The sequence below is a fragment of the Nicotiana tabacum genome, chromosome 11 (assembly GCF_000715075.1).
Source record: "Nicotiana tabacum cultivar K326 chromosome 11, ASM71507v2, whole genome shotgun sequence".
NCBI lineage: Eukaryota > Viridiplantae > Streptophyta > Magnoliopsida > Solanales > Solanaceae > Nicotiana > Nicotiana tabacum.
In genome coordinates, this window is record NC_134090.1 from 146,775,229 (window position 1) to 146,847,317 (window position 72,089).

At 38.0% G+C, this 72,089-nt stretch overlaps 3 protein-coding genes across 3 annotated transcripts; all 3 read left to right on the plus strand.

The window, feature by feature from the left end:
- The first annotated feature begins 15,674 nt into the window (after window positions 1-15,674).
- On the plus strand, window positions 15,675-18,082 carry LOC107806289 (uncharacterized). The gene is made up of 3 exons (XM_016630415.1): window positions 15,675-16,056; window positions 16,695-17,254; window positions 17,593-18,082. Exons 1-3 carry the CDS (start codon window positions 15,787-15,789, stop codon window positions 17,948-17,950), a joined length of 1,188 nt encoding a protein of 395 aa, XP_016485901.1. The 5' UTR covers window positions 15,675-15,786; the 3' UTR covers window positions 17,951-18,082.
- Window positions 18,083-43,533: 25,451 nt separating this feature from the next.
- On the plus strand, window positions 43,534-46,842 carry LOC107790033 (hypothetical protein At1g04090). Its single transcript, XM_016611929.2, has 2 exons — window positions 43,534-43,932; window positions 44,696-46,842. The coding sequence occupies exons 1-2, from the start codon at window positions 43,830-43,832 to the stop codon at window positions 46,297-46,299; spliced, it is 1,707 nt and encodes a 568-aa protein (XP_016467415.1). The 5' UTR covers window positions 43,534-43,829; the 3' UTR covers window positions 46,300-46,842.
- An 18,864-nt stretch (window positions 46,843-65,706) lies between these two features.
- On the plus strand, window positions 65,707-70,462 carry LOC107760555 (bifunctional TH2 protein, mitochondrial-like). The gene is made up of 6 exons (XM_016578621.2): window positions 65,707-66,024; window positions 66,831-66,939; window positions 68,481-68,765; window positions 68,853-69,267; window positions 69,358-69,624; window positions 69,861-70,462. The coding sequence occupies exons 1-6, from the start codon at window positions 65,837-65,839 to the stop codon at window positions 70,271-70,273; spliced, it is 1,677 nt and encodes a 558-aa protein (XP_016434107.1). The 5' UTR covers window positions 65,707-65,836; the 3' UTR covers window positions 70,274-70,462.
- The last annotated feature ends 1,627 nt before the right edge of the window (window positions 70,463-72,089 follow it).

The window sequence follows — 72,089 nt, forward strand, 5'->3', positions numbered from 1 at the left end:
TCATCGTAAGCAGGAGAGGTATCGAGTTAGATCCAACTAAGATAAAATCTATCAGAGATCTACCTCCCCCAAGAACGAAGAAAGATGTGATGAGTCTGTTGGGCAGGTTGAACTACATCAGTCGGTTTATTGCCCAGCTGACAAGCACGTGTGAGCCCATATTTAAGCTGTTAAGGAAAGATGCGGCGATTAAGTGGACAACTGAGTGTCAAGAAGCCTTTGATAAAGTCAAAGAATACCTTTCGAATCCCCCGGTCTTGGTCCCTCCAGAATCAGGGAGGCCACTTTTCTTGTATCTGACAGTCTTGGAGAACTCTTTCGGTTGCGTCCTCGGACAACACGACGTAACCGGAAAGAAGGAGCAAGCAATCTACTACTTGAGCAAGAAATTCACCGGTTACGAGGCCAAATACACTCTGCTGGAAAGGACATGCTGCGCTCTCACATGGGTTGCACAAAAGCTGAGACATTATCTCCAAGCCCACACTACATTCCTCATAAGCAGGTTGGATCCTTTGAAGTATATATTTCAGAAACCAATGCCTACTGGGAGACTGGCTAAATGGCAAATCTTGCTTACGGAATTCGACATAGTTTATGTCACTCGCACGGCAATGAAAGCCCAGGCGTTAGCAGATCATTTGGCCGAAAATCCGGTCGATGAGGAATACCAGCCATTGGATACCTACTTCCCAGATGAAGAAGTAAACACCGTAGAAGTGATCTCGGAGGAAGCTCATGTTTGGAAGATGTTCTTTGACGGAGCCGTGAACGCCAAGGGTGTAGGGATTGGGGCAATTTTGATCTCGCCTTCCGGTCAGCATTATCCCGCCACAGCTAGACTGCGTTTCTTTTGCACAAACAATACAGCTGAGTATGAAGCCTGCATTATGGGCATGCATATGGCAATCGATCAGGATGTCGAAGACTTACTGATTATGGGAGATTCTGACCTGATCATCCGACAAGTTCAAGGCGAATGGGAAACTCGGGATGTCAAACTTATCCCATACCGACAACATGTGGAGGACCTCAGCAAGCGCTTTACCTCAATAGAGTTCAGGTATATTCCGAGGTGTCACAATGAACTGGCAGACGCACTTGCTACTCTGGCTTCTATGCTACCATACCCGGGCAACGCCCACGACGATCCTTTGGAAATCCAAATCAAGGAAAGACACGGTTACTGCAGTGTAATCGAGGCGGGATCAAATACGCAGCCTTGGTACCATGACATCAAGAAATTCCTGAAGACACAAGAATACCCCGAGCACGCTACCGGAGATCAAAAGAGGACCATTAGGCGACATGCAAGTGGTTTCTTTTTGAGCGGTGAATTGTTATATAAGAGGACTCCGGACCTCAATCTCCTAAGATGTGTCGATATCGAGGAAGCGAGAAAGATCATGCACGAAGTACACGCAGGTGTGTGCGGACCTCACATGAACGGGTATGTCTTAGCAAAGAAGATCCTTAGAGCAGGTTATTACTGGATGACCATGGAAAATGATTGCTTTAGCTTTGTTCGGAAGTGTCATCAGTGTCAGGTGCACGGTAACATGATTCATGCACCTCCCACGGAACTGCACCCCATGTCCGCACCTTGGCCATTTGTCGCTTGGGGCATGGACGTCATTGGACCAATTGAACCAAAGGCTTCGAATGGACACAGGTTTATACTGGTTGCCATCGATTATTTCACAAAATGGGTAGAAGCTGTCACTCTCAAGTCGGTCACCAAGAAAGCTGTGGTGGATTTTGTACACTCAAATCTTATCTGTCGCTTCGGTATTCCTGCGACTATCATTACAGATAACGCAGCAAACTTGAACAGTCACTTGATGGGAGATGTATGTGAGCAATTCAAGATAACGCATAGGAATTCCACTCCTTATCGGCCGAAAGCCAATGGTGCTGTGGAAGCAGCAAACAAAAACATCAAGAAGATTTTGAGGAAGACTATCCAAAGTTCCCGACAGTGGCATGAGCAGTTACCTTTTGCATTATTGGGGTACTGCACTACGGTACGCACATCGGTGGGAGCGACTCCTTATCTTTTGGTTTATGGGACCGAGGCTGTAATACCGGCAGAGGTAGAGATTCCTTCGCTTCGAATCATTGTCGAAGCAGAAATCGAAGACAACGAGTGGGTCAAGGCTCGACTGGAGCAATTGACGTTGATTGATGAAAAGCAGATGGCCGCAGTTTGTCACAGACAGTTATACCAACGAAGGATGGCCCGTGCTTACAACAAGAAAGTCCGACCCCGGAATTTCGAAGTAGGTCAGCTGGTACTAAGGCGTATTTTGCCGCATCATGAAGAAGCAAAAGGAAAGTTTGCCCCAAATTGGAAAGGCCCATACATCGTAAGGAAGATATTGCCGAGAGGAGCATTGTATTTGGGTGATATCGAAGGAAATGACCCCGACACAGCAGTAAATGCAGATGCAGTCAAGAGATACTACGTCTAGATCATACTCCAAGTGGTCCTGACACGCTTGAAAATGGCGAAGGTTTTATTCCCCACTACTCCCCAAACACTACCCAATTCTCCCTACCAACTTCTGAGCCGTTTACAAAAAAAAAAACAAAACAAAGCATTGATTGAAGCCTGAACTACGTTTGACTTGATTCCGAAAGGATACGTAGGCAGCCTCTCCCTGAGGTTCAGTCACACCAACAATAAAATCCCATTCACCCTGAAATTGAAACCGGGGCACGTCGAGCAGTTTAGAAGTTAGTATCATCTACCTTTTCTTTACCAAGCACAAGCCTTCAAATCAATTACCAAATATGGTGGGGGACCAATAAGCGTCACAAATGGAGACCAGCACACTCTGAATTGAGAAAGATAAAATGAGAGAGTCTCGGCGGTGAAAACCTTCGGGCACCACGAGGCGACGGGAGTAGAGAAACCAAAATGAGAGAGCTTGTTTAGTAAAAACTCGCAAAGAGTGCTATCAAGCGATGACAGGAAGAAAAATGAGAGAGGTCAGCCAGCGAAAACCCGCAAAAGGGCGCTGTTGGCCGAAAAGAATGACTCCATTCCAAGAAAGTTTCGGCAGAGTGCCACCAGTTTGGAATCACAGATCCGTTCTGGTTCAGGAAAACGCAAGCTCTTAGAAGGTCAGACGTCCAGTCCAAAGAGCATGTCATGTCATTTAAAGCCAGCGTTATCTTCCTCAGATAAGTTTTCCTCGTCCCGAGAAAGGTGTTCCTTTTCTGATTTATTTTCCCCTTTCTTTGTTTCTTTTCGAATCCCTTTTGCATTTTAACCCCGAGTTCAGGACACACTGGAAAGGACAGGTGGCATGGTTTATTTGCACGGAATCCCGTCTCATGAAGGAAAGCGCCTCATCTCATTGATATGATTGCCCAAGCATGATGAATCATGACGTTTGATGGTGTCCCGGAGTAAAGAAAAAGAGAGAAATATTGAAATCTCCCCCAGCAAGTCCACCTTCGGACAAATCCCCACAGAGTCTCCCCCTGTACAGAACCCCACAGAGTTTCTCTTTTGTACAATCTCCCACAGTCTCCCCAGTATAAAAAAAAATCCCCGTTGGAATTTCATCAGCACATCCCCAGCGAGTCTTTTTGTAAATATTCCCCAACAAGCTTACCCCAACAAACCCTAGGAAACTCATTTTTGAAATAAATCCCAGCCCCATTGTACAAAAATCCACACAAAGAATCCACTTTGAAAATATTCCCCACAGAGCTTCCTTTGTTGTACAGAGCTTCCTTACGAAGCAAGTCATCACAGAATCCGGAAATACAAGCCTGTGTAGTCTAAAGGTTTCGCCATTCGAATCGAATCAATGGCGGGACTTCGCAACAGAAGTAAAGACGCAACGAAGCAATTGGGAACGATCAAGGTCACCGAACCGACCGTCATTTCCGAACTAACAGTTGTTCTTTGTCTGAGAAGTTGAAACAGGTTTTAATCCAAGACAACCGTGCAAGAAGCAGGTGTCGCCCAAAGAAGAAGGTACACGGGTACACGAAACATTTTGGCAATAAGGAATTCACTCAAAAGGTAAGTTCCCGCAAAACTCCCTTTTATCTTCTATTAAAACAAGAAAACTCAAAAATAGATCGTGTAGTATTCTCGAGCTTTATCCCCAGCCAATCAGCATTAGGGTTGTAAACCCTAAACTGAATTTTCCTTTTAGTCAGCATTAGGGTTTTAAACCCTAAACTGAACTTTTCCTTTCAGCCAGCATTAGAGTTTTAAACTCTAAACTGAGCCCTTTCCATGCAATCAGCATTAGGGTTTTAAACCCTAAACTGAATTTTCCCTTTAATCAGCATTAGGGTTTTAAACCCTAAACTGAATTTTCCTTTTAGTCAGCATTAGGGTTTTAAACCCTAAACTGAACTTTTTCCTTTCAGCCAGCATTAGAGTTTTAAACTCTAAACTGAGCTTTTTCCATGCAATCAGCATTAGGGTTTTAAACCCTAAACTGAATTTTCCTTTTAGTCAGCATTAGGGTTTTAAACCCTAAACTGAACTTTTTCCTTTCAGCCAGCATTAGAGTTTTAAACTCTAAACTGAGCTTTTCCATGCAATCAGCATTAGGGTTTTAAACCCTAAACTGAATTTCCCTTTTAGTCAGCATTAGGGTTTTAAACCCTAAACTGAACTTTTTCCTTTCAGCCAGCATTAGAGTTTTAAACTCTAAACTGAGCTTTTCCATGCAATCAGCATTAGGGTTTTAAACCCTAAACTGAATTCTCCTTTTAGTCAGCATTGGGGTTTTAAACCCTAAACTGAACTTTTTCCTTTCAGCCAGCATTAGGGTTTTAAACTCTAAACTGAGCTTTTCCATGCAATCAGCATTAGGGTTTTAAACCCTAAACTGAATTTTCCTTTTAGTCAGCATTAGGGTTTTAAACCCTAAACTGAACTTTTTCCTTTCAGCCAGCATTAGAGTTTTAAACTCTAAACTGAGCTTTTCCATGCAATCAGCATTAGGGTTTTAAACCCTAAACTGAATTTTCCTTTTAGTCAGCATTAGGGTTTTAAACCCTAAACTGAACTTTTTCCTTTCAGCCAGCATTAGAGTTTTAAACTCTAAACTGAGCTCCTTTCCATGCAATCAGCATTAGGGTTTTAAACCCTAAACTGAATTTTCCCTTTAGTCAGCATTAGGGTTTTAAACCCTAAACTGAACTTTTTCCTTTCAGCCAGCATTAGAGTTTTAAACTCTAAACTGAGCTTTTCCATGCAATCAGCATTAGGGTTTTAAACCCTAAACTGAATTTTCCTTTTAGTCAGCATTAGGGTTTTAAACCCTAAACTGAACTTTTTCCTTTCAGCCAGCATTAGGGTTTTAAAACCCTAAACTGAGCTTTTCCATGCAATCAGCATTAGGGTTTTAAACCCTAAACTGAATTTTTCCTTTGTTTGGCGTTAGGGTTTTAAACCCCAAACCGAACCTCTCCCCAGCTAGCCGGTGTTAGGGCTCCAGCCCTGAACTGAGCATGCATATCCTCTTTCATCAATTTTATGAACTTCCTGGTGAATAATTAACGAAATTTTCCTAGTGAAACTGGGGCAGAAAATTTCGTTCGTTTGTTTGTTTTCTCCCGCAAGTCTGACCTCGAGCCACATGGACCGAAATGACCCACGAGATAAATCTCAGTTCGGAATCAAAGAAGAAAAAGACAAAAGAAGATATCCCGAGATATCAGAGTAAAGGGAAAGCAGATCGACTCCAACATTTGACTAAGGTCCTGAACTCTGCCGGTCACATTTTATTCGGTATCCCGGAGATTAAACAAGTCACCGCAACTTGCAAGCATCAAGATTCAGATCGGAGTCTACAAGCAGAATCAGCTAAGACCCAAGATCAAGTCGTAAAAGAATCATAGATAGGAATCTTGTAACTAGCAGTTGACATACACACAAGTAGTTAGCTCAGTTTCCAATTTCCATTTGGTTGTAATAAGGCAGTCAGTAACGTAGCAGTGACAACAGCAGCAGCAGTAGCAGCAAGCATTGCAATCCCATGGTAGTCCCAGCTACCAAAACTTCCCGAACTACATTGACCTGATTCCTGTTTAGCCCAGGATATGTAGGAAATCTTTGAAGCAAGATTCGGTCAGATCTTTCAAAAAAAAATGCTTCATACGGAGTGGTCTATAGGAAAAAATCGCTCATACATGCTCACTTTATCTTTGCACGAAAACCCTTCGTGTTTCCGAACAAAGAGGGGCAGCTGTGAGCACGTGATTTTTGTTTCGCACGACAATCGCTCCAAAAAGAAATAAAAATAATAATTGGCCCTGCTGTACAATTTTGGATTTCTGTGCGGCACCTTGTTGATTTATTTGTGACTTCGGCCCATTTTTATTTATTTACTTTATTAAAATAAAATTCAAAAAAATATATGTGTCCTGCATAATTCGAACCGTAATCCGGTCGTTAAATAGAAAATCATGAATAGGCATCTTCGTCCGTGATTTTATTTGGTTTGACTTTACCTGTTTTGAAATATTTTAGTGTGTGTGCAAATAATTGTATTGAGTGTGTATTTAATTTTAATTTGATTTTTTGGCTTAGTTTTGTTTTAAAATAAATAAGAAAAAGGAAATAAATAAATAAAAAAATAATAATAATAAACAAAGGACCCCTTCCCTTCCGGACTTGGGCAACAGCCCAAGACCTAGGCCTGCCCGGTCCAGGCCACCTGATGCCCAGGACGTCCAAACGACGTCGTTTGAGTCGTGCCTGATCTGGGCCGTTGATCTCAGAGTGATCAACGGCCAAGATCAATTCCCCATAACCCATCAATAAACCCGACCCGTCTCACCCGGACCGACCCCAACCCTTTACCCTTGAAACGACACCGTTCCACTTAAGCTATCAGATCCAGACCGTAGATCTAGATTGATCTAACGGTCGAGATCAATCCACCCATTAACTATATAAGGCCATAATCCTACCTTGCCCCCCCTATCTGAACCCCAACCTTCGTCCCCAAACAAACAGCCCTAAAACCCTAGCCGCCCCTGCGTACTTTCGCCATGAAAGCCGGCGGCATGGATGCCGGTGACCTTCCCCTTAACACCCTAGAATCCCCTTGCCTTCCTGAACATGAATCCATTAACCCTGTAGTTCGAATCTTATCCCACCTTCTCGAATCTTCATTTGAAGATTCGAGTCGGAACCTGATCTACACCGATCTGCTTCAAATTCATACCAGACACTCCCCAGACCCCTTCGTGACCAAACCATACTTGGTTTGGTCCGAATCTGATCAGGGAAGCCTGAATCCCAGATCTAAGTTTGAAAGTTTTGTTCCTCCTTCACTGGTTCAACCGAAGAGATTAAGGTCTAATGGACTTTAATCAAAGTGTTTCTCATCTGAGAAACACTTCGTTTAAAGTCCATTCAGCCTTAAGAAAGGTTGGTCCAAATCCAAGTCAAGGTTTTGATTTTTCAAAGATTTGAGGTGAGTCTTGTTCTGCTTTTCTTTATTTTTGTTTTAGTCCGTTGATTTGTTTTAAAAGTCTGTTCATATTTGTTTTAATTTTACCAACTTTGGTTTGTCCACTTTGCCTGAACTTCTGTTTGTTTGAGTGAGTCTTTCCATTTGTTCTGATAATGTGTATGTTGTGCAAGTAGCTGATTTTCAAATTTGTACTGATTAGTTGACTCCTCGAGGGTATTTCTGTTTAGTCAATATAATTCAAACCATGTATCAATACTGTTTAAATGTCTGATTTTTTGCTACGATTGTGTATGTTAATGCTAATATAGTCGAGTCGACATATGTCGTCAATTAGTTTCAACTGTCTGAACAAAGTAAATCGATTTGCTTCTGATGAACATTTGCCTGGATCCATTAAGAACCAGTTTTGTTTACTTATAGCTGTTGAATTGGATCAGTAGTGCTTAAATTCTGAATTGGAAGGCATGTGCACTCGTGCACAGCATGTGCATTGGTGCACCTCATGTGCCTTGTGCACAGCCTGTTTTTCTGCATAAGAAGGCTTTTAAGTTTTAAACAATTTGACAGCATATGCTGTCAGATATATTATACTGCCCATGCCTGGCTTTAGTTTAAAGAAGTATTTAAACCTTTTAAAAGTGAAATCTGTCAGGGAATGTTGATGGGGTTTAATACTTAATTAGCTAAAGTTGGAATTGAAATGGAAGGCACATGGGAGGGGTACTGTGATATTCTGAAAACAGGCTGTTAGTTATGAGGCTTATAAAAGGAGACATACAGAATTAGGGAAGGGGGATTGAACCTTAAGAGCTGAAAAAGGATAGGATTGCACAGATAGAGGGAGGTTAAGAGATAGCAAGTATACAATCAACTTTCAGAAACTGTTTCTTCCTGTTGTTATTTGGGCTTTTTCAGTTGTTCAACTTGTTAAATCAATTCTGATTCTTTGGAGTTCCAGTTGTGTCTATTAGTCGAGTGCCTTTCATTGGTTACTACTGTTTTGTTTTGCTTAGAGTTCTGATTCTACTCCACTGGGTGTTGCTGTCATTTGGCTGCTTCTTTCTATCGGCCATAGTTGCATTTCTGTGTTTGAGCCTGTCCTGCTGTGTTGTTTTGTTTACTGCTGCCCTGTCCTGCTGCTATTGCTAGTCCTGTTTCTTTTGCTGCTGATTTCCACATCTTCTTCTTCTTCTCCTTTGCACATTCAGCATTTTCAGGTACACATTTCAAGTCCCATATTGATGTAATTGAAACAGTTTGAAAGCATGAAATGAAAAAGGTTGAAGAAGTTCAAGCATTTGCTGTAATATTCATAGTACATTAACAGGCATTGTGAAAATTGATTAGTTTATAATTCAGCAGTTCGAAAGCATGTACTGATATTCGACTAAGTTTATCCTGTTGTGTTTTAGCTCGGTAGTTTGTTTGTTAATATGGGCATGTATATTTCGACCTTATACAATATTATTCCTGTTTCATTTAGTTTTTTTTAGTCAAGATTAGTCCACGTAAGTTTAGTTAAGTTCAACTCGAGAAGTGTTCGGATTAAGTATCATATTTCGTTAACTCATACATGATTCTTTGTCAAATTAAAACATTTTATTTTGCCAGTTATCCTTTAATCCAGCCTAAATAAGTTCAGTTAAGTTCAACAAGAAATCTTTTCGTATGTAATATTCGGATTAAGTATTGCATTTCATCAATCTCATATGTAACCTTATGTTCTATCAAAGTATTTTCGTTAAGGCATGATTTCTTACTTTATAAGTAATTAATCAGAAATTGATAGGAGTTCAATTTAGGCCAAAACATATACTTCAACTAGCATATTATTCTTCGTTCTTCTATCTCTGGAAACGAAATAATAGAAAGGTAGTCACTGTAGGATGCCCTTCTAAAATAATGAGACGAGCCTCGCCAAACAAAAATACAAATTGTGGGGCCCTCAATAATTGACAATGATAAATATCTAGAGTTTGGGAGGGACGATTTTAGTGAATTCCACTGCCTTCCTCAAAGATAATAACGCGTTTAGATTCTTTAGGCGTGACTTTAAGTAAATTATATTCTTAAATTCGGGTGCACATTGATGTGACCCAAATCCAAGTCTCAACAGAGTCAAAATGTGTTAACAACTACGGGTGCATTGACTGTGACGTGGTTTGAGATGCATTTTCACGACGTTGCAATTCTATGAAAATAAATGATAATAATAAAAGCGGTTTTAAAACTTAATAAAAGTACATAAGACACAACATGTATTTAAATCAGATATTTAGCCATTATAACAATTTAAGCGACCGTGCTAGAACCACGGGATTCGAGGGTGCCTAACACCTTCCCTCGGGTCAACAGAATTCCTTACTTAGAATTTCTGGTTCGCAGACTTCATTTGGAAAAGTCGAAAATTTCCTCGATTTGGGATTCAAGATAAACCGGTGACTTGGGACACCAAAAGCCAAACCTTTCTCAAGTGGCGACTCTGAATTAAATAAATAATCCCATTTCGAATATTGTCACTTAAATTGGAAAAATCCCCACCCGCGCATTTAACCCCTCGGGGCGGGCGCGCAAAAAGGAGGTGTGACACCCGTGAGTTTCTTGCTTTACCTGTTCATGTATCTACCCCAATGGGCGATATTATTGTGGTAGACCGTGTACCGGTCATGTGTGATGACTATTGGGGGTCTGGAGACCCGAGTGGATCTATTGCTATTGAGCATGGTGGATTTTGATGTCATTTTGGGCATGGATTGGCTATCTCCGTGTCATGCTATTCTAGACTGTCATGCTAAGACAGTCACTTTGGCTATGCCGGGTGTACCGCGGATCGAGTGGCGTGGTGTGACTGATTATATCCCTAGTAGAGTGATCTCATTCTTGAAGGCCCAGCGTATGGTTGGGAAGGGTTGCCTTTCATATCTAGCATTTGTGAGGGATGTTGGAGCTGAGACTCCTAGTATTGATTCTGTCCCAGTTGTGAGGGATTTTCCCGATGTTTTTCCTGCAAACCTGCCGGGCATGCCACCGGACAGGGATATTGATTTTGATATTGACCTGGTGTCGGGAACTCAGCCCATTTTTATTCCGCCATATCGTATGGCACCAGCACAATTGAAGGAATTGAAAGAACAGCTTCAGGAACTCCTAGATAATGGGTTCATTCGGCCTAGTGTGTCCCCTTGGGGTGCACCGGTTTTGTTTGTGAAAAAGAAGGATGGCACGATGAGAATGTGCATTGATTATAGGCAATTGAACAAAGTAACAATTAAGAACAAGTATCATTTACCTCGCATCGATGATTTATTTGATCAGCTTCAGGGAGCGAGGGTGTTCTCCAAGATTGATCTCCGTTCGGGTTATCACCAGTTGAAGATCAGGGATTCAGATATTCTTAAGACTGCTTTCAGGACCAGATATGGTCATTATGAGTTTCTTGTTATGTCCTTCGGGCTAACCAATGCCCCAGCAGCATTCATGCATTTGATGAACAGTGTATTTCGGCCTTATCTGGATTCGTTCGTTATTGTATTCATTGATGATATCCTGGTGTACTCGCGTAGTCAGGAGGAGCACGCGGAGCATTTGAGAGTTGTGTTACAGAGACTGAGGGAGGAGAAGCTTTATGCAAAATTCTCCAAGTGTGAGTTTTGGCTCAGTTCAGTGGCTTTCTTGGGGCACGTGGTGTCCAGCGAGGGTATACAGGTTGATCCGAAGAAGATAGAGGCGGTTCAGAGTTGGCCCAGACCGTCCTCAGCCACAGATATTCGTAGCTTTCTTGGGTTAGCAGGATATTATCGCCGGTTTGTTCAGGGATTTTCCTCCATTGCATCACCCTTGACCAAGTTGACTCAGAAGGGTGCTCTATTCGTATGTTTGGACGAGTGTGAGAAGAGCTTTCAGAAGCTCAAGACAGCCTTGACCACAGCTCCAGTGTTGGTTTTACTATCAGCTTCAGGTTCATATATTGTGTATTGTGATGCTTCAAGAGTTGGGATTGGTTGTGTGTTGATGCAGGAGGGTAGAGTTATTGCTTATGCTTCTCGGCAATTGAAGCCCCATGAGAAGAACTACCCCGTTCATGATTTGGAGTTGGCTGCCATAGTTCACGCATTGAAGATTTGGAGGCATTACTTGTATGGCGTATCTTGTGAGGTGTTCACTGATCATCGCAGTCTTCAGGATTTGTTCAAGCAAAAGGATCTTAATTTGAGGCAGCGGAGATGGTTGGAGTTGCTTAAGGATTATGATATCACTATATTGTATCATCCGGGAAAGGCCAATGTGGTGGCCGATGCTTTGAGCCGAAAGGCAGTGAGTATGGGGAGTTTGGCATATATTCCAGTTAGGGAGAGACCTCTTGCGGTTGATGTTCAGGCCCTGGCCAATCGGTTCGTGAGGTTGGATATTTCGGAGCCTAGTAGGGTGTTGGCTTGTGTGGTTTCTCGGTCTTCTTTATATGATCGCATCAGAGAGCGCCAGTATGATGATCCGCAATTGCTTGTTCTTAGGGACAGAGTTCAGCATGATGATGCCAGAGATGTGACCGTCGGTGATGATGGTGTGTTGAGGATGCAGGGCCGGATCTGAGTGCCCAATGTGGATGGGCTTAGAGAGCTGATTTTGGAGGAGGCTCATAGCTCGCGGTATTCCATTCATACGGGTGCCGCGAAGATGTATCAGGATTAGAGGTAGCACTATTGGTGGAGAAGAATGAAGAAAGATATTGTGGGATGTGTAACTCGGTGTCTCAACTGTCAGCAGGTGAAGTATGAGCATCAGAGACCGGGTGGCTTGTTTCAGCAGATGGTTATTCCCGAGTGGAAGTGGGAGAGAATCACTATGGACTTTGTGGTTGGACTTCCTCATACTTTGAAGAAGTTCGATGCTATTTGGGTGATTGTGGATCGGCTGACCAAGTCTGTGCACTTCATTCCTGTGTGTACTACCTATTCTTCAGAGCGGTTGGCAGGGATTTATATCCGGGAGATTGTTCGGTTGCATGGCATTCCTGTCTCTATCATCTCAGATAGAGGTACTCAGTTTACTTCACTGTTTTGGAGAGCCGTGCAGAGAGAGTTGGGTACTCAGGTAGAGTTGAGCATAGCGTCTCATCCTCAGACGGACGGACAGTCCGAGCGTACTATTCAAATATTGGAGGACATGTTGCGTGCTTGTGTTATTGACTTTGGAGGTTCATGGGATAAGTTTCTACCACTTGCAGAGTTTGCTTACAACAACAGCTACCAGTCGAGTATTCAGATGGCTCCATATGAGGCTTTGTACGGGAGGCGGTGTAGATCTCCGGTTGCTTGGTTCGAGCCCGGCGAGGCTAGACTATTGGGGACAGATTTGATTCAGGATGCCTTAGAGAAGGTGAAGGTGATTTAGGAGAGGCTTCGTACAACGCAGTCACGTCAGAAGAGTTATGCGGACAGGAAGGTTCGAGATGTGTCCTACATGGTCGGTGAGAAGGTCCTGCTGAAGGTTTCGCCCATGAAGGGTGTTATGAGATTTGGGAAGAAAGGCAAGTTGAGTCCTCAGTTCATTGGGCCTTTTGAGATGCTTCGGAGGATTGGGGAGGTGACTTATGAGCTTGCTTTACCACCCATCCTGTCGAGTGTGCATCCGGTATTTCATGTTTCTATGCTCCGGAAGTATATTGGGGATCCGTCTCATGTTTTGGACTTCAGCACGGTTCAGTTGGATGACGATTTGACCTTTGATGTGGAGCCAATAGCTATTTTGGGTCGCCAGGTTCGGAAGTTGAGATCAAAGGATATAGCTTCAGTGAAGGTGCAGTGGAGAGGTCGGCCCGTGGAGGAGGCTATCTAAGAGACCGAGCGGGAGATACGGAACAGATACCCTCATCTGTTTGAGGCTTCAGGTATATTCTTGACTCGTTCGAGGACGAACGTTTGTTTAAGTTGGGGAGGATGTGACGACCCGGTCAGTCGTCTCATGAGTTACCGCTCCATTTCCCCCATTTTAACGTTTGTTCAAGTCCATGTCCTGCTTGTTTCTTTATCAACCACTGCACAAGCAAGTGGATAAAAATGCTTGACTGAATCTTAGCCCACAGCCATTAACAATTGTCCCTTGCATTTTCCTTTTAAAAATGTACCATCCACACCTATCAAAGCTCTCAACCCTTCTTTCCAACCACATTTTAAAGCTTGGGCGCACACATACATCCTTAAAAATCTCCTCTTACCTTCTGCCAAAGCATTTTTGGATATATTAATCACTATGTTAGAACCAGGATTGCTCTCTTTCAACTCTTGTGCATATCCCTCCAACCTATTGTAATCATCCAAGTAACTACCCTCCAATTTCTCCAAAGCAAGCCTTTTAACTCTCTTCAGCTTTGACTCACTCACATTAAGTTTAAATTGTGTCTTCAGCTCGTCCTTTATTTCTTTTATCTTATACTTAGGATTGTTCTGAATCTTTCTTCTAAAATATTGAGCTAAAGTATCAGCTGATGCTCTTCTATTTTCATATGCATCATCACAATCATGTTTTAAATTTAAAGTCTTGATCTTAAAACCTTGATCATTCCCATCCTTGGAAATATGACAATAAAAGGGTCAACCCTCATCACAACCATATGTAACTCTACCTGGATCACTTTTTTTTTACTTGTAATCCCTTTTTATTTGCAACAACATACAAATCAATAACTTGTTTAGCTTCAGCTAGGTCTTTAAAGGACATACCTTTCTCCAAAACCTTGTACTCTTCAAGCTTTTCAGTGATACCAAGTGTCCTTTGCTTTTTGAATACTTCCAACCTTTCTTCTCTATCATCTTCTTCACTAGATAAAAAATTATCATCCACATCATCTTCACTACTATCACAATCTGTTCCAGGTTCTACATTAACACTATAAGTCTCATGGAAGTGAATAATATTCGGAACAGACACGATATCTTCTTCATATTTGTCTACCGCAAATAAGTTCAATATATAGAACTGATCTGAAAGTAAACTTTGGAGAGCTCTAACACCTTCATCCCCTACTACCACATAATATCTACCAGATGGTCCAATCACTAAAAGTTGCTTCACCTCAATAAACCCTAACTTCTCACTCATGAATTCTTTACAAATATCAATGTAAGACAAAAAATTTGCTTCTTAACTTCTCCACGCGTGAATAAGTTTTTTACTATATACCGATTGTGGTTTTCTCACCTAGTGACCCCAATAATTAAAAATCAAATCTATTTTTCAACCATTCTGCAAAGACCACATGCGGCATAAAACACAAAAAAGAAAGCACGTTAAGTTATATTCAAAGCATTAATATACGCAAGAATCAATGGCATAAGACAAACAAGGGACGATAATGTATTGAAATAAAAAACCCACCACCATAATTTTTATAGCTTTTATATACAATAAATTATAAACAAAGCCATAAAACAGTCAAAGATTCCATTTTTTAATAAATAAAAGTCAAACAAAAAAACATATTTTACAGTTACCAAAAATTTCAAAACCCCAGAACTTTACATACCAAAAAATATAAATACTTACTTTAATCAGAGAATCTAGCATGGGAAATAAGAGGGAATATTGAAGAGGAAGAAGAAAGAAGAGAAATAGAAAGGCAGGAACTTTGGAGCCCTAGCTGCACGAAGAAGAATGAGTAATCTGGGTGGGCTTTGGTTTAATAACTATTCGGGTATTAACCATTTGGTTCGGGTATTATATTATGGGTCGGATTATAAGATGGGTTAAGTTAATCTAGCTGGACCAATAACACTGTGCCACATAACTCACTTGAAGACTCACATCAGCTCTGTTAAGCTGAAGGGCAAGTTTTAACACACCGTTATGGGCTTTTTTAATCCAACAGATGGAAGAAGAGTATTTTTAATCCAAAAACCATAGTTCATGGGTATTTTTGAACCTTTTTCCGTATATATATATACATTATGTATGTTATATATAAAAATTATAAAAGATTTATACATTTTTTTGGCTACTAAATATAAATAATTACTGGCGCAGCTAAAAGTGAAAAAAAAAAACCCTTTTTCCCATTAATTTGATATATGGCTAACGGGCAAACGTTGAGCATGAACAATCAAAAGAAAAGGAGGAAGAAAAAAAAAAGAATGGTCCAAACACACCAAAAACCCTGAAGAATCGCCATAAAATTCGCATCCATTCAAAACTCAAACAAAACAACATACACACATTCCTTCTTAATTTGTCACCTACCATCTCCTCCTCTCTTGATGCCACTGCCAATTTCCACCCCCATCTCCTTGTTGTTGTTGTCGTCGCCGCCACAGACGGCGGCAATAACACATCAATGGACCCTAACAACAACATCTCGACGACACCAGAATCCTCCTCTCTCTCTTATCAACCTTCACCTAATAGTAATAATATTGCCCCTAGCAGCAGCAATTATAACCACATTCTTGAAATTAGCCTCATCTCTGCCCAAGACTTAGCTCCTGTATCCAAATCTCTACGTACTTATGCCCTTGCATGGATTAACCCGAACAAAAAAAGAAGCACACGTATTGACAACGAAGGACACAACAACCCCACATGGAATGACAAGTTCTCCTTCAAGGTTTCATGTTAAATAGTATTTAAATTTAATGGCAGAGTCCGAATTCAAACAAGGGGATTCAAAAAAAAAAATACAGGAATGTCACACCTATAATTTCAACATGTGACCTAATACAATATTTGAACCCCTCCCCCGAATCATTATACTAGATTCTTCCCTTAATTAACAGATTCAATAATTTATATTTAAGCAAAAAATTTATTTATTGTGTATTGCGCAGCATAATTTTCTAGATTCAATTGAACCCCTTGCACATCTACCTAATAACTTTGCCCATGTTTGTCATATATATGAAGTGAGATTGTCTCATATATATCAGAGGGCAAATTAAAGTATGAGATTCTAAATCTTTATTTGTTGGTAAGGCTTGAAAATTTCTGTTTGTTAAGAAAATGAATTAAAATTTAGATATATTAATTTTAGTTTTAATCCAAAAGGACATGTCTATTCATGAATCAATATGGCTAAGTTAATTTAACTTAAGAGTATACAAAATGGTTTTGTTGTATCGTGAAAAGACTTGTTTGTATTTCTTTCTAAAAAGATAGTATATATCTAATAAAACTCTTTTAAGAAAAGTTGTTTTCAAGTCTCAATGATCAATTCTCCTCACTTTGTTTAATTATATTATCTTACAGGTCAATGATGAGTTCCTATATTCAGAAACTTCTGCAGTTCATGTTGAAATTTACACCGTTTCTTGGTTTAGGGATGTGTTAGTTGGTACAGTTCATGTTCTTTTGAATAATCTCATCAACCCTTTTATTAATAATTCAAATGGCAAAAGATTTGTTGCTTTACAAATTAGAAGACCATCAGGAAATCCACAAGGAATTCTCAACATGGGTGTCTCACTTATTCATAGTTCTATGAGAAGTATGCCACTAATTTGTAATGAAATTATGAACCCTTCTTCTTTGGATTATCGAGACATTTTAGACAAGAAAATGAATGAAAATTATCAAGAAGATGATGAGAAACAAAGGCAAATAAATGATAAAATCCAACTATGGAGATCTTTGAGTTTAGGGTATTCAGAAGTTAACAATGAAGATTTTCCTAACAAAGCTGGCTCAGTTTGTAATGGCTCAATGGTAAATGGATCAATGTGCAATGGGTCTATAGTAAATGGATCAGAATTGTGTTCCGATATTGGTCCATCAGCTTCCATTGTTGCTGCTGAGATAGCTGCTAAAAGGTATCGTCGTTATTGAACTGTGTGACTATCTCACTGTTAATGTCTGGCCTTCTTTGGGGGGGGGGGTGGGAAAGGGAGGGGTGGCTGTAAATTTGACAATGAGGCGCTGAGGGGCATTTGCAAAAATGACCTTGTTGGGCTACTATTTAAATCTTGTCCTCTGTTAGCCTAGGGGACTAAGTTGTCCTTAAAAATTCATCCAACCACTTTTAAAGGTGATAGTTAACCCATTAGGCTATCGGGGGACAAAATTTAAATAGTGACCTGAAAAAAGGTCAAAATTTGTTGGCTCACATGTCATGTTTAATTGTGTGATACTTTTATTATGTTTTCAACAGGTATCAACCACCACCACAAAAAGTGCAGATCAAACAACCAAAGGAAATGGAAGATGGGGAAAGCTCAATATTAGAGGATTTAACAGCAGAGGAAGCATATGCCAAAGGGTTAGCATCAAGTATGGAGAAAGGGAGGAAGGAGACAGCGGCACTGGCAGTGGTAAACGGAGGACATTCACGGCGAAATTCCGACGGAGGGTTGTTTTCTTGCTTTGGAAATGCATATGGTATTGAGTTCAGAATTGTTTGTGGAGCAAGTAACAATAACAACAAGAATAATCATGGGAATAGTGGTAGGATTCCTAATACTAGCAACAGAAGCAGAAAAAAGTGGTCTAGTGAAACAAATTCAGCTTGAGGACAACCTTATTTTAGTACATGTACAGTGTTACAGACTAAATTAAAAGTTGTTTAAACTCGAGTAGTTTTCGCCATAAGGGGATAATTTTATTTATAATCTTTTTGGTAATGAATTTGTTCTTTTTCTTAATTACTCCTCTTATTTTTTAAAATAGCCGGTTTTTGCATCTTTACGCATATAATTTAGTCTTCCGGCAAAGTCAATAATATAATGTTACAATTGCATTATGCAAATGTAAGTTGTTTTATTGGACTGGAAGTTATTTTTCTGTATTTATCTGAAATTCGTCTTATATATTCATACTAACGTCAAGACTCAAGCCTATATGCAAAAAGGGTTGACGTCAAGTATATATGATTTGAGTTCAGAATCGTTTGTGGGGCAAGAAACAAGCAGAATCATGGCAATCATAGAACTCCTTTGAAAGAAGTGGTCTTGTGAGACAAATTAGCGTGAGATGTAATTTAATTGCTAAAGTTTAACTCATGTAAAGAATATTTTATATTACCAGGTCACTAAAAATATATTCGTAAATAATCTTACGTAAAAAGTGAGACTAATAACTTTTGAAATAATACATATTACTTGGTATAACAGATAAAGATGACATAATAATGTAGAAAATTATTACGCATACAAGGTAAACTCTTTGCACAAATAACCACTTTTGTGGCCTTATATTTAGGAGTTGATCATTTTTCAAAAGTAGACCATCACTTTGAAGTTCGAAAGTGGTCACCTTATCTGAAGTTTAAAAGTCAAATTTAATACTAGGACCAGTAGTTTAATTTCAAAAACGTCGCAAACTTCTTAATACAGGGCCCAGGCCACAAAAGTGGTAAAAATTGGACGTGCGCCCTATTTGGTTGCCTCCATTTAACCTATACTTATTTATTTAAAAACTTTTAACTTGTACCCACTTTTTAAACACTTTCAGCCCCCTTTCTCCTCCTCAAAGTTATACCCGCCTCTTCTTTCTCCAACTTCTCCTTCTCCCTTTTCTTCAAGAAATCTGTTACGGCTATGTATATAACCTGTATTCACACAACGTTTTTATTTAGGATTTTGTTTTCAAGAAATTAATAATCATTTTTAGAAAGAGCCTCTAGTACTTGGGATTTTTTCAACATAATTTGTGGACAAAATTATTGCTATAGCCAGAAGCATAATTGAAGCAAGTAGAAAGCTAACCTTGTATATGTGAATTAGATGTTTCTGTGTTCAGAAAAAGAAAAATTTGTGTTGTCTGAATGTATAATAGACTGTATAATGTATTTTCGAATATCAGTTGCTTAGCAATAAAAATGGCTAAGCAAAGCTAAGTGTGAGTTAGACGAAATGAGGCTGATGCATTAAAGTGGACGATAACATAAAAGCTGATTTTTTCAGAAAAAACTTCAGCTCTAAAGCTGAAGTTCACCAGTTACAAACAAAAACTTCAGCTCTAGAGTTGAAGTTTGACAGTTACAAAACAAAAACTTCAGCTTACAAGCAAAAACTTCAGCTCTAGAGCTGAAGTTCGACAGTTACAAAACAAAAACTTCAGTTCTAGAACTGTTCTAGAACTGAAACTTACAAATAAAAACTTCAGCTCTAGAGCTAAAGTTCGCCAGTTACAAACAAAAACTTCAGCTCTCGAGCTGAAGTTCGATAGAGAGAGCTGAAGTTCGATAGTTACAAAACAAAAATTTCATCTCTAGAGCTGAATTTCAGGCCCGGCTACTAGAATACTGAAGTTTTGCGTGATTGTCTTTGCTACTTAAGCCCCGTATGCTGAAGTTATGCGAAAAAGCGGGTACGCTTGCAATTTTTTTTGCAAAGCGAACACAAGTTAAAACGTGACACAAAAACGGGTATAGATGCAAATGTCCCTTTGGGATCCAGGCTTATCGCAATTGTTTACCCTACCATCTAAAGTTCTTAAAATTATTGGCACATTGTAGGAGCTATATAGTATTAACTGGTGTTTTCAGTGAGTATACCATGTAGATTTCTCATAACTTAAAGGTAACAACTAATTTGTTATTTATGTAATATCTACAAATGTTTTAATTATTTTTACAATAATGTTCATGAATAAATTAGAATATTAAAAAGATTTTTCTTTTTGGATTTAAACCGTATTTGTTCGTGTGTATTTACTGCACTGTTGGAGCTAATTTTCTTTGTAGCTATTTTTTTGGAATGAATTTGTTATTTTGCATTTTTGTTTGAGGCCTTTTAAACACATAATATTAATCTCTCATCCAATCTACCGATTTTAAAATCTCAATTCGCATATAAAAAGAAATTAAAAAAGGTTGAGTACAAAGAGACTGTAGTGGACATCCACCTAAAAACAGTGGACCCACGCAATTATTCTTTGAATGTGAATTAGTTATCTTTATCCATTTTCATTTGCAAATGCATGTATCATATGTGGATTATTTTTCCACGTCTTGTGGATATGATTGTCCACTACTAGATTGTCTATTTAGGATGGTGATGGCAAAAGGATCTAAATTGGAATATTTGGAGATGAAGTTACAATAATAATACAAAGATGGTCGTAAATTTGGAGTCATTTTCATGTATACACCAAACATTTGGAAAATTTGGACACCCATAATGAAAAATTTCTTCAACCTTTCTTTGTTACAATATGTCTTATAACAAAATTATTCACAAGAATAACAATAAAGGTAAAGTTTTTTTAATACTACAATAATACGATTATAAATAAATAAATATTCCCTTCTCACTTCCGCTTTCGCATGCATTCCTGCAAAATAGATAACAACAATCGCAACATATTTTAAGAAATCTTTTTCTAGTTATTGAGATCCTAAATGCATTAGGTAAACTCAAAAAAAGATAAGATGCATAATCAAATTTGCCCTTTACAATGTGAAAAGGATTACAATTTACTAAGCATTGTCCTTTCGGTATACTCCAACCGTTACCCAAGTGACTCAAATATACCCCTCCTTTATTAGGATAAAAGATGGACGCCTAATACCACGTGACATTGGCATTTCGGTGAGGTGACACCTTGTGGCATGGCTGTTACGACCCAGATTTCCTACCGTCAGGATCATGATGACGCCCAACTCTTAGAATACTAGGCAAGCCAACCGATACTGTTCTAATACATTAATCATTAACCAAACAGTAATTAACAATAATTTAAACTAAACAAATATAAAGTGCGAAAATTTTATAAAAGTTTAAAACACTAGTACACGGCTACCCAAAAGATCTGGTGCCACAATCCACGATCTTCTAAGAATTTTCTACAAATACTAGTTTAAAAAAATACATTTGTTCTCGAAATGAAAAGAAACAGGAAAAACTAAGATAGAGGGAAGGAGACTCCAGGGTCTGCAAACGCCAGCAGATCTACCTTGGGTCTCCTGATGGACTGAAGGCAGCAACCCAACTCTAATCACGAGGTCCGGCACCGAAATCTGCACAGAAAGTACAGAGTGCAGTATTAGTACAACCGACCCCATGTACTGGTAAGTGTCGAGCCTAACCTCGGTGAAGTAGTGACGAGGCTTGGACACGACAATAATACAAACTTGTGCAGTTAAATCATATACGAGAAGATAATACTAACAGAAATTTAACAGATAATAAGGAGAAAGGGGAAGTCATGCTGAGGGGAAACACCAAGTTCTGGAAATAATACAGTAAAGAGACAAAGTGAATATCATGCTTTGATCCAACAGAAATAATAACATAGCAACATATGCACGGTATTACACTTCGCGTTTTTACTCTCGTCCTTACCATAAGAAACAACAGAAACGGTACGGCATCACCCTTCGTGCATTAACTCTCTCATAATCATGGCACGGCATCACCCTTCGTGCATTAACACTCACAGAATATGGCACGACATCACCCTTCATGTTTTACACTCTTCATCACCCAAACAATAGGAACAATAACAATCCGGCAAGGGAATCAGCAATAACCAACCTCGTTTCAACATTTAACTTCACAATATAAATCTCAACTTGAGTCAATACTCAACCAATATCTAAACCAGGGAAAAAAATAATAAAACTTGTTTAACAGGAAGAATTAACCAGTTAAAGCTTGAATAGTACGTATAAAGAATACAACAATCACAAGTATAAGACTCACTTGCATGCTATGACCCAACAACAACATATAGATACTCGTCAACTCACCTATACATCGTACTCAACAATTAAACACGTAGCAAATAAGGCAACAATACTTAATCCCTCAAGCTAAGGTTAGTCACGACACTTACCTCGATTCCATGGCCAAACTCAAGCCTCAAATACCGCTTTTTATTTAGATTCCACCTCCAATCCACTTGTATCTAGCCACAATTAATTTAATATCAATAATTATTGCTAAGGGAATTAACTACAATGCACAAATTTAGTTTTCCCAAACTTTTCCTCAAAAGTCAAAAACCGACCCCGGGCTCGCTTGGTCAAAACTCGAGGTTCGGACCAAAACTCATTCACCCATTCATTCACGAGCCCAAATATGTCATTAGTTTCGGAATCCGATCCCAAATCGAGGTCTAAATCCCAATTATACAAAATTTCCTAATTCTACCAAAACTCCAAATTTCTACCATAAAAACCCTAGATTTTTGGATGAAAATTGATGAAATGCAATGGGTAATTGAAAGAAAGTGGTTTAGAATCATATACCAACACTTTGGGGAAGAACTTGTCTCTTGAAAATCGCCTCTAAGCTTCCTTGGTTTTGAAAATATGAAAAAATGGCAAATTCTCGTTTTGAGTTCTATTTTTAAAACACTGGACAGACCTTCTTCGTGTTCGCGAGAGGTCTGTCGCGTTCGCGATGCATTGCAGCCAGAAGGGCCTTTGTAATGTGCTGCTCGCGCTCGCGATGGTCTGTCCCCCTGACTATCGCGTTCACGGGCCTGGGATTGCGTTCGCGAAGAGCAACTCGATGATTTCCCCAGCCCACCTCCATTGCACTACGTGTTCGCATATGGCCGGTCGCGTTCGCGAAGAGCTAACTCCCCAGTGCTCCGCGTTCGCGACCGGAGCCTCGCATTCGCGTAAAAGAAAACCCTTGCCAGCCTAGCTTGCACTTCGCGTTCGTTTGCGAAGCACAAAATGTCAGCATACCAGGAGCAACATCACAACAGATTTTCTAAGTGTAAATCACCCTGTAACCTATCCAAAACTCACCCGAACCATCGGGATTCCAAACCAAACATGCATACAAGTCTAAAAATATCATACGAACTTGCCCGCGCAATCAAATCGCTAAAATAACACCTAGAACTACGAATTTAGCATCAAAATCAATGAAAATCTCAAGAGCACTTAAAGTTTCTATTTTCACAACCGAGGGTCCGAAACACGTCATATGAATTTTGTTTCTCACCAAATTTCACCGACATGACTTAAATACCATATTAAACATGTACGGAGCTTCGGAACTAAAATACAGGCCCGATACCAACAAGATCAAATGTTATTCAATTTCTAAAACCATTATATTTTTAGTTTAACAATTTTCTTCAAAAATTCACTTCTCGGGTTAGGGAACTCGGAATTCAATTTCGGGCATACGCCCAAGTCCCATATTTTACTACAGACCCGTCGGGACTGTTAAATCACGGGTCCGGGTCCGTTTACTCAAAATGTTGATTGAAGTCAACTTAATGTAATTTTTAATGGCAAAATTTAGTATTTTCTCAAATTTTCACATAAAGGCTTTCCGGAAATGCGTCCGGATTGCACACGCAAATCAAGAAGAAAGAAAAATAAGGGTTTGAAGGCCTTGAAACACCGAATTGAGTTCTAAAACACGAGATGATCTTTTGGGTCATCACAATGCCACCTCACCCCAACCCATTTTATCTCCCCTCCCTTCTCCACCATTGCAACTATTAACACCACCATTTCACCATCTTCTCCTTTGCTCAATCGTAGGCCCTTCTTCCTCCGCCGCATAGCCACCCTAAAAAAAACCCTCTCCGACACCATGACTTTCGAAACAATAAATTTGTTCGATAAATCCTTGTTTATCATATTCAAATATAAGAAACAATAAAAAATGAAGATTGACAATCTGTTACTAGTTTAGCTAGTTGTTCTATATATAAAATTCTATTTAATGTATTAACTCTAAAGAAAAATTTCCTTTTTTAACATGACTACAAAAATATTTTCAAAACTTACAACTATACCTATTTCATGTGCTTTGTATATAGATCAGGTATAGTTGTATTTTCAAAAATATTTTCATTGTTGATGCATAATACATTGACATCATACAACTACACCTATTTCATGTGCTTTGTATATAGATTAATCAGGCCGAAAGATTAAAATTACGTTGATTGGTTATGGCAAAATTGGAAATATTATCATATATTTTGTTGCCTATGGAGTAATTAATACTACTTGTTCTCTTCGTTATTTTTATTTTCTATTAATAAGGAGGTCTAGAATTTGACATTGGGATAAAAAAAAAATTCTTCAAATTACATATTCTAAAACTTATTAATTTGATAGAATTTGGAGGAACAACAAAAAATCCAGCACAAAAAATAATGTCGTGTGTGTGGATTATGTAAATGAAATTGAGAATTCTTAAAGTGAAAGTGATGAAAATGATGGTGTTATTGGCAGCAGTGGTGGTGAAGGAGGAATAAGAAGTAGTAGTGAAGGAAGAAGAAGTGAAAGGGAGGGGTAGGGGTGTACAAAGAAAACCAATAAATCATACCAATCCGATAATTCGAGTCAAATTGAGAAAATAAATTCGATTATGATTTGGTGTTGGAGAAAAAAATCCGACCATAATTGGTTTGGTTTGATTTTAACTAAAGAAAGTCAAACCGAAACCAAACCAACCCGACATTACATATATAGAAATTTTAGATATATTTAATATATAAATATACTTATTGTGATGTAATTTATAAATATTTCTTAAAAGATTTCATAATTTTATCTTTTGAGGTATTATTTCAATATTGGACTTAGAACTTTTGAATGTTCCAATAAGTTTTATAGCCATTAATATTAGTAACTTAAACAATGCTAACAAAAGCCCAAACCAAAATCAAATCATACTAATGCTAACAAAAGATATTCAATTCAATACTACGAACGACAATGTATTGAATATCTATTTTTTGTTTTGTAATAATTTAGATAAAAATGCATAACCTATTTTTATTTTTTCTTTAGTGTGTAGTCATGTAATTAATACTCTTATTAGTCTACTTATTTTAGCATGACTTAGTACTTTTAGATTATGTTTATTTTATATAATTAGCAATATTTCTATTACATAATTTTATTATCTTTATTGTTGAATATTTTAGGATAATGTCATGACACATATCATATTTTGTATTATTTTCTTAGGAAATACCTTATACATGTGTATCTTACTAGGATTAAAGAAATATTTTGAGCACAAGTTATATATTTTGTGCTACGAAAATTTTATCGGAAAAACCCAAAAAATCCGAATAACCTGAAAACCCGAGATTGAAAAACCCGGATTTTATTGGTTTGATTTGGTATTTAAATTTAATAACCCGACACAATTGGTTTGGTTTGGTAATTACAAAATCCGAACCAACCCGACCTATGTACATCCCTAGGGAGGGGATACCAATAAGTTGGGGTTGTGAGGTGGCAGGTCAGGTAGTGTCTACTTCTTCCAATTGTCAGCGCCACATAAGATTGAGTATTAATATTGAACAATCCTAACGGAAAAGGAGTATAAAGCCACTTAAATAATATCAAAATTATTTTTATACTGAAACTATAACGGAGAGTAAATATAATCTGTTTTGCATAATAAAGGAGCAAATTTGACCTTCTTCCCATAAATAAAAGATAGTTAAGCTGATAGCACGAATATAAGGCACGGAGCACACGGAAGAAGAAAAGTATTAGGACCAACCCAAAAAAAATTAGGAAAGTGACTCAAATAAACAAACAATTTCAAACTTCAACTTTTAATAATTGAAATTACAGGAGTATATGCTTTCACATTTCCTAGTGAAATAAGTCATCCTTGTTATGATAAAAATCAAAATATGGTGGATGTCTACTCTTCCTCCATGATCTTTCTCTCAAATGGTTAATGACATATTTTCTATGTTCAATGACATATTCCATGACATATTTTCTTCACTTTTCATGCCTATATAAAGGCCTTGTAATAGATAGGAAAATACACACAATTGAAGAAGAAAATCTCTTCCTTCTCTCTATCTCTATTTCTTGTTCATGTTTTACTAAATTGCTTTTATTTCTTGTTCATGTTTTACTAAATTGCTTTTATTTCATAACACGTTATCAGCACGAGTCTCTAACCAATTGTATATATACCTACAAAAAAATTTCCTACATCCGAAAAAATTACAATTAGAAGCTATACATATCATCACATGGTTAAATGTAAAGAGAAACTACATATGGTAAGTAATGAAATGTAAGAAGGTATGATTATCTTATACTTGTCATTCCTTTAAAATCTCATATGCACACAACTTCGTACTACACTTGTATTGCATAAGCACATATTAATATTACATCTTTTATATCACATGAATGGAATAAAATTTTCGAAGTTCTATATGTGAAAATCATAGTAGCAGTTAATTGTTGATATGATGCATGTCATGGTAACCAAGGATATTTTATATAAATCGTCTTATGCATATTTATGTGTTAACTATCTTCAATCTGTCTTGCCGCTTTAAACATTTTCTTTTACTTGGATGAATATTTTTTTTTCCTTTTGGATTTTTACACTTGCATATAGCACCAAAAAAAAAGGAATAAAAAATAAAATAAAATTGGTCACACTGATTAAAAGCATAAATCATCTTGAAGAAAACAAGAAATACTTCACACCTTTATCTAGGTTGATTAATTACTTCTTTGAAGTTTGGAAAACAAACCAGCTATTGAGAAAATATACTTCATAATTTATGGTCGTATCATTTGAAAGCAAACAATGATTAGTATGACTACTAGAAGAGGTATTTTTGAGTATCCATGACCTACTTGATGCTTGCTACTGACTTACCATTTTTAAGTATTTTATATGAATGATGCACAAGCTACAACTGGTAAGTTGTGACCTATAATGTCACTTTTCAGGTAATATAAATGTTGAATTTATGTATTAGTACTATATATATGTATTGTTACCTATATGGTGTACTTTTGATAAATTTATTCACTAATTGCTTGGTTGAATTGAGTGAAGGAAAGTCATGGCATTTAATCAAATCCAATAGGTAGGGTATACCCCGAAAACAACAATATTTTTGAGAGAGACTCAATAAATATTATGACAATGATTTTATGATCCTTTTAAACTCTAATAGAATTTAAAAGAAATATTTTGACTACAAACGGTTGTATTTCATATAGATGCTACAAATAATTAATAAAGCTTTACGCTGATTTGAGATTTGTACACTTATTTAACAAAGCAAATTTGATTTGCTAAGATGCAAATTAGTTGTGTATAACTTTCTTGGCATGTGATTGAAATTAAGTCTTGAGAATGAATCTCAATATTGTTTAGCCTATTATGCCATTGATTGAGGGTAAGACATCGAGATCAAGTCCTGATGCTCCATAATGATAAGAGTTGGGTTTGAGTCCCAATTTATTATGACCTAACATGCCTTTATATTGGTAAGATATTGGGTTTAAGTCCCAATATACCATATTTATGATATAATGATGACTAAAGAAAAATAATATATTTTTCATGAAAAGGCATGAAAATTGTCCCACTTGATTTGCTACATTCTTGAAGTAAATGTGATAGCAGCGCATAATAAGTCTAAATGAAGACAAGTGGTTGAACAATGAACGAGAGCGTTCCAAATAATAATAATCATCACAATGATTATAAAAGGAGAACAACAAGGGTTCTCAAAATAGTCCTTCAAAATGTGAAGGCAATGTTTATCATCAAATTGGTATGAAGCACATCGCTGATTATGATCCATTCCTTGAAGAGAATGTGACTTGTGATAAGCATTGAGAATGCAGACCCATTCCTAAAGGTGAATGTGGTAATATATGATAAAAGTAATGAATAAAGACATGCAAGGCATGATTGGATGAGTACCACACAACTCACCTTTGAGGGAGGTTTGAATGAAATAAAGAGAACAAATATTATTGTGTGGTTACATGAATATGTCATTGGTCTCGTACATGTGATACGCCAAAATATTTTGGCATACCTTATAAAAATTATTAAAGGCAAAATTAAAGCAAGAAATAATTTTGCTTATGATAATTTTGACCATGACAATTTATTATGATATAAGTTTCTCCGTGAAGGAGACATTTACCATATGAATGGTATTATAAAAGATCTTGTAGTACAAAAGTTGTTAAGAGCTCCGAAAAAAACTAATTTGTTACTACCCAGATGAATAAAATTATTCATGACATTGATATTGTAAAGTCTCAAAAGAAACTTTTTGAATTTCAAATGTATAAGTCAAAGTGGTTGTCAAATTGAGACTATAAATGAAATGAAGATTGAATATCTTCATATTTCTATAATCATACCGAGTAAATATAAAAGGTTACCCGATTTTCTTCCTATTTGTACTACACAAATATAAGCATGATGATGGAATCATATGCCACAAGTAAACTAGAGGTTTACTAAAACAAATATTAATTGGCATGACCGGTTGACCATCTCGGTTCAAATATGATGCGAAAAATTAATTAAGAATTACATTGACATATATTGAAGAATAGAAGATTCTTCAAGAATTCTCTTGTGCTGCTTATTCTCATGATATACCAGTTAAGGTTGGGATTAAATCCCTTGATTTCTGGAACGAATAAAAGGTGATAAATATATGGGCTCAGTCACCTGCCATGTGGACCGTTTACTAATATATGATTTTTAATAGATGCATCTATTCTATGGTCACATGTGCATTTGTTATCAACTTGCAGTTTGACTTTTGCAAGATTGCTTGCTCAAATTATTAGAGCACAGTTCTAGAATATAAATTATGATGATTTATCTTGATAATACTGGTTTAAATTCAAGTTGATTTAGCAGAAATTGTATGCCTCCAATTATAGCTAAATCATTGATTATGAGAACAAAACTCCCAAAAATGAAATTTGGTATGAGATTTATTATTTAATATACAACAACACTTGTACGCATCTAGCCAAGTTATAAAAATTTCTCCCTATCACAATCGGTTCAGGGTCAGGAACCAAATAATTTCTATATAGAAATATGGATGTGCTATATGGATTAATTATGCCACCAAAATGCACAAAGATGAGTTCCCAAAGATGGTTGGGAAATGTGTTGGTGATTCCAACATTAGGGGGAGAAAATGGGCAGCTGAGAAAGTGATACGTGAAATGAATTATTATGAATACATATAGATCATCGCACAAGAAAATATAAACTTGAAGTTCAAGTGATAATTCATTTACAAATTATTGCCAGACGCATTTGTTGACCCAAAGCTAAATGTCATATTTCAGCTGCTAATGCTCCAAATAGAATAAAGTCCATGAGAGACAGAGTCTATGGCACGCATGAAGTGTAACAGACCAATCGATTCCAAAGATAAAACTCCTTGAAGAAAGAGAGGGGCAAATATTCAAAATGGTCATAATAAGGAGGCAAGTGCCCTAGAAGAGCACCACGACATAACACTTCATAAGACCTCATGGGAGAGGCTCAGGTACCTGAAAATAATGAAATAAAGAGATCTCAATAAGTTATGTCGTTATTGGGTAATAATGGAACCAACATAAAATGATTGTCGACAATATTGTTAATATAATGTAGCGCTCAATATGATTAATATTGACGAGGATCTTGAGATCAAATCTATCATGAAATTTGGACGGATAAAAGATTGGCCAAATAAAAAATACGCAATGAAATTGACTTCACTTGAAAAATGTGAAGTCGGACGGATAGTCCAACACCTGAAAGTATAAAATCAATTGAGGTATAAATGTGTTCTTGTGCAAAAGGTTCAAGTCGATAGGCATAAAGACGACTTGTGGCACAAGAAAATTAGTAAATATCCTCACATTGATTATATGGAGACATGTTCTCTTACAGTGGATATAGTCACTTCAGGTTTTAATCTGGCAATATATGAAAAACTTGATATGCGTATAGTGGATATCATTGAAAGATTTAAACTGTCTTGGAGCATATTAAGGTTTCCAAGAAATTTATTAAATAAAGCTTAAAAAAATCCTTATACGGATTGAAACAATCATGGCGCATGTGGTATAATCACCCGAGAGAGTACTTGTTGAAAGAAAGGTATAAGAATAATTCAATTTGTACTTGTGTCCTTATAAAAGGATATGGATTTGAATTTGTTATAATCGCCATGTATGTTGATGATTCAAATATCATTAGAACTCCCGGAGAGCTTCCTAAAGCAGTAGACTATTTAAAGAAAGAATTTGAAATGAAAGATCTTGGAAAGATAAAATTTTGTCTTGGTCTACAAATTGAATATATGAAAGATAGAATTTTTGTCCTTCAATCAGCATACACTAAAAAGATTTTAAAGAGCTTCTATGTGGATAAAGCACATCCATTAAGTACCCCGATGGTTGCGAGATTACTCGATATAAATAAAGATTCACTCCGACCTCATGAAAATAATGAAGAGCTTCTTGGTCCTAAAGTACCATATCTTAATGCAACTGGTGCGCTAATATATCTTGCTAACACTACAAGGCATGCCATAACTTTTTCAGTTAATGCCTTAACAAGATATAGCTCTGCTCAAGGAGAAATTGGAATAAAATCAAGCACATATTGCGTTATCTAAGGGGGGATTACCGATGTGGGCTTATTTTATGGCAATGATTGCAATACCGATCTTGTTGGTTATGTCGATGTGGAGTATTTATCTGACACACACAAGGCTTGATCTCAAACATGTTATGTGTTTACATGTGTGGCACTGTCATATCTTGGCGATCGACTAAGCAATCAATCGTGGCTACTTCTTCTAATCATGCTGAGATAATTGCTATTCATGAAGCAAGTCGAGAATGTGTATGGTTGAGGTCTACTATACATCTTATTCGAGACAAATGAGGTTTGAAGTGTGATAAACTACCCACAGTTTTGTATGAAGAAAATACAACATGTATTGCCCAATTAAAGGGAGGATTCATAAAGGAGTTAGGACAAAACACATTTTACCTAAATTATTGTTCACACATGATCTTCAAAAGAATGGTGATATTAATGTGCAACGGATCCGTTCAAGTGATAATATGGATGATTTGTTCACCAAATATCTACCGGCGTCAACCTTCAAGAAACTAGTGTACAAGATTGGGATACGAAGGCTCAACGATGTGAACTGATGATCTCATCATGGGGAGTTAATACGCGTTGTACTCTTTTTTCCTTACAAGGTTTTGTCCCATTGGGTTTTCCTTGCAAGGTTTTTAACGAGGCAACCAAAAGGCGTATTTCTAAATATGTGTACTCTTTTTCCTACATTAGGATTTTTTTTCCATAAAGGGTTTTTTCCTAATAAGGTTTTAACGAGGCACATTATTTATGGACATCCAAGGGGGAGTGTTATGATAAAAATCAAAATATGGTGGATGTCTACTCTTCCTCCATGATCTTTCTCTCAAATGGTTAATGACATATTTTCTATGTTCAATGACATATTTCATGACATATTTTCTTCACTTTTCATGCCTATATAAAGGCCTTGTAATAGATAGGAAAATACACACAATTGAAGAAGAACATCTCTTCCTTCTCTCTATCTCTATTTCTTGTTCATGTTTTACTAAATTGCTTTTATTTCTTGTTCATGTTTTACTAAATTGCTTTTATTTCATAACAATCCTTATTTTTTACTTATTTATTTATTTTTATGGCTATCTATATTGGAGCCTCAATTTATTTCGATTTGCGCTGCATAAGCCTCAACTTATTCCTCTCTATTAAAAAAAGGAAAGAACTCATTATCAAAAAAAAAAAAAAATTCATGCACTCAAACCCAAAATATCTGCTTAATCCATCCACTACAATCCTCATTGGTATACTTATTTATTTATCTTGTTAGCAAAAGCTCATGTCTCAACTCTCAATCATGTTTTCTTTGTCCACAATAATTTTTTTTGCTGAAACTAAACTCTACGCTTTTTAATCCAAGATTGAAAATAGAGTTGTTTTTTTATGTAATAACTTTATCCTTGATATTTTATTTATTTATGCATACTCAAATTAATCAAGCTCAAAAGTGAATGACACAGAATGAAAAGAAACAGTACTCACTCCGGTCCACTATAACAACCCGGCCGATCGTTTCATGAGTTACCGTTTCGTTTCCCCCATTTCTGCTTCTTTATGTGTTATTCAGTTATATTATGTGATATCAGGTTGATCGGTTTGGATTCGGAGTGGTTTTGGAGAGGATTGAGACACTTAGTCTCTTTTTGGGAAGCTCTAGTTAGAAAAGTCAATCAGAAGATGACTTGTGAGTAAATGATCTTGGAACATGATTTTTATGGTTCGGATAGCTTCGTGAGGTGATTTGGGACTTAGGAGCGTGATCAGAATGTAATTTGGAAGTCCGTGGTAGATTTAGGCTTGAATTGACGAAATGAAATTTTGGCGTTTTTCGGTTGGTAGTAAAAATCTTGATATTGGGGTCGGAATGAAATTCCGGAAATTGAAGTAGGCCCATTGTGTCATTTGTGACGTGTGTGTAAATTTTCAGGTCATTCGGAGGAGATTTGATAGGCTTTTTGGTCGTTTGCAAAATTCAGAAGTTTTGGAAACCTTAGGCTTGAATCCGAGGGTGTTTTGATGATTCGATGTTGTTTTGAGTGCTCCAAAAGTTGGTATAAGTTTGAATAGTGATATGTGACTTGTTCGTATTTTTGGTTGAGGTCCCGGGGGCCTGGGGATGAATTCAGAAAATTTTCGGAAAGTTTGGTTTTGAAAGTAAGCAACTTCAGTTGCTGCTCCTGTCATAACCCCACCTGCGGATTAGGGACCGCAGGTGCGAGATCGCAGAAGCGCTAGAGCAGCCGCAGACATAAGCGAGAAGGCCAGAAGTCGCAGGTGCCAGAGGTGGAACGCACCTGCGAGGCGTAGGTGCGGTTCGAGGGAAATAAGTGAGAACTGCATATGCGGTTGGTTAGACCGCAGGAGCTAGAAAAGGACCACATGTGCGGAATCCCTAGGTCAGAAAGTATATAAGTTCCCCTTCACGAAATTTGGGTTGTTTTCCACCATTTTTATCCAGGGTTGAAGCGTTTTGGAGGGTTTTGAAGAGGGAATCAAGAGGGTTTTCATTGAGGCGAGTTTCTTGAACCTAAAACTCGATTCTATGTTGATTTTCAGTTGTTTAAGCATGAAATTTATGAGATTAATGGTGAAAATTGGGAAGTTAGGGCTTGAAATTGGAGAGGTAAAATTGGGGATTTGAGGGGCCATTTGAGGTCCGATTTTGATGTTCTTAGTATGTATGGACTCGTGGGAGGATAAGGATTCTATTGATGTAATTTTTATCGGATTTTGAGACGTGGGCCCGATGGTCGAGTTTGACTAATTTCAAGATTTTTGAAGTAAATTAATTATTTTTGCGTGGACTTTGTTCCCTTATCGTATATTGATATTATAATTCTAATTTTTGGATAGATTTGAGGCCGAGTCGAGAGGCAAGAGCGTCGTAGAGTAGGATTTCATCTGGTTTGAGGTAAGTAACGATTGTAAATCTAGATCTGAGGGTATGAAACCCCGGAATTTCGTACTGTTTGATAAATGAGGTGATGCACATGCTAGGTGACGAGCGTGTGGGCGTGCACCGGTAGGGATTGTGACTTGATATGTCCCGTGGCGACTGCATAGTTGCATATTTTGATAATCAGTATATGATATCCGTGTGTTTTAGAAATGAATCTGTTAAGTTGGGCTGAATGCCATATTTGGGGCCTTATGCCGAACTGTTTAGACTCTTAGGGGTATTTTACTACTTTCCTCATACTGTTTTGATTTGAAATCATATCCCCAGTCATGTTTTACCTGTTTATTATTTAATCCGATTTCATTACTCTACTTCTTAATATATGAAAACTATATGGGCTGAGTTTCCCTGATTTTTACTGAAATGCTTGAGTGGCCGTAAAGTTAATGACTAAGAGAGATTGAGGAACTAATGGTGAATATTATATATATGTTGAGAGGTCGAGGACCTAATGGTGAGGATTATATATATGTTATGGATCGGGTTGCATGCCGCAACGATATTTATATATATACATGGATCAGGCTGCACGCCGAAGCGATATATATTGGATCAGGTTGCGCGCCACAGCGATATGCGCGCCACAACGATATGACGTTTGGGTTGTAGGATCCCCTCCAAAGTCTGTACACCCCCAGTGAATGTAGTTGACTATATATTTACGGATCGGGATGCACGTCGCAACGGTTATTATTATGAGATATCTATTGAGCTGGAATGCTGAGTGTGAGTACTAATTGACGAGAGCTGAGTTACGAGTGACTGAAAAGCTTGCCCGAGAGGCTATACTTATGAGTGATACTTTGCCCGAGGGGTTTGTTTATGAGATTTTCTATTTTTACCCTTCTTTTATACTGAACCTCTACTGAAAAATGTTGAATAAATGTTTTAAAGGATTTTCATTGAAACTGGAGTTTTTACGAGATATTTGGTTATTGAACTGCAGATTTTGACTTTGATATTTCTGTTAAGATTCTTGATAAAGCATGCATATGATTTTCAAATGCTCGTCATTGTACTTAGACTTTATTTACTTTGGTTACTTACTGAGTTGGCATACTCACGTTACTCCTTGCACCTTGTGTGCAGATCCAGGTGCCAGAGCATCAGAGTGAGAGCTTTCAGCAGCTTCTACGTATTTCCAGAGATAGCAAGGTAGCTGCACGGCGTTCGCAGCCCTGCCTTTCTCCTATCTATCCTAGTACTTTATATTTCAGACTTATTTTGTATCAAGCAGACAGTGTAGAGTTGTACTTAGTGGCCCATGACTAGTGACACCAGATTTGGGCTGTGTTGATGTATTTACGTACTTGTTTCCACATATTTTTATATAAACTAAATTGAGAGATGAGACTTATCAGATTAGAAAATGAAATTTATAAAAGAACTCGATGTTGTTAATGTTGAATCGGCTTCCCTAGTACTGTGATAGGTGCCACCACGACCGGGGTGGTTTGGGGTAATGATGTATCGGATCTTATGTTACATATGTCTCACGGGTCATGAGCCGGTTTAATAGAGTTCTCGCGGATCGGTACGGAGACGTCTGTACTTATCCTCGGAAGGCTGTAGAACCTTTAGGAAAAACTTCACATTCTTGGAATTCCTGTCATGTGAATATGTTGATTCTGGTACTAAACTTCTGTTAGTCTATTCTCTCACAGATGGTGAGGACACGAGTGACCAGTCAGGATGGAAGACCACCAGTACCACCAGCTATGGCCGCTAGAGGACGAGGATACGGTCGAGGCCGTGGTAGGGGCAGGGGTGTAGCCCACACAACAGCTAGGGCAGCACCTGCAGATCTACCAGCTGCCCAGTTTAGGATCAGGTCCCAGGTGCGAATGCTCCAGCAAGGCCAGTTCAGGCACCGACTATGCTGATTGTTATTCCAAAACTTTAGGAGGCCCTAGCCCAGATTCTATCAATGTGCACTGGCCTGACTCAGGCAGTCTCAGTTACTATAGTCGCAACTACTTCTCAGGCCGGGGGAGGCACTCAAACTCCCGTTGCTCGCACACCTGTGCAAGTTGTGCATGGGCTTCACACACTAGGGGTACCTCCAGCCCAGCCGGTTACACCAGCTCAGGACTGTGTGGTACTAGCTACGCCTGATGATGAGTAACTTTAATTGGAGAGGTTTGGTAGACTTCATCCTCCGACTTTTAGTGGTGCAGAGGGCGAGGATGCCCAAGATTTCTTAGACAAATGTTAGAGGATGCTTCGGACTGCAGGTATTTTGGAGACTAGTGGGGTCTCGTTCACTACTTTCCAGTTTTCAGGAGCTGCCTTTACTTGGTGGGAGGCTTATGAGAGGTGTAGGCCTGTTGATGCAGTGCCCCTTACCTGGACATAGTTCTCCGCTCTCTTTTTGGAGAAGTATGTGCTACAGTCTCGCAGAGAGGAGCTGCGCAGGCAGTTCGAGCAATTGCGTCAGGATGGTATGATTGTGATACACTACGAGATGATATTTTTAGAGTTAGCTCGTCGTGCAGTTTGGTTGGTTCCTACGGATAAAGAGAGGATCAAGAGGTTCGTGGATGGCCTCATATATCAGTTTCAGATTCTTATGACCAGAGAGAGGGTGTTAGGTGCTACTTTTGAGCAGGTTATTGATATTGCTCGGGAGATTAAGTCTGTTCATCGCTAGGAGCAAGATGAGAGGGAGACCAAGAGGTCTCGAGGATCTGGTAGTTTTAGTGGTGCTCCTTCGAGAGGCCAGTTTCAGCACGACAGAGGCCTTCCATTCATACATGCTCAATCAGCTTGCCCAGTTCATCGTGGGGCATCATCGGGCCATGGTTCTCACATTAGGGCCATTTATCACTTAGTACCCTACCAACCCAGATTTCGTCTCGTGCTCCATTAGCTCAGGGTTCTTCCGTGCCAGGTCCTTCTACTAGTCATTCCGATTCTAGGGGTTCCCTTCAGTCCCCATCTCCAGCACTAGGGTGTTTTTATGAGTGTGGAGAGTTTGCGCATATGAGGAGGCAGTGTCCTCGTCTTCTTGGGGGTTCAACTCAGTAGAGGAGTCAGCCCTCGACTTCAACTCCAGTTACTTTGCCACCCGCTCAGGTAGCTAGGGGTGGGGGTCAATCAGCTAGGGGTCGCCCCAGAGGGGGAGGTCGATCCGGTGGTGGTCAGGCCCATTTCTATGCATTCCCAGCTAGACTAGATGTTATTGCTTCAGATGTCGTGATTACAGGTATTGTCTTAGTTTGTCACAGAGATGCCTCTGTATTATTTGATCCTGGTTCTATTTTTTCATATGTGTCATCATATTTTGCTCGTTATCTGGATACACCCCGTGAGTCTTTTGTTTCATCTGTTTGTGTATCTACTCTAGTGGGAAATACTATTATTGTGGACCGTGTATACCGGTCGTGTGTGGTGACTATTGGGGGTCTGGAGACCCGAGTGGACCTTTTGTTGCTCTGTATGGTGGACTTTGATATGATATTAGACATGGATTGGCTATCTCTGTATCGTGCTATATTGGACTGTCATGCTAAGACATTAACGTTGGCTATCCCGGGTGTGACACAGATTGAGTGGCGAGGTTCGACTGATTTTGTCCCCAGTAGGTTGATTTCATTTATAAAGGCCCAGCAGGTGGTTGGGAAAAGTTGTCTTGCATACTTAGCGTTTGTGAGGGATGTCGGTGTAGAAGCTCCTAGTATTAATTATGTTCTAGTAGTCAGGTATTTTCTCGATGTGTTCCCTGCAGACCTGTCAGGCATGCCACCGGACAAGGATATTGACTTTGGTATTGATTTGGTACCGGGCACTCGGCCCATTTCTATTCCACCGTAACGTATGGCACTGGCGGAGTTGAAGAAGTTGAAATAGCAGCTTTAGGAACTCCTTGATAAGGGGTTTATTTGGCCTAGTGTGTCGCCGTGGGGTGCGCCTTGTTCTATTTGTGAAAAAGAAGGATGGCACAATAAGGATGTACATTGATTATAGGTAGTTAAACAAAGTTACAATCAAGAACAAGTATCCTTTGCCTCGAATTGATGATTTATTTGACCAGCTTCAGGGAGCGAGAGTGTCCTTCAAGATTGATATCCGATCAGGGTATCACCAGTTGAAGATCAGGGACTCGAATATTCTTAAGATAACTTTCAGGACCCGATACAGTCATTATGAGTTCCTTGTGATGTCATTTGGGATAACCAATGCCCCAACAACGTTCATGCATTTGATGAACAACATGTTTCGGCCTTATCTTAACTCGTTTGTGTTTGTTTTCATTGATGATATTCCGGTGTACTCGCGTAGCCAGGAGGAGCATGCTGAGCATTTAAGAGTTGTATTGCATCGATTGAGGGAGGAGAAGATTTATGCAAAGTTCTCCAAGTGAGTTTTGGCTCAGTTTAGTGGCTTTCTTGGGGCACGTGGTGTCCAGTGAGGGTATTTAGGTTGATCCGAAGAAGATTGAAGCGGTTCAGAGTTGGCCTAGACTGTCCTCAGCCATATATATTCGCAGCTTTCTTGGTTTGACAGGTTATTACCATCGGTTTGTTCAAGGATTTTCATCTATTGCATCACATTTGACCAAATTGACCCAAAAGGGTGCTCCATTCAGGTGGTCGGATGAGTGTGAGGCGAGCTTTCAGAAGCTTAAGACTGCCTTGACCACAACTCCAGTATTGGTTTTGCCATCGGCTTCAAGTTCATATACAGTGTATTGTGATGCTTCGAGAGTTGGTATTGGGTATATGTTGATGCAGGAGGGTAGAGTGATTGCTTATGCTTCTCGTCAGTTGAAGCCCCATGAGAAGAACTACCTTGTTCATGATCTAGAGTTGGCTGCCGTTGTTCACGCGTTGAATATTTGGAGGCATTATCTCTATGGTGTATCTTGTGAGGTGTTTAGTGATCATCGTAACCTCTGGCATTTGTTTAAATAGAAGATCTCAATTTGAGGCAGCATAGATGGTTGGAGCTGCTAAAGGACTATGATATCACTATCTTGTATCATCCGGAGAAGGCCAATATAGTGGCTGATGCTTTGAGTAGGAAGGCGGTGAGTATGGGTAGTTTGGAGTATATTACTGTTGGGGAGAGACATCTTGCAGTTGATGTTCAAGCCTTGGCCAATCGATTTTTGAGGTTGGATATTTCGGAGCCCAGTCGGGTCTTAGCTTGTGTGGTTTCTCGGTCTTCCATGTTTGATCGCATCAGAGAGTGCTAGTATGATGATCCTCATTTACTTGTCCTTAAGGGCAGAGTTCAGCACGACGATGCCAGATATGTGACTATTGGTGATGATAGAATATTGAGGATGCGGGGCCGGATATGTGTGCCCAATGTTGACGGAATTCAGGAGTTGATTCTAGAGGAGGCTCATAGCTCGTAGTATTCCATCTATCTAGGGTACCGCAAAGATGTATCAGGATTTGAGACAACACTATTGGTGGAGGAGAATAAAGAAGGATATTGTGGGATTTGTAGCTCGGTGTCTCAATTGTTAGCAGGTGAAATATGAGCATCAGAGACCGGGTGGCTTGCTTCAGCGGTTAGATATTCTAGAGTGGAAGTGGGAGTGAGTCATTATGGATTTCGTAATTGGGCTCCCACGGACTTTGAGGAAGTTCGATGCTATTTGGGTGAGTGTGGATCGATTGACCAAGTCCGCGCATTTCATTCCTGTGTGTACTACCTATTTTTCGGAGCGGTTAGCTGGGATTTATATCCAAGAGATTGTTCGCCTACATGGAGTTCCAATTTTCATCATTTCAGATAGAGGTACTTAGTTCACTTCTCAGTTTTGTAGAGTCATGCAGAGAGATTTGGGTACTCAAGTTGAGTTGAGCACAACTTTTTACCCTCAGATGGACGGACAGTCCGAGCGCACTATTCAGATATTGGATGACATGTTGCGTACTTGTGTCATTGATTTGGGGGTTCATGGGATCAGTTTCTACCACTCGCGGAGTTTGCATATAACAACAACAATCAGTTGAGTACCCAGATGGCTCCATATGAGGCTTTATATGAGAGATGGTGTAGATCCCCAGTTGGATGATTTGAGCCGGACGAGGCCAGGCTTTTGGGGACAGACTTAGTACATCATGCTTTGGATAAGGTAAGAGTGATTCGGGAGCGGCTTCGTACAGAGCAATCGAGATAGAAGAGTTATGCTGACAGGAAGGTTCGTGATGTGTCGTAGATGGTTGGGGAGAAGGTTCTACTGAAGGTTTCACCCATGAAGGGTGTTATGAGATTTGTGAAGAGGGGTAAATTGTATCCTCGATTCATTGGCTTTTTAAGGTTCTTCGGAGGATTGGGGAGGTGGCTTATGAGCTTGCCTTTCCACCCAACTTGTCGAGTGTGCATCTAGTATTTCATGTTATGCTTCAGAAGTATATTGGTGATCTGTCTCATATTTTGGATTTCAGCACAGTTTAGTTAGACGGTGATTTGACTTATGATGTGGAGCCAGTGGCTATTTTGGAGCGTCGGGTTCGAAAGTTGAGATCAAAGGGTATAGCTTCAATGAAAGTGCAGTGAAAAGGTCGGCCCGTGGAGGAGGCTACCTAGGAGACCGAGCGGGAGATGCAGAGCAAATATCCTCACATATTTGAGGCTTCAGGTATATTTCTTAACTCGTTCGAGGATGAACGTTAGTTTAAAAGGGGGAAGATGTAACGACCCGATCGGTCGTTTCATGAGTTACCGCTCTATTTCCCCCATTCTGCTTCTTTATGTATTGTTTAGTTGTATTATGTGGTATTAGGTTGGTTGGTTCGGGTTCGGAGTGGTTTTGGAGAGGAATGAGACACTTAGTCTCTTTTTGGGAAGCTCTAGTTGGAAAAGTCAAACGGAAGTTGACTTGTGAGTAAATGATCTCGGAAGATAGTTTTTATGGTTCGGATAGCTTCGTGAGGTGATTTGGGACTTATGGGCATGATCAGAATGTAATTTCGAGGCATGTGGTAGATTTAAGCTTGAATTGACGAAATTGAAATTTTGGCGTTTCCCGGTTGGTAGTGAAAATCATGATATTGGGGTCGGAATGGTATTCCGGAAATTGGAGTAGGTATGTTGTGTCATTTGTGACGTGTGTGCAAATTTTTAGGTCATTCGGAGGATATTTGATGGGCTGTTTGGTCGTTTGCAGAATTCAGAAGTTTTGGAAATCTTAGGCTTGAATCCGAGGGTGTTTTGATGATTCGGTGTTGTTTTGAGTGTTCTGAAGTTTGGTATAAATTTGAATAGTGATATGTGACTTGTTAGTATCTTTGGTTGACGTCCCGGGGGCCTCGGGATAAATTCGGAAGATTTTCGGAAAGTTTGGTTTTGAAAGTGAGCAGCTTCAGCTGCTTCTCTGTCATAACCGCACCTGCGGATTGGCGCAGGACGCAGACATAAGCGAGAAGGCCAGAAGTCGTAGGTGCGGGAGGTGGAACGCACCTACGAGACCGCAGGTGCGAGTAGGGAGGTGCAGGTGTGGTTCGAGGGGAATAAGTGAGAACAGCATATGCGGTTGGTTAGATCGTAGAAGCGGTACCGCAAGAGCGAGAAAAGGACCGCAGGTGCGGAATCCCTAGGTCATAAAGTATATAAGTTCCCCTTCGCGATTTTTGTTTTGTTTTCCACCATTTTTATCCAGAGTTGAAGCTTTTTGGAGGGTTTTGAAGAGGGAATCAATGGGGTTTTCATTGAGGTGAGTTTCTTTAACCTATAACTCGATTCTATGTTGATTTTCAATTGTTTAAGCATGAAATTTATGAGATTAAGGGTGAAAAATTGGGAAGTTAGGCTTGAAATTGGAGAGGTAAAATTGGGGATTTGAGGTCCGGTTTTGATGTTCTTGGTATGTATGGACTCGTGAGAAGATAAGGATTCTATTGATGTAATTTTTATCGGATTCCGATACGTGGGTCCGATGGTCGAGTTTGACCAATTTCGGGATTCGATGTAAATTGATTATTTCGTGTGGGCTTTGTTCCCTTAGCGTATATTAATGTTATGATTCTGATTTTCGGATAGATTCGAGGCGAGTTGAGGCCGAGTCGAGAGGTAAGGGCTTTGCAAAGTAGGATTTTCATCCGGTTTGAGGTAAGTAACGATTGTAAATCTAGACCTGAGGGTATGAAACCCCGGTATTTCATATTGTTTGATAAATGAGGTGACACACATGCTAGGTGACGGGCGTGTGGGCGTACACTCGTAGGGATTGTGACTTGGTCCGTCCCGTGACGAATGTATAGTTGCATATTTTGATAATATGTACATGATATCCGTGTGTTTTAGAAATAAATCTGTTAACTTGGGCTGAATGCTATGTTTGGGGCCTTGTGCCGAACTGTTTAGACCCTTAGGGGTATTTTACTACTTTTCTCACACTATTTTGATTTGAACTCATATCCTCAGTCATGTTTTACATGTTTATTGTTTAATCCAATTTCATCACTCAACTTCTTAATATATGAAAACTGTATGGGTTGAGTTTCCCTGATTTTCACTGAAATGCCCGAGTGGCCGTGAGGTTAATGATTGAAAGAGGTTGAGGACCTAATGGTGAGGATTATATATATGTTATGGATCGGGATGCACGCCGTAGCGATATTTTATATATATTGGATCGGGTTGCGCGCGTCAGCGATATGACGCTTGGGCTGTAGGAGCCCTCCGGAGTCTGTACACCCTCAGTGAGCGTAGTCGACTATATATTTACGGATCGGGATGCACGTCGCAACGGTTATTATTATGAGATATCTATTGAGCTGGAATGCTGAGTGTGAGTACTAATTGACGAGAGCTGAGTCACGAGAGACTGAGAGGCTTGCACGAGGGGCTATACTTATGAGTGATATTTTGCCCGAGGGGCTTGTTTATGAGATTTTTTGTTTTCGCTCTTCTTTTATACTGAGCCTCTACTGAAAAATCTTGAATAAATGTTTTAAAGGATTTTCATTGAAACTGGAGTTTTTACGAGATATTTGGTTATTGAACTGCAGATTTTGACTTTGATATTTCTGTTAAGATTCTTGATAAAGAATGCATATGATTTTTAAATGCTCGTCACTGCACTTAGACTTTATTTACTTTGGTTACTTACTGAGTTGGAGTACTCACGTTACTCCCTGCACCTTGTGTGCAGATCCAGGTGCCACAGCATCAGAGTGAGAGCTTTCATCAGCTTCTGTGTATTTTCGGAGATAACAAGGTAGTTGCACGCCGTTCGCAGGCTTGTCATTCTCCTTCCTATCCTAGTACTTTATATTTCAGATTTATTTTGTATTAGGCAGACAATGTTAAGTTGTACTTAGTGCCTCATGACTAATGACATCAGATTTGGACTGTGTTGATGTATTTATGTACTTGTATTCGCGTATTTTTATATAAATTAAATTGAGAGATAGACTTATCTGATTAGAAAATGAAATTTATAAAAGAACTCGATGTTGTAAATGTTGAATCGGCTTGCCTAGTACTGTGATAGGCGCTATCACGACCATGGTGGTTTAGGATCGTGACATCCACAATAAGTGATCAATTTGCTTTTTTATTTTGGTCCAAAATAAGTGTCTATTTATATAATCAAGAAAAAATTTAATTTTTAAAATTAACCCTTATATACATATCCCTAAAAAGTATTTATTCCTCACATTTGAGAAGAAAAACAAGTGCTACTATAACTATGGTGCAACATTTAATAAAGGGTTATTGATAAAAATAATAAATTTCTGAAATCAAGAAAAAATACTCCAAGTTCCAAACAACAACAGACAGGTGTAACATTCAACTGCCATTTCTCTTTGTTATTAAAAAAAAAAAAAAAAGAAGCTGTCCCATTCTCTTTTCTCTGTCTTCTCAGTTCTTAGTCAACCTTTCCTCAAGAAAAGCAAAAGCTTTCCCCAAAGATAAACATTTTACCTAACATACTTCTATGTTTTGATCTCCCACAGAACAAAACATAGAAAAAAAATACTGCTGTTTTTGAACTGTGCAAATCCTTTCTTGTTTCTTAGACAAAGTCACAAAGTATATGTGGAGTGTGGTTTAAGTGTTTTAATTTTTTCTGTTTTCTAATTTTTGTGATTTAAATTAAGAAAAATGTTTGGGAGGGAGTGTTGCAGCTGGGATAGTGTATGTGATTACTACAATGTTGAACCACAGCGTTTTCATTTGCCTTCACCCCTTCCACAATGGCCTCAAGGTATGTTTTTAAGTTTCTGTTTTTTGGTAAAAAATGTTTTTTTTTCCTTCTCCAGTTGTCCTATTATCTTTCACAGAAGCTCTGTGTTTCAGTCAGTTCTCAGTTATTTTGACTCCCCCCCCCCCCCCTCTTCAGTTCTATGATTGACTTTGGCTGGGGCTAAGAATGAAAAATTGATCTTCTTCTGTATATATATAAAGTTCACATTTTTGTGTGCAAGAATCTATGAAAAGTAAATATGTCGGTATTTATGTGGAAAGAAAAACTTCGCATTTTTATTTATTGAAGAATTAACCTAAATACCGGTTCACCAACCACTTAAACTAAAAATAGCCTGTCAATATATAATATCAGTCCATGTATAATATGTCCACAACCGTGTTAATCGTATACTAGCTAGAAAAAGTAAATAGTGAATCTAGTTGGTTGTTTGTGTAAAAGTCCCATTTTTAATCTGGATAATAAATTACTCCTTTTTTCTGGTGGAGTGTTGAAAGTCCTTTTGATTCTATTTGTGTTTTGATTTTTGGGTTGAGGATGAAGATCCTATTATTCATATGATGTCCCATTTTAATATATGCGGACACAAGGGGCCTAAAAAACTACGTTACTTCGATACTCCTTACCGCCAAGTGTGTTTTGGATCGACACGCGTGTGACAATATTTTTGAAGGATCCGAGCAACATAGCTAAAAACAAACACTTGACAGTAAAAATTCTGCTATAGTTCCTCAGTTTGCTTATGTGAATATTGTCCTTGTAGGTAAAGGATTTGCTACAGGAAAAATATGCCTAGGTGAAATTGAAGCTGTTCAAATCACCAAGTTTAAGAAAATTTGGGGTTGTAATCCATTGTTTGGAAAATCAAAGTCAGTCTCATTCTATAAGCCAGATGAAATTCCACAAGGATTTTCAATTCTTGGCCACTATTGTCAGCCAGATGGTGAGAACATAACAGGCTATGTTCTTGCTGTCAAAGATTTATCTGCTGATCAGAAGCAAAAAATTTCATTTCGAGATTCGACTTCCAAGCTTCCTGCTCTTAAAAAGCCATTGAACTACACTTTAGTATATAGTGCGAAATCCCTTTATAATGAAGTTGGTTACATTTGGCTTCCTAATGCACCAGTTGGCTATAAACCAATGGGCTTTGTGGCAACTGCTGAACCTAATGAACCAAATCTTGAAGAAGTTAGATGTGTCCGCGCTGATCTTACAGAAAGTTGTGAGGCTTGTGAAGTTGTTTTTAGTTCAAATTCTCTTTTTGGAAAGAACCAATTTCAAGTTTGGAAAACAAGACCCTGCGCGAGGGGCATGTTATGTGAAGGGGTTTCAGTTGGGACATTCTTCTGCAGTACAAGTTTCACTAAAGGAGATGAACTCAACATTGCATGTTTGAAAAATCTCGACTCGTCTCTAAAGGCAATGCCCAACCTTGAGCAGGTTCATGCACTTATTAAGCACTATGGACCAACTGTTTACTTCCATCCAGATGAAATTTATTTGCCCTCATCAGTTCAATGGTTCTTCAAAAATGGAGCCCTTCTATTTAAAGATGGGAAGGACAATGGTATAGCGATCGACTCTAAAGGCTCAAACTTGCCAGCAGGTGGACAAAATGATGGTAAATATTGGCTTGATTTGCCAAATAAAGATGTTGAAAATAGACACACTGTCAAATGTGGTAATATTGAGACAGCTGAGCTCTATGTGCATGTTAAACCGGCTGAAGGAGGAACGTTTACTGATATTGCAATGTGGGTTTTTTGCCCCTTTAATGGACCGGCTACCCTTAAAATAAGTTTGTTGAATCTAGCCATGAATAGAGTAGGCGAGCACGTTGGTGATTGGGAGCATTACACTCTTCGTATTAGCAACTTTTCTGGGGTGCTCTGGTGTGTCTATTTCAGTGAGCATAGTGGTGGTGAATGGGTTGATGCTCGTAACTTGGAGTTCATCGATGGGAACAAGTCAATTGTATATGCATCAAGAAATGGACACGCGAGTTTCCCACATCCTGGCTGTTACCTTCAAGGCAATACAAAGATTGGTATCGGAGTGAGGAATGATTGCGCAAGAAGCAAATACTATGTTGACTCTAGCAGTAAATATCAAATTATCGCTGCTGAGTATCTTGGAGAAGGAATTGTCGCAGAGCCGCCTTGGTTACAGTACATGAGGGAATGGGGTCCAACCATTGAATACAAATCAGGATATGAAGTTGACAAGATAATCAACCACCTTCCTTCTTTTTTTAGAATTTCAGTGGAGAGTCTTGTTGAGCTATTTCCAACTGAACTTTATGGTGAAGCAGGGCCAACAGGACCAAAGGAAAAGAATAACTGGTTTGGAGATGAAAGGTGGTAAGCAAAGGCGAATCCAGTATCTAAAATCAATAGGTTCAAAACAAGTATGGTCTTATCATATGTACACATTTTAATTTTTTTAGCATATATATACATTCTTCGAGCCAAAAACAATAGGTTCAGTTGAACCCTCGGGTTTAGCACTACCAAAGTTAAGGGTTCAAATGAAGAACCATTCTTTGACAGTTATATTTAAGTCCAAGCCAGTATGGTTGACATTGGTTGATGATCAAGTCCAAGTGCTTTGCAAGGGTAACAGCACTTATAAATGTATATGGTTCCTGCATTAGTTTGTAGGTTGTATTATGTGCAAAAACCAAGAGATATTAGAAGGCAAAGTGGGGAAAAAGCAGGAAGGCTTGAAACTGTGAGAATAAATGTAAAATTAGACTGTTATTGCACTTTGTGTGAAATTAAAACTCTTGAACCATTTATGTCCAACAGATATATTCAAGCTTTTACAGCTTGTTTGGATGGTTATTACCTATTGTATTGTATCGTATTGTTAATTTAAATACAATGTTTATTTTGATTATTACTTAAATTTTATTGTATGATACCGTTAAATTCGTTGTTACATAATAATGAAAAGTGTCACTTTATGTAATGACCGAATTGGTGTAGTCGCGTCGTTACGTTATTTTTTCCTCTCATCTTCCCCTTCCGTATTATTAAATAATCCTATTTTATTCTTTACCCTATCTTTTTATGTAATAATTCTACCTTGTACCTTTTTTTTTTGTAATATTGCAAGTTTATTCTTCATATTGCTGGTGCATGAAACAACGACTAACAATACAATCTATCTAAATATTGTATACATTAAAATGATACAATACAATACAATATAATACGATATATTTGTAGATAGGGGTGTTCATGGTTCGGTTTGGATCGGTTTTTCCCTAAAAAGAAACCAAACCAAGTAAGTCGGTTCTTCAAATATTAGAACCAAACCAAACCAATTAAGTCGATTTTTTCTTGATTCGGTTTATGTTAGTTTTTCGGTTTTTTCGGTTATTTGTCGGTTTTTTCTTAAATATAAGACATACACTACCAAACACATATTTCGGCGACCACATTTTCAACGTAACACTATCAAATTAATTGCCCTTTGAGAAATCTATTATTTACCAAGATATATTGATGATAATTGAATCAAATAGTGATGAATAATTTAAGGACTCAATTAAAAATATATTATTTTTAACATAAAATAGATTCTTACACTTAACAAAAGAGATCTACCAATCAAACTAGAATGTAAAGGTAAAGACCTGTACTAAAAGTGCAAACGATTAACATTTACTATAAAAATTTTGAAACTTTGTATAAAAGTATACATATATATAGGTGTAATAATAAATTTAAAATAGTTACTCCTATATTCGGTTTGGTTCGATTTTTTTTATTAAAACCAAAACCAAACCAAATTTGATCGGTTTTTAAATTTCAAAACCAAAACTAAACCAAACCAAAAAGTATCAGTTTTTTTGGTCGGTTTGGTTTGGTTTTCGGTTTGGTTCGGGCTTTCGGATTTTTATGAATACCCCTATTTGTAGACATGTGATTTTTGACCCTCCCCAAAATTTTACATATTTTAGCATTTAAATACTTAGTTTAGGTCTAATATAGTTATTTCAACTAATTTTGACTCTTTTACTTATTCTATCACAAAGAATAAAAATTACAAAAATATTTTTTCATCTTTAGTTTAAAGTCAATTAGTATATTTATATTTATGGTATTTTAATTTCACTGTGGCTTTAGCCTATTTTTTCCCCTACGTTTGACTTTATTATAACATTTGAAAATACAAAAAATAATTTCACTTTTAATATCTAGTTTTATCTTGGTAGTGTATTTTAATTAATTAAGAGTAGGTTTTATATTTTTAAGTTTTTTTAGTCTTTTTAGCCCAAAATTAAGACCCAACAAGACATAGACCCAACCCAAATTCTTAATTTAAAGCCTAATACCCTTTAAACCCACTAAAAACGCTTCTTCCTTTAATAAAACCTAGACCTATAGACCCTAGACCCCTAAGACTAGACATCCGCCGCAGAAAACAAACGCCCCCCCCCCCCCAACGTCTTCTTCTTCGGAATTCGAAACTTTTTTGATGATTTTTTGGACAAAAAACACTTTTCTACTACTTAAAAAAAGTTACATAAATGAGTAAAACACAGTACTATATTGCGAACTACTTTAACGGAAATTTAGTCGTTAAAGTAAAACGCAGTACCATACTGCGTTTTACTTTAATTTTTTTGTAATTCGCAGTACTATACTGCGTTTTACCAAAATCTGGGCCCAACTATATTTTATTAAAGTTGTTCGCAGTATAATACTGCGAACAGCTTTAATAAAATAAACCTCCTTCTTCTTCCTTGGACCACTGAACCGACGCACCCCCTCTTTTAAAAATTCCGATTCTGCTGGTCCCCCCACCCGTCACCGCGACAAACTTAAAAAAAAAAATTCGGCCCTACCCGTCACCTAAAGAGCAAGGAGAGTAGGTCCCACATACAAGACAAGCTTTGGATTCCTTCTTTCGGGTGAAAAAATTCGATTTCAATCAAATTCAAAAAACTTAAATCAAGGTATTTCGATTTTGTTTATGTCGAAACTCGTATAGTACATGCATATTTGTATTGTTTAATGTGTTTCCATGTTAATTTGTGTTATGTTTGTATTTAAATTTGTATCTTATTTATACCCGGATTGATTTATTAGCTTTGGTACAAAAAATTGCTAAAATTTGATAAATTATTTATATTGTTAAAAAATTAATATTATTTATTTTATTTGTTGTTCATATTTGTATTTTATGTTAGTTGTTTTTATATGTAATATTGACCTTTTAGCGTAGTAAAATAAATAGCCTTTTAGCGTAGTAAAATATAGAGCCTTTTAGTGTAGTAACATATAAAGCCTTTTAGTGTTATAAAATATAGAGCCTTTTAGCGTAGTAAAATGTAGAGCCTTTTAGCGTGGAGTCTATGTAGTTTAAGTATGTAGTAACTGCAAATTCTATCCAATTACACTTTACAAAATTAATTATTTAATTTATAACAATAAACTTACAAAAGTAACAAATTAATATATGTTGTAAAATTAACTCAAATATCGAACCTGAAACCCATACATAATTATACAGTCCAATTTTAAACATAATTAATTATTTAATTTATTAAGCTAACACACACAATTCTAAAAAATATTGAAATTGACACGCATAATAATTAAGGATAACTCGGTGCTATCGGGCCTCAAAAATCGAGCTTGGAACCCATACATAATTATTAAGTCCATTTTTAAACATAATTAATTATTTAATTTATTAAGCTAACACACACAATTCTAAAAATGTTGAAATTGACACGCATAATAATTAAGGATAACTCGGTGCTACCGGGCCTAAAAAATCGAGCTTGCCCATACATAATTATTCAGTCTAATTTTAAATATAATTAATTATTTAATTTATTAAGCTAACACATACAATTCTAAAAATATTGAAATTGACACGCATAATAATTAAGGATAACTCGGTGCTACCGGGCCTCAAAGATCGAGCCTGGAACCCATACATAATTATTCAGTCCAATTTTAAACATAATTAATTATTTAATTTATTAAGCTAACACACACAATTCTAAAAATGTTGAAATTGACACGCATAATAATTAAGGATAACTCGGTGCTACCGGGCCTCAAAAATCGAGCTTGGAACCCATACATAATTATTCAGTCCAATTTTAAATATAATTAATTATTTAATTTATTAAGCTAACACGCACAATTCTAAAAATGTTGAAATTGACACGCATAATAATTAAGGATAACTCGATGCTACCGGGCCTCAAATATCGAGCCTGGAACCCATACATAATTATTCAGTCCAATTTTAAACATAATTAATTATTTAATTTATTAAGCTAACACACACAATTCTAAAAATGTTGAAATTGACACGCATAATAATTAAGGATAACTCGGTGCTACCGGGCCTCAAAAATCGAGCTTGGAACCCATACATAATTATTCAGTCCAATTTTAAACATAATTAATTATTTAATTTATTAAGCTAACACACACAATTCTAAAAATGTTGAAATTGACACGCATAATAATTAAGGATAACTCGATGCTACCGGGCCTCAAATATCGAGCCTGGAACCCATACATAATTATTCAGTCCAATTTTAAACATAATTAATTATTTAATTTATTAAGCTAACACACACAATTCTAAAAATGTTGAAATTGACACGCATAATAATTAAGGATAACTCGGTGCTACCGCGCCTCAAATATCGAGCCTGGAACCCATACATAATTATTCAGTCAAATTTTAAACATAATTAATTATTTAATTTATTAAGCTAACACACACAATTCTAAAAATGTTGAAATTGACACGCATAATAATTAAGGATAACTCGGTGCTACCGGGCCTCAAATATCGAGCCGGGAACACATACATAATTATTCAGTCCAATTTTAAACATAATTAATTATTTAATTTATTAAGCTAACACACACAATTAATTTTGTTTAAATTATAGTAGACGACATGGACTTTCCTCCGCCTGCGCATCCCGGACCTGCCGAGGATCAACTACTAGTGTTGCAGAGCGACCATAGGTCCTCCTTTGTATGGGAGGGACAGCTATCGATGCAGCTTCTCCGCCCAGGAGACCTGACGATTTGTGGGAGTTCATCGGGGAGCATCATTTCCATGCCTGCGTAGTCGCGTGCCTACAGGCTACGGGCATCTATACGATTTTTGAGCTTGGACGGATGCAGCTTGATTGGTCTCTCATCACGGCCTTGGTAGAGCGGTGGCGACCGGAGACACACACTTTTCACTTGCCCACTGGAGAGGCCACCATCACGCTGGAGGATGTTTAGGTTTTGTACGGGCTGCGCGTAGATGGACGGGCCGTAGCACTGCCCCAGTACATTAGATCCATGACGCGTGCACAATTTTTGGATATGATGAGGCATTTTACTGGTTATAGACCTCAGGGTGACGCTGGGGGCAGTCGCGTTGCTTTGTCAGCCATCAGAGATCATATGGCGTTTTTGCACCCAGACATTACCGGCGAGACGGAGGATCTCCATATTGAGAGGTACACGCGGTTGGCGCTGCTCCTGCTTTTCGGGTGTGTCTTGTTCCCGAACACTTCGGGGAGTAAAGTGAGTATGCGCTTTCTCCTTCATCTTCAGGAGCTGGATGGTTTACCCCAGTACAGTTGGGGTGTTGTTGTTCTCGCATACCTGTATATGAGCATGTGCCGGGCGAGCATGGGCCCGGTGGTGGACATATGTGGTTTTCTGCCCCTCCTACAGGTGACAACATTTTCGAATACTCTGTTCATTTCTCCGAATTCTATATGGTCGAAATGACTCATAAATTTTACACCAACCTTTTATCTTAGGTTTGGGCCTGGCAGCGGATCATGTCGTTGCAGCCACCTCTACCAGCACTTACGCCTGGTGAGGCTTATCCGTTTCTCCCTCTAGCTTCTAGGTGGATTCTTCGGCGTGGGAACTACCGAGGGACCGATGCTCATCATAATCTCCCCCTTATCAGGGATGTGCTAGATATGATGGTGGGCGGACAGGTAGATATGTACCTACACTTACTTGTTTTAAATTAACTTGTGTTGCGCATACTCACTTTTATGTTATTATTTGGTAGTTCATCTAGACGCCATACAACGACGAGTTGGTAGCTCAGCTGCCCTTTTATTGCTCAGTCGATCGAATGTTTTGGAGCACCTCCGTCCCAATGATCTTCTTCGATATGGTTGAGTATCATGCCACAGAGCGTGTGCTTCGCCAGTTTCACCGTCCCCAGCCTATATCGAGGGAGCCTGGATGGGTGGCTATACACTATCAGCGGGATGACCATGCCAGGCTGGACGATATATATATGGGATGGCTAGAGCAGCATGTCCTTATTTGGGAGGAGCACCGAGCTGACCGTATTCCGCCAGCACCTACATTTACCCAGGAGACCACTATTCATATGCATGCGTCATGGTACCGCTGTCACACCCGACTGATTATCGAGAACCCCATTCATGTGCTTGGCGAGCGCTACAGACCATACGCCGGGAGACACGAGGCACTGGTATGTTTTTTGGCTTATTAATATCATATAATTGTGATATGGCGTTATTTAATTAATATTTTAAATATTTCACAGGCTATTGGGCATCATCACCTCTACCAGTTGGAACAGGAGATGCAACAGCATACCGACATCCCTGCAGTCGTTGACTATGGCCTGCGGGTGGCACAGTTGGCTCGTCGGACCCTGTTTTAGGCGAGAGATGCCGCGAGGTTGGACCACGAGGCTCGGTATGCGGCGCCAGAAGACTACTATCGGGGTAAGGGTGTCCCACGAGGCAGGGGTAGGGCACGAGGGAGGGGTGCCCCACGAGGTAGGGGTGCCCTACAAGGTCGCGGGGGTCGCGGGGGACGGCGAGGAGGTGGTCCCCAGCAAGGGGGCGTTGAGGCATTGAGGCACCTGTTGAGGGACATGATGAGGACTTTGGAGTTTTGGCGCTTGGAGATGATCAACCGGGTTATATACCTCGGGAAGATGAGCCTTCCAGCAGCATGCCTTCGTACATCCTTAAACTATCTCTGCCAGCATCGCAGGTCACCCCGTCAGGAGCATTGTCGATCACGGGTACATTCGACGGGGATGTATACCAGTACTTTGCATGCCCATCTACCGCAGCTGAGGATCGGCCCACCCGGGACGTGGATGGCGGGCGCATGTTGAGTTATGCCTCATCCCCGGAGGTTGATGCGGATCTACCACAGGCGCAGGTATGTTTGTATTACTTTAAAATTTCAATTTGTTTTCTTTTCCTTAATGAGCTGCCATTAATTAATTTTTAACTTTCTTATGAAGGCTTCGTCCCAGCCCATCTTTGAGGCCACTACATGCTTTGATGAGGACACCACGGATGCATATATTCAGGAGGTCGACGAGACCATGGTGGGAATATATTTTTTGACTTAACACGTACAATACAAATATACTTTGTCACCTGCTAAGTTTAGTACTTGTTTTGTAGGTTGCTGACGGCCTGACAGCCTATTCTTCCGATCCTGCCAACTGTGGCGTCGATGCTGCTGCACATCCTCACATAAAGAGGCGGCTTGATGATGATGATCCAGATAGTGTACCCGGGCGACAGGGGATGCGACTCAGGCCAGCAGCAGCACTGAAGCACACAGGCTGCGGGACTCACTAATTTACTTAGGTTTTTAGTTTGTGTAAACAGTGCATTATGTAAATAATGATAACAATTATCTTTTAACAACATTTTTATTTTAATTGCGTTTAAACAGCAGTTTTACTTAAACAGTACACAAGAAACACAAACATTGCAAACGTAACACAAAAACAAACAGTAGAACTAAAACCATCGCTGCACAAAGGATAACTAAAACCAGTTTTTTTCACATGGTTTTTATCTTTTTCAGAACGACAAGACAACTCTATAAAATGCAGTACTATACTACGCTTTATGTATTAAATTTTTCTGCAATAAACTAGCTTTTTTCACATGGTTTTCATCTTTTTCAGAACGACAAGACAACTCCATAAAACGCAGTACTATACCACGCTTTATGTATTAAATTTTCTGCAATAAACCAGCCTTTTTCACATGGTTTTCATCTTTTTCAGAACGACAAGACAACTCCATAAAAAACAGTACTATACCACGCTTTATGTATTAAATTTTTCGCCTATAAATAACGGCATCATTGTAGTTATTTTGTGTGCTCAAAAATTAGTAAAAGCAAATATTTCATTAAAAGTAAGGTTTTTTTTTACTAAAAGCAAATATTTTATTAAATGGCTCAACCTCTTCGTCCACCAAAGTGCAACTATGGAAAAGAATGCTCGATGCAAAATTGTTGGGACGGTGGTGAAGTTGGACGCCACTACTGGTGCTGTATGAACCAGTTATACAAGATTCCCGGCGAACCTATTTGTGATTTTGAGGAATGGGTTGATGAACCATGTTATCAGGAATGCTATAGAGAACAACTGCAGTTTCTTCATAATATGTGTTTATGCCAACGGGAAACACAAAGAGAAAGCGATAGAATTATTGTAGAAATGAGGACGAAACTGAAGGAGGTGGAAGAAGAAAAATGGAAAGCACAATGGAATTGTGAAACATAAAAGGAACGAAAAGGAAAATATAAACGGGAACTTGCAGAGGTGAAGGCGAAACTGAAAGAGGTAGAAGAAGAAAAAGAACGAATGGAAGAACGATTTAAGTGGTTGGAGGGGAGAATAAATGGCAACCGGGACTAAATATTGGCATGTATGTGTTTAGTGTATTTTTCATATTTCATGTATTTTTATTATGTTGGCCTGTTATGTTTGTGTTTGTGCTATAGTAATATTTTATTTACATTTTCCTACAATTAAACAACTTTTTCTTCACTCATTCCAAATTGTGGAACATAATTTTATTTGATATATATTGCAACATACACAAGTACAAACACGTATTACAAAAAATAATACCAAAATAAAAGACTAGGGGTATCCTTGATAGTTGGGTACATTCGACGAACTTGCACCAGGAGCCGGATTACCACCGCCATGCACACCACCTGAAGGACATTTACGACGGCCGTGTCTTGTTTGCGAGCATATGCCATATTTACGCGCATAAACGGTGTCACCAACATCCATTTGGTTCCGTATACGCGTTCTCTTTTGCACTTGCAGCTTGCGCAAATAGTCCTTGTTACATACCATCTTAAAAGGTTCCGACGGCCAATAATGCCCAGCACCTAATGTTTGCAACTTCCCACTATACGTGTCTACGTATGCAGCAACACTGTATTGCCTATCAATATAGTTTGTTGCCCCATATCCAACTTGTTGAAAGCACTTCAACGCATGTGCGCACGGCATTTGGTAGATGGTTCATTTCCCACATGAACATAACCTTATATTTTCATTCACTGTCTGTAGATTATTCCCACTGTGTCCGCGGATAGCGATCTTAACTTTAAAAACACCCCGTTCATGATCGTACTGAAGAAATGAATGCCACTGTGCTCGCCTCCTGGACCTTTCAAATCTTCTCATGGGTATTGGCATAAATTGAACACCCCTGTCCATCAATGCTGATGCAGCTGCATGCTTTTCAACAAACCTCTCCGCACTCTGTTTGAATGTCATGCAGACCATGGCAGTGACAGGCAGTCCACGGGCAGACTTCAACAAGCCGTTGAATGACTCCGACACGTTTGTAGTGAGGGCTCCCCATCGTCTTCCGCCATCAGCATGCAATGTCCACATGTGAAGCTCATGCCCCATCAACCAAGTATAGGCTCGTGGTTCTAACTGCCGGATCGCTTCCATGCGCCTCGTGAATTTGCACTGCTGGTACTCAGTTGCAGCCATCCACATTAAGTCATGCAATGCCTTGTCAGGATATTTCTTCTGGAAATTGGCCTTCACGTGACGCACACAGTAACGGTGGTATGCATATGGTTCTTGCCATTCAGGCAAGTGATGTACAGAACTTAAAATACCACCATGCCGATCAGATATTAGACAAATACCTGAACGCTGTTTGACAACGTGCTGCTTCAAGTGGTTCAAAAAAAAAACGTCCATGTCTCTTCACTTTCATTGGCACATATGGCAAAAGCTAGTGGAAATATTTGCTCGTTGGCATCTACTGCAACTGCAATCAAAAGCTTAATATCATACTTTCCATAGACATGAGTACCGTCTATGGAAATAACAGGACGACAATGCACAAAACCATCAATTGCTGGTTTAAATGACCAGAACACATAGTTGAAAATATATTCGGGTCTGTCCGGACTCCGCTCACGCCTCCATTCAACAACAGTCCCGGGGTTAAAGTGTTGTAGTGCGGCCATGTACCTGGGCAAATTTGAAAAAGACTTATCCCAGTCGCCATAAATAAGTTCAAAGGCACGTTTGCGACCGAGATATGCCTTTCTTTTGGTTATAGTACAACCATACTCCTAGTGGACGGCTGTAATACACTCTTTAATCTTGAACCTAATGGACACTTCCAAATATGGAATCAAGACAAGAGAAATCAAGTCTACATCCAAGTTGAAGTGATTCTCATTGTATGTGTCCATTTCACATCTGTGCTCGCTAATAAATTTACCCACTTTCCACAAACTTGATTTCTTCTTGGTGGCACGCAACATCCAGTGACAACCCATAAAGTCTCTACGGCATACAACCTTGTATTTCTCCGTAGGTGACCCACTTACCGTCATCTCACGGCACTCTCTTATACTGTAGATTTTTACAACCCTAATTAGGCGAGCTTTATTGGTGAAATACATGCCCTTTGTCAGAACAGCTGGTCTAGACTCTTCCCACATCTCTGACCAAAATTCATCATCATCCCTTGTGAGGGCATCCACGTTCGGCATGCTTGGCAAATTATCAAGGTAGGGAATATTCCGCTCATGAAATGGCATGTGAGACTCGTACACTCTTGGTCTAGCGGGAGGTGGAGGAACATGCTCCCTCGTCAACTCAGGTTCAACATTCACTTCCTCCTCATCATCACCCTCATCACGGAAGGGTGTGTCATCCTCAGACTCATCCGCATTGTTGTCATAATCACTATCATCTTCCTGACTCTGCGCATCTGCCAAATCACGAGTAAATACGTCGTCTATGGGCAACTGTGTGAGGTTAGGAGCTTCAAGAATCTCGTTTTCACTGCACAAAAATAATAAAATGATAATATACCCAACTAGATAAATACTTTAGCTATATCACTTTACTTACAAGTCGTACTGTCTTGACGTTTCATGATGGATATTTGCTTGTTGGTGATGACTCCCGGATGGGCCACTGTGGTCTAATACTCCAGAACTACACATATTCCAACTAGGGGCGGGGTCATAACTTGTAAAATTCGTATCCGGACGGTATCCCCTATGAAAAATATGAGTGTTAATACAAATCCAATTAAAACATAAAATAAACATCGCTAAAGCACCCACAGAATTGAAGTTTACCACTCGTCTTGTTGATTATATAAAGTTGAAAAATTATTTTGCGGCTGCTCATTCGCTGGTAGTGACAAGTTTAAATCAAGGCAAGCTCTTTCATCAGCAATCTGTCCGGCAAAAACTGCTCCAGAATAACCACCCGATGACTGGGGGTTATCCCTACTATGCATGCCCTCATTATTGAGAACGTCTTCCACCTTGACGTACATTTCCAATAATTTTATTACAATAAATTCCTTGTATTCATCCGGAATCCGCAAAAAATCTCTAAGAGTTTCATCATCCTCGATGTTAAACTCAGAATAATAAGCAAACCCCTGCGGAGTTACTGAATACGAAAATCTACCGGTTATTTTAAGGTTAACCGAACGCCACCTCTCATTCATTATTTTACGTAACAACGATACCAATTTATCGTACTCCATAGTAAGCGGCAATTTAACATGACATTGTGGAGGTGAGTTATACTTCACAGAGTTATTCTCCAACACAACCTCATCCCCCCAATATAGTGAAACCCTTATTTTTGTCACTTCAGACATTGTAAAAAAATGATTGATAAGAAGAAGAGAGAAGTATGAACGTAAGTTTGAAGATTGAATAAATTTTCATAAAATTGAAACGCCTTTAAATAAGGCAAGTCCGAATGTAAAACGCAGTACAATACTACGTTCTATGTATTGAATTATTGTTATGTCAGTTCATTATTGGTAGGGCCAAAAATCAAAGTAAAACGCAGTATAATAATACATTTAAGTAAAACGCAGTATTATACTGCATTTTACAAATTTAATTAGTAAAACGCAGTGTAGTACTGCGAATTACAAAAAAAAATTTAAAAGTAAAACGTAGTATGGTACTGCGTTTTACTTTAACGGCTAAATTTTCGTTAAAGTAGTTCGCAGTATAGTAATGCGTTTTACTCATTTATGTAACTTTTTTAAGTAATAGAAAAGTATTTTTTGTCCAAAAAATCATCAAAAAAGTTTCACTTTTCTTCTTCGTGACCCTCATCCAAGAACACCCATCAGCAGCCAAACATTGACCAGCCCACCCACCAGCGAGCCCACCTCCATTCCGCCGCTGCTGCCTTCACTACGCTCCACACGCAGCAGCGCTCTTCACCGCCAAACCAGCCGGACTTCATCTGCAGAAAACACACACGCATAAAACAAAAAAAAAAAAATTCAATTCTTCTTAGTTTGAATCTGTTTGTCCATTTCAAAATCAGAAACAATTTTTTTTTTTTAGTTTAGCTGCTCTTTAATTTTCCGCTTTCTTCTTTCTAATTTTGGATTCTACTTTTCCGAAATCTTCCTCTGTTTTGTTTCTTTGATATCCGAAAAATCAAAAAAACATACACAAAGAATAGATTCTGGAATTTCTTCCTCATTTTTCAATTTTGCTGTTCAAACATGGGAATCGACTGAGTTCGGAGTCCATCAACTTTTCCTGCGTCGTTCGAGTCGCTGAAGGTTCGGAGTTTCGGGCCTGTTTTTCGGTCGGGTTTGTCCGTGCTTAGCTTCCTTGACCTTCACTGGGATTGACTGGTTCTGCTGTTAATAGGGATGGCAATGGGTGGTGCGGGTGCGGTGCGAGTGCGAGGCGGTGAGGGTTCCAGCTTATGCGGGGTGGGTTGAATTTTTTTTTTGTTAAACTCAACGAGGTTGCGGGGCGGTTGCGGGTTTTAGAAAAATTTGAGCAATCCATAGAATCTGGTTATATAATTCTTCCGCTAAGCCTCTAATCATTCAGGAATCCTTATGCCTTTATGGCTTTGCCACATTATAACCAATATTAATTTCCTCATCTTAAATTAATATATTATAAAAAAATTGCTATATTATAAAAAAATTGCCAAACCAGTTTAAGTATTTGGCTCGTCATTCTACAAAACCAATTAACTTAGTTGGTTTCACATCCTAAGAAGATTCAAAATGATCAGTAGGGTACTAGGGTAATAACAAAATTTTTACCCCTTTAATTTTCTGAGTTTGCTTCCATTCTAATAATGCTTTTGATTCTTGATTTTAATATCCCTAAAATAAAGAAAATAACTAGTTTGGTTAAACAAGTTAACAGAAAAATGTTTGGGGAAAAGGGGAAAATGTTTACAATGAGCAACAATTTTTTTTTTTCTAATTAACGAATTTAGTACATGATCAAATAAATATCTTGCATTTATTTTTATTAAACTGAAAATTTTATTCAAAATCTCAAAAGAAAAAAACTTATGCGGAGCGGGTGGACGCGGATGTTGGTGTGGGGCGGGCGAATACGGGTGAAAATACTATGCGGGGCGGGTTGAAATCCTTGCGGGTTTACGCGGGTTTGCCCCGCAACCGCACCGTTTGTCATCCCTAGCTGTTATTTTCCTGCAATTAGGTATGTGATATTTTACTTGTGACTGTTATCGAAAATATAGATGAAGATTTGAAGTGTTCCTGCTGTATCTATGCCTAAATTTTCTGTACTCATTGTGTTTGATCTCCAAATCTGTCAATACTTGATCTCGTGTTAAGAATTGAGATTAATTATCTATTTAGTTTGAAAGTTTGATTTGAAATTGTTTCCTACCCGTGCTCGATTACTACCTGAACAACGAATAGATTTCAAGCTTATTGAGGTTTACAATTGCTTAAATTGATGCATAGGATTGTGGTGATAGCATGTTAAGGCACAAATGTTAAATAACTACTTGTTGAGGTAAATTTGCATATCAGTCTACCACCGATTCCCTTTAATTGGAGGAGAAGATTTTATATGGCAGTAATATCTATATTTTAAATGATATAAAAAATATATAATTTATTGCATATAAATTACACACTTTCTTCTAACTGACTCAGTACTATTCTTTGATTAAGAGAAGGGAGAGGAAGACAATTTATTGATGGTTTCAAATAAGTGGAAAGGGGTCGTGGTTTGACAAACTTTGAAAAGGGAAGTATTAGCCAAGATTAGGAAATGGATCTGGGACGTGGAGTGAGAAGTTAAAAGAAATAGAATTGAGACTTGAGTGCTACATATTGACTATTTTATTTTATTGTTTAATCGTTAGGAGCATGTTTTAGGCCAACCACATCCAGGTAGGCGAACCTTTAGGCGCGTTTTGAATTTATTGTTGCGATTATGTACACGTTCGCGTGACATGATTGTAGTTTTTCTATAATGAATATTCGTATCTTGTTTTAGGTGCGACTTAATCTAATATCGTGATTGTGTACACGTTCACGTGACATAATTACGATCCTAAAAACAAAATTGAGGTATGCGTTCGCGCAACTTTGGCCAAACTTTCTTAATATTAATAAAGCGTGATTAATTGTGGACACGTTCGCGTGACATGATTTTTGACGCGCTGAACAAATGGGTACACGTGCGCGTGACCTGTTTCAAGATAATTTCTCAATTAAAAGAGGCAAATGCACATAGGTTCTAAAATAAGTAATTAGACAATTAATAAGCCAAGTATGATCAAAGCAACCATGCCAGAACCACGGAACTCGGGAATGCTTAACACCTTCTCCCGGGTTAACAAAATTTCTTACCCGGATTTCTATGTTCGCAAACCGTAAATAGAGTCAAATTTCCTCAATTCGGAATTTTAAATCGGTGACTTGGGATACCATAAATTATCCCAAGTTGCGACTCTGAATCTTAAATATAAATAATCCTGTTTCGTTTGTCACTTCAATTGGAAAAACTCCCTTATACTTCCTTCGGGGATAATAAAAAAGAGGTGTGACAATATTATGAAATGATACATAACAACCATCCAAAAAAGCTATTAGAAAAAACCTTTTTATGTACTTTAAGAACATTGTAATGTCTCAGAACCTTTTCATTCTATTTGATACATGCATTTTCTTCCTTGAAATTACATGCTAATATGTTCAATGCACTACACCAAAAATCAAAGAATTTAGTATTAACAGACGTTGTAATATATTGCTGACCAGAGCTTAAATTGTATACCTTTCTTCTGCATCAAACTTGTAACATACTCCGTAAGAACTAGTGAAAATAGCACGGGCTAATTAGTTTTTAGTAATCGAAAATTAGTCAATATTTACAAAGTATTTGAATGCTGAAATAGGAAAAGTTCCAGCATAATATGCGGGATTATAGAGCTCTTGCGTATAAACTTCCAACATATTGTGTTGGAATTCCAACACACGGAAAGTTCCAACATAAGGTTGGCATGTGGGTCGGACCCGGGCCTAAGTGGGATTTGTGGGCCGGGTCCCAGTTTAAACGGGCTTCGCAGGCCCGAGCTTTGCAGGTTTTTTGTAGGAACAGGCCCGGAATCGCGCCCACGAACTAATGGACCCGGGCTAAGTGGGTCGGTCCGGGCCTAGGTGGGCCCAACGGATACTTTCTATTTTTTTTAAATTTTGTAGAAGTTAGAGAAAAAAAATGGTAATAAAAATATCAAAGGCAATTCCTTATAAATTATATTATAGAATTGTGACCTAAATTTTTTAATTCAAATTTAAAGGCAAAAATATTGTAAAGAGATATTCAAAGCAATGAGTTATAATTTTATTATAGCATTAAAAAAATATGGCAATATCTTTCTTAGTCTTCCTCCCCCCTATGGAATGAGCACAAATGCACAACAAGGTGCTAATACCACCATTGAGAAGAAAAAGAAACTAATCAAGATGTGCGAAAATACAAGTTACATATTAATTTTTGTTCATACAAGTTACACGGTATCTCTTACAAATTTCATAAATCCTTCAAGGTCCGAAGGAATTTCTGTTGAGGGTATAGCAATATGTGTTTAGTCAAACTTTCCTTTCCCCCCCTCCCAACCCCACCTGCAACATATTTAAGAGCTAACTCTTTGTCACAAGTTTTACACTTAGCCTATTTTTTCTCTTAGTTGAGTAAAAAATGGTCAAACAACAGATGATTCAGTCCGTTTAAAAGGTTGTCTAGAAAAAATAAGGGCAGTAACAGGAGAGTCTGACGGGGCATCATTTGGATTATTATTAGTTGGGTTAACTTCAGGAGCAGGACTAGTGGGTGTATCGTCATCCGGTTGCGTTTCATCAAAACCTATTTCTTCATCATCATTTTCATCAATAGTTGGATTACCATAAAGAGCATTGATATATTCATGGTTTAATTGTTCACCAGGTGCAATATTATGACAAAATTGACTCTCGATAAATTGTAATAAACTATTATTGCTATCAAGAATAGCAGGTAAGGCACGGGTAACATATTTGGGTCGGGGAGCCGGGGGAAGTGGAGGAGGAACAGATTGACCACTAAATTCACCACTCTTGAATTTTTCCTTATTTTTACTAAGTATTTTTTTTAAGGAATAAGCCATCTTAATTAATCAAGCAATATAAATTAAATAAAACAAACAAGACTATAATATTAAAACTTAAGAGTTGGAACGAGTTTACCGAATTGACAAACAACTTGTTGAAAATTAATTGTCGTTGAAGACTTGAAGACTTCAATTCACCAATTTCACAATTTTTCACATATTGTAACAATAAAGTAAGCAATTATAGAAGAAAATTAGAGAGAGATTGATGATTTTGTGAGAAAAATAAAAGAATAATAAGGTATTTATAGTTAAAAATTGGAAAACGTGTAATTATAAAAAGTTTGGGGTTAAAACAAAGTTGGAGGGTTAAATGACTATTTTGTAAATAGCCAACAACTATTTTTGAAGAGGAAACAACTAGATTTTAAATGCCTAAACGGGCAGATTTTTTTTTTTTTATAAAAATTATGGCCGTTGGGACCGTTTAGGCCCGCTAGGACCGGTCCGATCCGGTCCCGGTCTCAAATGGTCCGGTCTCGCGGGCCTCAAACTAAGGACTGACCCACTTGCCAGGCCCACCTCCCCCGGTCCCGGTCTTAAGCGGTTCAGCCCGTTTAGGCCCACTACCCACATGGGCCACGATCCTGAGCCAGTCCCGGTCCTGGACTGGCCCACTTGCCATTCCAGCATAATATGCTGGATTATGGAACTCCTGCATATAAACTTTCTGTGTATTATGCTTGAATTTCAACACATTCCGCGAGAAGCTCATATGTAAAAAAATTTGAATTTCGGTATATTATGCTGGAATATTTCCGGATTTTAAGGGTGTTTTTGTTCATATTTTCTCTTTACATGAAAAAATAGTTAAAATTTCAATTACTTTTGAAAGTGGAGCTATTTTCAATTACCAATTGTAAATCTAGCTATTTTTTATTTTTACCCTAAGAACTCAAGATTCATGGCTTCTTGAAATTGTTGATTTGAGGCTGCTATCCAAAAGTAGCAATTCGTCTTCATAACCAGCAAGTGAAATCAGCACATCCATAGGACATAATTAATGCTTCCAACAGTCATTGGCCAAAGGACTAATCACATTAGCCATTCCAGATTTACAATCATTAGTTATTTCGGTTTTCTATTACTGGTTTTAACTATCCTCAATTCTATTTACTGGTCCCAATAACATAATTTGAAAATCCCACTTGATAGCCCACTCTTGCCTACTCTTCCACTTTCATTGTGCATTTCATAACTTTCTTCACGTAGAGTATTATACATGTTAGATTGTCGAACGTGTACAAAGTACATAATTATCTTGATCTATTATTTTAATGTGTGACTACTAGTATCAAGTAAAATGACTACAAAATTGTGGGAATTAGCTCAATGATTAAAAACCTCTGTCCCCTCTTCTCATTATTACTATATATTTCTCAAAAAAGAATGACACAACTAGTACTTTTAGGGGTCGTTTGGTATGAGGTATAAGAATGTATAAGGGTGGTATAAAAATTTAATACTACCTTAATATTCTGTTTGGATAGCAAATCAGGTATAAGTTATCCCAGTATTAATTTTAAAACCGGGATAACATATACCTTATAGAAGGTGGGGTAATTAGCACCGGTATAACTTATACCTTCTTTTTAGAAATTATGCAATTGTCATTCTTAATACAACATACCAAACAATAATCCCAGCATAACTTATCCCAATATAACTTATACCGCCCTAAATTTAAAGGGTCAAATACTTACATAAAGCAAACCAATATAGTCTGCCAACACTTTTCATATTGGCTTCATTATGATTAATTGTCTCGTGTTGAATAAATTTGTTTTTGTTTTCGACATACTCTCAATGGAGGAAGAATTTATATCAACAAGTAAAGAAAAAAAAAGGAAATTATTTGATACCTACTGCCGATATTAATTCAAATAGTGTTCGATGTATTGGAAGAAGGATAGTTATACTAGTTCGGCATACTTAAAAGATGTCTCAATACAATATTCTCACAACGTTGAAATTTTCAATGAATTATCGTTTATTGATTTTTATCTTTTAATTAAAAAATCTATCCTATCAACATATACATAAATACATACCAAGGAAGAAGAGTGGTATCATGCTTTTTGATAACGTTAATAATAATAAGCCAAATAGTGTCATTCTTACATAAAAAAGAAGTCCGTCCTTAATCAGAAATGACATAAATCTCAATAACAGACATATAGATAAAAGATTTGCACAATCTTATTTTTTTTATTTACAACAATTAACATTCAAATATTTTGTAACAGTAGTATACAAGTCAACATGCACAAATTTTGATTATGCCATTGAATACTTATATACTAAGTAACTTTATTTACCAAACAAAGTTTACGTAATTGTTATTTCTACTGAATTTCAAATCTTGAGCTCTAATAGTCTACAATTAGTTTTATCACCACTAAATCATACTTTTGGATCATAACTTCGCATTAGCATTAACAATAGTAATTAGAAGAGTGTCTTTCTTACCTAAAAAGGAAGTTCGTCCTTAATTAAAAAAAAGAGGTAATATTGATGTCTAAATATTAATCCGAATTGATATGAATCTTAATAACGGTCAGATACATTAGAAATTTATGCAATCACGATTTTTCTCGTTCACAACGGTTCAAATTTAAAATTTTTTGTATTATGATATACAAGTCAGCTTACACACATTTTAACTGTTTCACTGCATACTTGCATGCTAAGTAACTATATAATAAGGCGAGGTTACATAATTTTTTATCTCTACTAAAATTCGAACCTTAGTCTCCATCGGTCTTTATTTCATTTTATTAACCATTAAACCATACTCTTAAACTATTTTCAAATAATTTAATGCTAAAATTCTACAATTTATAATATTTATGTCCAAAAATTCACATAAAAAAATAAAATTGTTGTCATTGTTGACTCTTGTCCGCCTACCTTGTCACTTTATTTGGACAGAGTCATTATCATCATCCCCTTACTATTTATAGAACATCAATTCCAAAACCAGTAAAAATCAAATTCAAGAAAACACCATTCTTTTCTCCAAGTCCAACAAATTTCTCCCATCACCCACAAACCCCTTCTACTTCTTCTTCCCCCCCCCCCCCCACCAACACCCTTTACTGTTACAACAATGGCTGCAGTTCCCATTGAGGAAAGTGTGGAGATAGCAAGAAAGTGTTGGATCAAATTCAAGAAAGAGTCAATTGTTGCACTTTACACTCCATTTATTGTTTGTTTAGCTTCTGGGACTCTACAGCTTGAAACTTTCCAGCATTACATAGCTCAAGATTCTTACTTCCTCAAAGCCTTTGCTCAAGCGTCAGTTTCTTTACTTTACTTCCATTTTTAGAAAAAAAAAAATTTACTCCTATTTTGTTTTATCATTTTTAGTGCTTAAGTTGCAATTCTTCTTGAATCAAAAGGGTGTAAAGATATATACATTTCTCGGAGTGGTAGTTTTCTTGTTCTTCTTTTTACCCTTAATCTTTGAGTAATGTTTCAAGAAATGGTATATTGATTATGTAATTTTTGTTGTTTATTTTGTTTGATGCTAATTTAAGACATAGTAATAGAGTGGAACGAAATAATTTAGTATCAGAATGAAATGGACTTAATAAGAGGGGGATTAATTTAGAGGATTTAATTTGGGTTTGAGATATAACTAATTGATGTGTTTAATGAATATACAAGAAATAATTAATTTATGTTATCCGATTCTTTTTTTTAGGAGTGTGGTATGGTTACTTATGGGGGAAGATTATTGGTTAGTGGAAGGTTTTCTACTATTGATACTACTTGTATACGGGTGTTTTTTGCCATTTATTAATAAAGTTATATTACTTTATCAAAAAAAAAAAAATTATTGGTTTGTGGGGTCTCTCTTAGAAAATCTTGGAAATCTATCATTGGAAAAAGTGTCTTTATCTTTTTTTGTCACAAGATGATGCAGGATTTTTGGGGTCTAGTTGGTTTTGATACTCAGTTTTGGTACTGATAAATGTAGGAGTGAGGACAAATGAATGAGATTTTTGGTAGGGAATAAGTTTGTTTTTACCATGAGTTTTGGTAGTTACATGTGTATTAGTTGTTTTATACATTTACTCCAAAATGAAAGTATCTTGCAGGTATGAAGCTGCAGAAGAGTGTACTGACGATGATGATGCAAAGGTCGGCATTAATGAATTGCGGAAGAATGTCATCGACGAACTAAAAATGCATGATACGGTTATTCAAGTGAGATACAATTAAAACTTTTCTTTTTCTCTTTTTCACCTTTCATTCTAGTTTCTCATCACACTTGTTTGTAATTGGGACTACTGTGCATTGGTTGCCTGCTGCTTATTTTAACATATTAGGGCGACTTTTAGTTTCTATAGGTATTTTCGTTAGAGTTATAATTATTGAATGTATATAACTCTCTGGTGGATTTTTGAAAAAATAGTTGACTCTGTATAACAGGTGGTTTTCCGATGATTCTCATCTTTGATCAAAATAATTGTAATACTGTTTTTCTTGTGGGAGTATACTGGTGCAGCAAACTTGTGATCTTTATAGGACTTGGAACTGAGTCGTTGAACTAAAACATCTGTCTGAATTACCCTCACAAAGGAATGTGGAAGCCTTTTTAGAGTTTAATCAAGTCTATCCAATTTGATGATGGAACAAAAAGGAAAGAAGGTATTTAAAACATGGGCTTTTGCTGAAATAGCTAGATGTAGACAAAGTGGACCTTCGCCCTGATTTTAATCTAGAAAATGCGTATTGGCAAAGGAATGCCATTGAAGTGAGTGTATTCTTAACTATATATCAATAGACTATCAGGATTATGCCAGTGAGAAGTTTCATGTAAATATATTTTTAGATTTCAGCCTATAATGTTCCTAACATAAGTTAATATCAGCAGTTTTGATCTTGTTGTGTTACAAATTTCTGTTGATGCGTCCCGTCTCTTCTGGCTCTAGCTTTGATACCATGTTGAGAAAAATAAACTTTGGACCTAACTCAAAATTCTCATGTTGAGTTACCCAATGTTGAGGCTCCATTTTATGTAGTCTAGCTCAAATGTCTAGGTCTATGCGTGCAAGGAGTTGTTAGAGTTCCACATTGGTTGTGGGGGATGCTTCTCTTGTATCGCTATGTTCAGTCTTAAGTCTATAGGTTCCAAAAGACAAGGTTAAACGAGGTCAAGAATGGGTAGAGGACTGAATTATAATGAGTAGACAAACCAGTGTGGTTTTCCTGTGGGGATATTTGAAAGATTGAATTGGTAGAAGATCTGCCCCCTCCTTTTTGGGATGGCAATGTAGTGAAGGCGAGGAAGATGCTAAATGAATGGACCAACTTCTCAAAAAAACATGCTATCGTTATGCAAATATCTTCACTGTGTTCCATTCTGTAAAGCCTCTGGATACTTCATAATTCTACTCCAACACATTTTCTGCTACGATTTAGACAACAGGATCAAGTCCGTGCTGAATCTTCAGTTGATTCATCTCTGTGGACTCTCAATAGCTAACATCTTGTGCTGCAATTTTGATTATATACGTGCTGTTTACTCTTTCCGTCTATAGCACATCTGAAGGGCTACTCATCTAGTTATACTTTGATTTCCCATTTAAGGAGATAGTTGTCATCTGCAACTACTGTGATGATTGTTATCTTATGATATTACAACTCAAGTGCTATATGCCTATATATCAAAGTATTTCCAAGTTATCTTTATATTTCCCGTAATCTCTCATGAGCAAATAAATCATGTCATAAATCACTATTAGGAGTGGGGCTTTGATCCGGCCAAGCAGTCTACGGCCAACCCTGCAACAGTCAAGTACACAGATTTCTTATTGGCTACAGCCTCGGGAAAGATTGAAGGAGTAAAAGCTGCTAAACTTGCTACTCCATTTGAGAGAACTAAGTTGGCAGCTTATATCCTTGGCGCTATGATTCCTTGCATGAGGCTTTGTGCCTACCTTGGTAAAGAGATGCACGTGTTTCTTGAGAGCGAAGCAACTCATCCTTACAAGAAGTGGATCGACAGTTATGCTTCTGAAGGTTTCCAGGTTCGTGGCTTGTTTGTTCCTTGCTCATGAATTCAGCTTTTGTAAGATAAACACAATGTGATATACTCACTTACATTGTGAATTTAGGGACTGACTCTGCAAAATGAGGAATTGTTGGACAAACTAAGTGTCTCTTTGACAGGCGAGGAGCTTGACGTAATTGAGAAGCTTTATCAACAAGCAATGAAACTTGAATTGGGCTTCTTCTTAGCGCAGCCAATTGATCAGAAATCTGTCATCCCTCTGTCAAGAGAGCACAATCCTGTTGAACACCGGCTTGCGATATTTTTCAATTTTGATTTGACATGCGCGGTTGTTGATTCTTCAGCGATCTTGGCAGAAATTGCAATTATGTCGGCACCAAAATCTGGTGAAAATCAACCAGAGAATCAACTTGTCCAAATGTTGTCAGCAGATCTGAGAAGTACATGGGAACATCTCTCTAAGCAGTATACCGAAGAATATGAGCAATGCATAGAGACGATGTTGCTTACTGAGAAAGGTAAACACTTTATTCGTAATCTTTTGCTGTTGTTTGTCAGTGTAACTGAAATGAATTTAGATTTCTGAGAAATTTATTCCTTCTTCACAGCTGAAAATTTTGATTATGAAAGGCTTCATAAAGAGCTTGAGCAACTTTCAGATTTTGAGAAAAGAGCTAATTTGAGGGTGATTGAATCTGGAGTACTGAAAGGTCTGAATCTTGAAGACATAAAGCGAGCCGGGGAGCTATTGATTCTCCAAGATGGTTGTAACAACTTTTTCCAGAGCATAATACAAAATGAACAATTGAATGCAGACATTCATGTCCTCTCCTATTGTTGGTGCGGTGACCTTATGAGGTCTGCCTTCTCATCAGGTATTTCCTTGCTGATAAGAACTTTGAAAAATGGATTTAGTCGGAAAATATGGCCATTGATTATGTTTTGGTTTTACAAACTGAGTCTTTTGTTGAGATATCACCATTTATATGATGCGTACTCCTCTTTTGTCTTTCTGAAACTTGTTCTTTTCGTAACTTCTAATGTGCAGTGGGTCCCTCTTTCAGTTTTCAAATTAATGGTAGTAATACTTTTCCTGCCTTGTGTTGAACAGGAGGTTTGGATATTCTGAATGTGCATGCAAATGAGCTTATATTTGAAGAAAATCTATCCACTGGTGAGATTGTTAAGAAAGTTGAGTCCCCCATCGACAAAGTTCAAGCCTTCAGTAAAATCTTAAATAGCTGCAGCAATGACAAAAAGAATCTGACAGTTTACGTTGGGGATTCCGTGGGCGACTTGCTTTGCTTGCTGCAAGCAGATATTGGGATTGTGCTCAGTCCAAGCTCAAATCTGATGAAAGTGGGGAATCATTTTGGTGTTTCTTTTATTCCGTTGTTTCCTGGCATCGTTGAGAAACAGAAGATTTGTGCTGCGGGAAACTCATCTTGTTGGACGGAGCCCTCTAGCGTTCTCTATACCGTTTCTAGCTGGGCTGAGATTCATGCCTTCATATTGGGGTTGTAGAACCTTCTTTCAACTTGCAGATTCACCGCGTTAATTAGGACGTAGAGAAATTCATATATAGTAAAATCATACATATATCTTGGTGGCAAGTTTTATTGCAGTCCACAGATAAAAGTCTGTTCTTTCATTTTCCCCCTTTGTTTACAGGGTCATTTCTTCAGAAATGTAAATCTGATTCTTTTGGCTGGAGATTCTATGCAAGTACTGCACTGGTGAATATGGTCAACTGTAGAATGTTAAATGGAAATTATCCTTTTTTTTTTCCCAAGAATTTTATATTTTCTTGGTGAATGGTTCAACAATTACTCAAAGTGTTATATACATGATTGTTACAGATTCTTGCTGTTCAACTTTTAGCTTGAATTGCATGTGCAATAATGCAGCAGCTTTTAGCTTATTTTTGGTTCTGCAGCTATTGAAAGCAAGTACTATAGTATAAGACATTCTATATTCAGTCATCTGGTTATTGTCTTTCCAATTTTCATATGAGCTTAACTTCTATACACTAAAGGGCAGCCCGGTGCACTAAGCTCTCGCTATGCGCGGGGTCGGGGGAAGGGTCAGACCACAAGGGTCAATTGTATGCAGTCTTACCCTGCATTTTTGTAAGAAATTATTTCCACATCTCGAACCCGTGACCTCCTTGATCATATAACATTAACTTTACCAGTTACGCCAAGGCTTCCCTTCCATATACGAACAGTATAAAATGTTTTTTACCCAATCTGGTCGCCCAAAAATATTATTTGATTGTCTATAAAAAGTGGTAATAGAAACCTGGAAAGTAAGACATGTTACACGACAGGTTAAAGTAGAATGATCATGTAAATTTCAATACATTAAATCAGTTACATATATATTTTGCTGTCCAGATTTTATGGCGCTGAAAACTTTCTTCTCCCCTCGAATGTCATTGCTGCTATCTCTCTTTTCTCTTTGTCTGTCTATAAAGTTTATGCAACAAAATTGCCATGGAATTGTAGTAAGTCAAGTTACATCTTCCATAGGTTGAGTCCGGAACCTAAATATTATTTTTTTATTCAAATTACCTTAATAGGTGTTTAAAAAAAAATACATTTCTATATATCACGTGCAAATAAAAGACGCTATATATTAACGGTAACGTCTGCCGTTAAGGTATAACGTCTTGTATTCATACGGTATACATATAACGCAAAAAAAAAACGCTATACCTTGAATATGGACCCACCAATAAGTGAACTGACAAACACAATAATTTAAATGTGTATAGCATATATTTAAAGAACGCTATACGACAAAAAATTTCCATATCCCGGGCTAGCCATTTCCTATGTAAAGTGGTTAGGATTTTAAGAAAATTTGTTCACATAAAATTCTAACTCCCGTTCAATTTTTTCTTGTTGTTAAATTCTGAAGCATTCTTTTTCGTAATGTCTAAAGAGCATAGAATAAGAGTTTCATTATATTGGGGGAGGGGTGATATTGTGATGGAGAATAACTCTGTTCGGTATAGTTTATCTCCACAGGGTCATGTTAAATTACCACTTACAATACAGTACGATAAATTGATATCGTTGTTATGCAAAAAAATGGGTGTGAGGAAGCGTTCAGTGATACTTAAAGTAACCGGAAGATATCCGTATTCCGTCACTCCGCAAGGGGTTGCTTTTTACTCGGAGTTAAACATCTACGATGATGAAACTTTGAGAGATTTTCTGAGGACTCCGGATGAATACCGGGAATATCTTGTAATAAATATGTTGGATATGTACGTCAAGGCCGAAGACGTTCCAAACAATGAGGTTGCCGGACAGGTTCCGGATAACCCCCAGTC

What these genes read in the sequence shown, in the direction of transcription:
- LOC107806289 (XM_016630415.1), top strand. Translation starts at nt 15,787, where the DNA reads ATGGACCCTAACAACAACATCTCGACGACACCAGAATCCTCCTCTCTC. An exon ending in ATGACAAGTTCTCCTTCAAG is followed by an intron (nt 16,057 to 16,694) that starts GTTTCATGTTAA and finishes ATTATCTTACAG; the next exon opens with GTCAATGATGAGTTCCTATA. An exon ending in GCTGAGATAGCTGCTAAAAG is followed by an intron (nt 17,255 to 17,592) that starts GTATCGTCGTTA and finishes TGTTTTCAACAG; the next exon opens with GTATCAACCACCACCACAAA.
- LOC107790033 (XM_016611929.2), top strand. Translation starts at nt 43,830, where the DNA reads ATGTTTGGGAGGGAGTGTTGCAGCTGGGATAGTGTATGTGATTACTAC. An exon ending in CCTTCCACAATGGCCTCAAG is followed by an intron (nt 43,933 to 44,695) that starts GTATGTTTTTAA and finishes TTGTCCTTGTAG; the next exon opens with GTAAAGGATTTGCTACAGGA.
- LOC107760555 (XM_016578621.2), top strand. Translation starts at nt 65,837, where the DNA reads ATGGCTGCAGTTCCCATTGAGGAAAGTGTGGAGATAGCAAGAAAGTGT. An exon ending in ATGCTTCTGAAGGTTTCCAG is followed by an intron (nt 68,766 to 68,852) that starts GTTCGTGGCTTG and finishes TTGTGAATTTAG; the next exon opens with GGACTGACTCTGCAAAATGA. An exon ending in GAGGTCTGCCTTCTCATCAG is followed by an intron (nt 69,625 to 69,860) that starts GTATTTCCTTGC and finishes TGTGTTGAACAG; the next exon opens with GAGGTTTGGATATTCTGAAT.